The sequence below is a fragment of the Monodon monoceros genome, unplaced genomic scaffold, assembly GCF_005190385.1.
Source record: "Monodon monoceros isolate NGI ecotype Baffin Bay Population unplaced genomic scaffold, NGI_Narwhal_1 Super_Scaffold_18, whole genome shotgun sequence".
Taxonomy (NCBI): domain Eukaryota; kingdom Metazoa; phylum Chordata; class Mammalia; order Artiodactyla; family Monodontidae; genus Monodon; species Monodon monoceros.
The window spans coordinates 123,828,414-123,897,501 of record NW_021703774.1 but is presented as its reverse complement, the minus strand read 5'-3'; the positions used below and the strand labels follow the sequence as shown (position 1 = coordinate 123,897,501).

Here is a 69,088-nt window from a genome sequence, read left to right as displayed (position 1 = left end):
TAGATAGATAGATAGATAGATAGATAGATAGATAGATAGATAGATAGATGGAAGGAGGGAGGGAAAGAGGAAGGGATGGATAGATAGATGATAGATAGATAATGCTTTAATTGTAGCTAAAATTTTTAAGATCATTTTTATTAATTAATACTATCTGGAAAAATACGACATCCATTAAACAGAAACCCTTGCATATGAAAAAGTCTTTTATCTACTTTATTTTTAGGAATGCTGAACAGCACAGAATATTGTGGAAGATTCCTGATATTTCTCAGAAGTCAGAAAATGGAGGTAATGTAATCACAGGCTTATTTTATTTAATATATAAAGCTGAAATAACTTTCAGATATTAGAAACTTATTAACCAAAATACATTTAGCACTAAAAGTAAGCAAAATATTTCAGTTCACTTTGGTATATACTTATTTTAACCAATAAAAGAAAATAGTTCTTCAATGAATCCTCTGCTACCTCTTTTCTGCCCAAGACCCCACATCAAACAGACCATACTTTAAGCAGAGAAGAGCTTTTAATGAGGCATATTTCCATTCTGTATCAGATCTCACACTCCCTGATAGTTAGATATTTTTCACTTTCCTCTGATATTAATCATAAACTGGAAAATACATTGCCTTCCAAGCAGCATGCTTCCAAATTTTGAAGTACCATTTGGCTGAATTACATTTTTATCAGCGTGCAAAAAACGTCATGAATAATATTTAATGATAAATTTTATTCTATTTATACTGAAACATATACTATTTTCTAGTAAGTTCGATTTTGCACATTAACTTTGAATACAATTTCCAAAGTTATATCCAGAATGTTGTGTTGACTATCTTGTAATAATACTCTTTTTGTAGGAGTGGGCTCTTTATTGGCAAGATTTCAGTTATCTGAAGGCCCAAGCAAACCTTCCCCATTGGTTGTGCAGTTTACAAGTGAAGGAAGCACCCTTTCTGGCTGTGACATTGAACTTGTTGGAGCAGGGTATAGATTTTCACTCATCAAGAAAAGGTTTGCTGCAGGTAAGTGGGTATCTTGTGAGTTTCATCTGCAAACAATAATGTTGCCTTAGCTACTCTTCCTTAAGAAGGAATAGGTTGTGATTTTCTGATCACCTTCCTCCTCTTCTTCCCCACTCCCAATCCCCATTTCCCATCACAATCAGAAAGCAAACCAATTGTTGAATGAAGTAAAAATAGGACAATGAAACTGGGAATCAGAAATCAGGAAGGTCCTGGATACTTATCATGGCTCTGGCTATTTCTTATATGGGACTGACCTGTCATTCCCATTATATAGGTGTGTACACTGAGGTTAATGGGGGTAAATCCTACTTTTGTTACATTGACAAGCAAGATGAATGCTAATTTTGAATTTATCTCTTACCTGAAAACTTTTCTTCTTCAGCAGGTCTTCATAGATTTTAGACTTGTCTAGGCTTAGCTGAGATCTAAGAGGATCCATCTTCACTTTAATAGCACCTTAAAAAGTCTAGACCAGAGATCAGAAGTGGTTGCCTAGAGCTGAAATGTGATAATGAGACAGGTTTTTGGCACACACGAGAGTTTATTGGTGGGGATTCCCCAATATTAAGGTGATTATCTTGGTCAATGATTTGTTGGAATACATCCTGGTTTTTATGTCTGCCTTATTGATGTAATTATTAACTACACCCATTTTGTTCTCAAAAATGGCCCAGGGTGGAAATTATATGGTTACTCTTTCTATAAGAAGTTGGATTCTCCCATCCAGGAACAAATCTTCCAAGCTATTCTGGGCAGCCCAAACCTCTGCAAAGTATTCCTATATGGAAATGTGAAAAGGCAACTAGCTGGTCTGGAAAGTTGAAAACTTAATAAACTTTATGTATTTTATGTTAGTATTGTACCCTTCAATTACATAGTATTGGCTTCTAGGAGTAGGGCAGGAAGAATAGAAATGTTACCCACTTAATAACCACATTATGGAACTAGCAGGTAACTGTTGACATGTTGTTTTATTTTGCAGGAAAATACTTGGCAGATAACTAATAAAATCTTATGCAAGGATTTGGAGGATTCATATAATGGAGAACTACTGTATGAGAAACAGGTTTTAATTTTGGTTTGATGAAAACAAACCAAAATCTGCACTTGGGGTATATCTGCTGGAAATGTCAATGACTTTCAGCAATGATTTCCCTCACACAATACCATGATGACCAGTCCTACAGTATTTACTTCTAGGTGTAATATTGTTAATGGTTTTAAAATGTAATTATTGTATTTGTAAATTGTACTCATTCCAGTAAGGCAGTTATACTTGAGTTTTAGCATTTTACCACTCCTGAAATGGATGTAATTTAAACTGTGGTATGTAAATTTAATAGTAGTACTGTTGAACGGCACAATGCTTACAGAGGTAGATTGCATTTTGTCAATATATAAAATTTAAATATAATATTGATAGCTGTCATAAGGGGGTGCCACACACAAAGAAAATTCAGTGGAACCAGAAAAAAACTTCCTTTTCTTCGGTCCTTAGTATGTTTTACTCTAGTGCTAAATAAAAATTCTATCTTCAAATATTTAGTGGGTTAAAGTCAGAAACTATTTCAGAAAAAAAAATTCTAAGGTACATGTGCATATTCAAAGAAAAGCATTAATTACCACTTTTTAAAAAGCTTTTTTTTCAAACTGCAAATTTCATAAAAATGCAAACTGTGTAAACAGGCCCTCTTATTTTTATAACTTGTGTAAAAAGGGAAAGCAATTCATATTTAAAGTTTATGAAATTATAATCAAGAGTAAAGAAGATGTCGAAGTCTTAACTACTTCCCCCTCTCTCCACAGTTTAGCAGATGTGGAGATTACTGAATAATCAGACTAAAACAAAAATTGTGATTTTAAAATTTCAAGAATTTCCATAGTTGAACTGGTTAACAACTTTTGCACAATAACCCTATACAGAGAGTGCCTCCCATCCAGCATGGGGAATGGTACCAAGCATCTTCCTCTTTACCAATAGGAACCAAAACATTGAGTCTAAATATCCCAGAAAAAAAAGGTTTTAGTCCCCTACTTAAATCCAGAAGGAGAATTTTAATTGTCATCATTTATATAATTTGGGAAGGAAAAAATAAGCTTTATAAATCAAATTCTAACCACATTATTGTGCAATAAATTTCCTTTTGGATAAGAGTCATTGTATGTAACTATAAATCTTTGCTATTCTTGGGGAATCAAAAAGAGAGTTATCAAAAATGTATGTTATGATTTCATTGTTGCAAGGTATAATAAAAACTGTAATTACTCAGTCTGGCCTCATAATATGGGAATTCGGGATGAAGAAGCTCTTCTTCAGGGGTCCCAGTTGTAAAACCTTCCTTCATTACAATCTGAAAACATGAATTTTCCTTTAAGTCATAGAACCTATTCTAAACATAAACTAATTCCTACTCTAGGTTATACTATTAAATAACTATAATTATTAAGTTGTTATATTCATCATTAGTTGATAAATTTTATTTTACATTCATTCATGCTTGACAAAGAAGCTTTAGCCTCTTTAAATTTTAGAATCAAATTAAATTTTGGAAGTCTTACATTTAAAATGAGATTGTGACAGGCAATTGTTTATAGTGAAACCTTTTAAATTAATATTTGTACTTCTCAATCAGTGCTTGCTACCAAGAGAATGTTCAAAATGACCTGTTTTACCTTAGAAGAAATCTTACTGTTCAAACAACTCTCAATTGGCTCGCCAAGCAGTCTCTGATGTTGAAGTTTTTGAACAAGTAAGTAATAAACTCACTTTAAGCAAAGATATTCAATTTGATTCTGTAACCAAAAGAGTAAATGCAAACTTTTAAATCCCATGAAACATGGGGAAATTTCAGACACTGAAACCAATGGAGAGTAAGTAACAGAAAATTGAGAATTATCCAGCATATGAATATAAAAATGTGTTTTTAAGAAATCAGTTCATGAGAAAACATATTGAATATTAACACAAAGGCATATTAAAAGTGTATAAATATTATTGGTTCTCATGTCTTGCTCATTATATCTTATTTTATTTTATATCTTTCTAGAGTGAATTAGTAATTAAACACAAGGGTTTTCTTTTCATAGAATAATTTGGTTGATATATAATGTAATTTAAAACAGATTACAATGATCTCTACATTATTCAAATGTCTCTAGGCACTAAATTTGAAACTATGAAGATATCCTATGATTCCATAATTGGTCTTTATGAAACAGAATGAAAGTCAGAGATTTCAAAATTATTAATTTTGAAATATTTCTATTATTATTATTGAATACCAGAACCTTCATAGAGAATATATCCCTTCTTCTTTCAGAAAATAGGTCATATAATAACACAATTAACTCATAGCAGGGATTTAGATTTTGGTGTTTTTTTTTTTAATCTTGTAGTTTATAATCTCCTGTTACTCCTGTATCCAAAGTACTGTACAATAATAATTTGTGTTAGGAAAAATGATCCTAGACAATGTAATTATAAAAGAAACACTAAGTCAGATTCATTATCAATTCCTAAAACAAAATGAGCTAGTACATATTTAGATTTTCAATACCAAGGGTTCAAATAAAAAGAAAGGCTTCTCATTAACCAGAACACCATTTCCTGAGCATTATGATTAAAAAAGATTCTGCTCTAACAAGATAGAAAGTATGAATGCTTTATTTTGCAACATGGGAAATATTTTTTTTCAAATAAATTCCATATTTTTATGTTATTTTTAAAAATAATTTTTCTTAAGAATTAGTCTGAATTTTAGCATAATTGGAACATACAATTCCAAACAATTAAATTTTAAATTATTTTTAAAGCTTTATTCTTCTCTACGCGTACAGCCAAAATGAAAATTCACTGCATAGTATTTGGAAGTACATTTCACCTGTAAAGAAAGAATGTCCACATTTCAAATGGTTTCAAGTGAATAGAGAGGAACCATCCCCTTCAGAAAGTTAAACTACAGTTGTTTTATTTTTGTTTTTATGTATTTTTACTGAATCTCAATCTGCAAAGTGTTTGAGGCCATAATTACTCATATTTCCATTTCCAAATATTCATTTCAAAGAAGCCTGGTAACTACATTAGCTCTACCACTAACTCTTGTTGTGTGACCTTGGACAAATCATAGCCCTCTTTAATTTCTCACCTTTAGAATGAGGAGTTGAGATTGACAGTGGTTTCCAAGCTTTTCTTAACAGCCAAACTTTTTTCTGCTAAAATTGCACATGGAATCCTGTTAGGCAAAACAGCTCAGAGCAATGAAGGAGTTCCTCCAGCAATTTAAATCTGGTCCTCCAGAGCACTGTTTAAATACCATAATAACACAGCCATGATCTATAAATCTTCTCCCACCTCAGAAGTGCCATGGTTCTAGTTGACTCAGAGAGATCCACCTTTGCGGGCTTTAAAAAAAACTTGTACAATCATAGTAATTGATATACAATAAAAATTGATATTCTCTTGAGTGCTTACCATGTACCAGTCACTATAGATGTTAGCTCACTTAATCTTTATATCAACCCCCAAATGGTAGATACTCTTTTTAATTAGTATGTTACAAATGGTGACATTGAGGCTTAAACAAATTTATAATTTGCCCAAAGTGACACAGCAGCTGGAAGTAACCCAGTTATCTTGACAGCAGTGGAAGCCCTTGACCTGTTTTACTTGTTCATTCTGGGAAATGAACTCTTCTGTTTTATTTTACTATACATATTCCACTAAATACCCAGGTAAAAGGTGCTATGAAAAATTAATACCAAAATAAGGATAATTCCAAAAGCAAAATTCTTGGAAAAGAATATGTTTCTCAAAGCATGATTTGTGGACCACTTGCATTATCATTTATTTAACAAGGGAAATGATTTTGGCTTAGTTACCACTATATCCCCAGAGCCTAGAATGTAGTGGGCATCAATAAATTGATATTGAATAAATAAATCTGTAGGGGTGGGGTTTAAGAATATGTATTTTGACAGCACCCAAAATTTGAGAATCACTGCCCTAGTAGATCTCTCAAATACTTCTTAGTTCTGACATTTCATCAGATTTTACACATTCAATTATCATTTGAATACCATTTTTCTAGTGAGCTTATTTTTTCATTCAGTCCACTTAGCTTCCTACAATCTTGAAGAAAAAAAAAGGTAGAGGGATTTTTCTAGGAAAATTCCTTGTTTCCTTAGAGTTCTTTTATGCTATCTCAAACTGACCTGAAATGCATTCTCTCATTGTCATTTTTCTGTCCTTTTTGTCAGTGTCTTAAAAGATTAAAAGAAGTAGGTAGGTTGCAAGCTGTCATTCATTCCAAATAAAATGTCCTAAAACATGGCTCCCTTCCTGCAAGGGACACAGGCAACTAACTTGTGAGCTGACACTGTTTATTTTGTAGGCCTTTGAATTGGATGCTTTATAAGCACGTACTACTGTCATTCCAAAACAGTTGCACCAATTGCTTTCATTTTTGCACTTTTTTTTCTCAAAATAATCACAGTCTGTCAGTTAAAGTTGAATGACACGGTAAAATGTGCCTATATCTACTAAGGAGATGCGTTTGTGGTTTCTTGTTTGTTTGTTTATTTTTTAACTTTCTTTTTTCCAAAAGATTATGCATTTGAGCAAAATCCCATTCAATGTAAATGTATTCATTTTGCTACATGGTTTTCTGGTCAGCATTTTTTTTTAAATGGAAGCATAATTTTTTTATGTTATCAAAATTAGGGTGATCTCTAAATATCACTTTAAAAGTTGTCAACATGATGTTTCCTTAAAATGAGTCAAATTAAATTGTTGATATGAATGAACAAGTCAATCATTGTTACACTGATTAAAGAGACTGTTCTGATGACCCACCCCATCTCTTTTACTATGTGCACTTCTCTCTTCAGGCTTTATTGTATTTTCCTGCTCCTTCCATTTTTTTTTTTTTCATTCAGCAAACAGTAGTTAAAAGCCATTTGCTCATTTGTGAATCAAACATGGCTACCATTACATTACTTTTTGTCTGTGGAATGTATGGAGGAAAAATGAGATAGGAGTGCAATGTTTAAGTCTCCAAATATTAAAACCAAACAACAAAACCCACTAGCATTTCTATTTCTTTGATGTTCTGTAATCTTCTATAGGCTAGAGCTGCATTTTAAATATCTAACTGAATACCAAATATCCTTCTTGAAAGATCAAATTTTAGGGTCTATTGAGTTGACCATGGTCAGACCTCTTCACTGTCCCTCATGTTTAATATCTGATGTCTATCCAAAATGAGTATTCCTAGGAGAGAAAGTCACCTCCTTGTTGACATCCACCATGGGTATAATAACTTATTCTCTAGGCTTAACTTCTAATGTTATTTTTCCTTTGACTTATAGTATTTCTAATTGTCTCCTTCTATCTCTAGTGCAGTACATTGCCTGTTTTAAATACATCTTTAACCTTATAGGAAAAGATGTTTCAATGAAAATCAAATATATTTTTATGTGTCCCTTAATTGGCAAAAGAAAATAAGTAAAGGGTAATTCTACTTCATTCACTGTATTCCAGTGTTTTCCAAATCATGTTCAGGACTACTGCTTCTGGCAAATGTTCACTGTGGTCTGAGAATAAATGATCCTAGACCATAGTCCCAACCCACTCCTTAGACATTGATAATAAATGTTAGTGTTTTAATGAAGCTTAAGAAAGTTTTGGATCAGAAAAACACTTTTCTTTCTAAACACATCTTGAAGAAACTTTAGAAAAGTTTTCTTTTTAACACTGGTTTACATATCTTTCAGCAATTTCAAATAATATAACCAGGAATGCTTTGGAAAGATGCTTCTGGGTTTTTGTTTTAACTCTAAGGAAAATTTCTGCCACTTTAAATGATTTAGTATCTACTTTAAATTTCATAAGTATATCTTAGTGAATTTAACTTTATCACCTAAAGTATTCAAAACAAAACAATAAAATTGTTTTACTATTTTAAATTTTTAAGCATTATTTTTAGGATCTGCACTTATGACCATCACATCATGCTGCTATCTGTTGAAGATGGTCCAAATTTCTTTACAGAGTAGAATTAATACTAGTGAACAATCTTTGGTAATACTTTATCTAAACACTTTAAGAAATTGAATCATGATGGATTGATGCTGACTGCATTTTTACATAATCTTGTTAGAAATTATATGAAAAACATTTCAGTTAAACCTAGGAAAAATACACTATTTAGTATAGATTTTGCAGGACTCTACACTCTATTAATGAGCATTAAGCAGTTCTTTTTTGCTTTGCTTTATTTTGCAAATCGTTTTCACAAAAAATCAACAAAGTTCCTTTAAAATTCCTGGGTAAACTGTCTGTTATCAGACAGAAAAGAGTAAAGCTGAATCACTTTACATTTCTCTAAATATAGTTCAATTTTTAATTCATTAGGACTTCACTACAGGCCAAGCAGTCATTTGTAGAGCTGGCTTTTTAAACTGTTTGAAGAGTTTTGGGTTTCAATATACAAAGAATTTTTTTTTCACTTTGCATAGAGATCTGTATGAATGTAATGATCAAATGTTAATTTTGTGCCTACTAAATGGCAATGGAAGGCATTGATCTTTTTTTTGTACTTTTAACAATAAGAGAAACTAGGAAAAATACCTCAGAAATTTTGTTGTATTTCTAAAGGTAATAAAATTCAGTCATCTGTCTTTCTTAAAGAAAATGCTGTTAGTGTATATTTTGAGTTGGTGGTAGCTTTTATTTAGAGTTCTCCATGATCTTTGTAGCAAAAGTAAACAATGTCTTTATGACCTTGGATGGAGTACATATTTTCACAAAATACCTTGAGCATAAAATATTTATTAAAAAAAAAAAACTCTGGGGTAAAATACTCAAATATACTTTTAAAATTAGTTAAAATATTGATGGCTGGCTCTTTTTCCTACATGTGTAATTCAATAGAGAATACTTAATTCTCGTAGCTGTGATGAAATCTTTACTGCTTATGTGCCGTGCTCAAGAAAAAAACAGCAAAAAAAAGCAAGGGTTTGTTCCTTCACAGAACTGCCCAAAGCTCTCTGATGAACAATGGTGATATGAATGTGTAATACTGACTTCTTGAAGATAACCATGAGAACATTTTAATGTTACTTGCCTTATAAATTAGAAAAGGTGTGGATATCATTTTTTGTAAATAATGATTTTTACAAGTGTTTTTTCCTTCATAATTTTCCCAATCACCCATTTTACAAAATCCTGAATATGCAATTATTTATCATGGCACATTACTGCCACTAGGGTTCCCATTGCAGGACAAAGTTTAATTATACTTGAGAAAAGATCAAATATATAAGTAAGTTACTATTTAAATGTGATTTTTTTCTGGAAAATAAATGAAAAACAAAAATAAGTTGAGTTGTGAACCTCTTTTATTACCAGCCTCTTAAAGTTTTACCACATTTCTGGAAAACTTCGTTGCATATTTAGGGTGGGCATGGTGGGCAGAAGGTCTGGCACAGTGTAAGGGCTATAGAGTTGGACAAATCTCATTCTATAATTTAACTATAGTCTTGAGCATGTTACTCAATGATTCTTCATTTCCTTATCTTAAAAAAAAATAGAATTACTATTCCCTTATCCTAGGGTCACTGAACAGATTAAATGAGATAATATTTTTCAGTCACCTAACAGTTCCTAACTATTATATAGTAAATAGTCAACAATCCTTTCCTGTTCTTAGTTTTATGTGAATAGGGATTGAGACGGGCCAGAAAATGTTAATGCTCTTTCTCCAATGCTATCCTAATCCTTATGCGCTCTACCGTTATGCAGATGTATTGCTATTGACAGCCAATTCTAGCTGCACTGAGCACTCATTAATGGACATGCACCAAGCTAGGTGCTTAGGGCGCCATCTTTTTCTATTTCCAATGATTGCCCACTATGTGAAGGTCCCTTCAGGGTCTGGTTTTGTTTGCTTTGGGTTGGGGGAAGGGCTCTGGGGTTAGAAGAGGGATAGTTATTAAGGAGGAAGGGCCTATTATTTATGTCAGGTGGGTTCTCAACCCCAAACAGCCTCCATTTCAAATCTTCGTAACCTTTAAGGATTGGGGAGAGTGGTGTCAAGGAAAGTGTAACGTGAAAGTTTGTAATGCCCAAAAGATAAGCCGATGAGTTCCAAGCGGCCCTGGTCATATTATTCAATATCTCAGAATCTCAATTCTCTAAATCTGTAAAGGACTAACAACGCTTTCTGCTTTTTTTTTTTTTAATTGCTTTATTTATTTATTTATTTTTGGCTGTGTTGGGTCTTCCTTGCTGCGTGCGGGCTTTCTCTAGTTGCAGCGAGCGGGGGCTACTCTTCGTTGTGGTGCCTTATCTTGTAGCGAAACCTGGGCTCTAGGTGCTCGGGCTTCAGTAGTTGTGGCACATGGGCTCAGTAGTTGTGGCCCACGGGCTCTAGAGCGCGGGCTCAGTAGTTAGGCGCACGGGCTTAGCTGCTCCTCGGCATGTAGGATCTTCCCAGACCAGGGCTCGAACCCGTGTCCCCTGCATTAGCAGGCGGATTCTTAACCACTGTGCCACCAGGGAAGTCCCAACAGTGCTTTCTTGAGAGAGTTATTGGGAGGACTAGATAAAACTAAAACTGTTTGCCAGTACCTGGTAAATGTGAGCTCTATTATCAACCATCTGTGCCTTGGGGTGGTGGAAGGCAGCATCAGGGGTCGGGGGAAGGGAAGGGGGTGCTTTCCTTTCTCTCTGTACCTCGCACTTCCCGTCCTAGGAACCGCCAGCATTTCCCACTCCTGCCCCTGACATCTGCAAAAGGAAACTGATGAGGGCTCTCAGGGCTGCCCCTTGAGTTCCCAGATGTCCCCCTCGCTACAGAATGACTCGGCTTCTCTCCAGCTCACGACCACCCCAAGGCACAGCCAGGCTCAGGGCAGCCCCCTCTGGGCAGTGACGAGGAGATCCTCTACATCCTTAGGCGGCTCAGAGGACTACCCAACTACTATGTCTGCCTGGGGCGGGCCAAGGACTCTGTTTGAGAAGGACACCTTGGAGACGGGCCGCGGAGTCCAGGGGGAGTGCGCGGGCATTCGCGGGCAGAGGGAAGCCTGGGAGACGGGAGCCTCGGCCCGCGCTGGTCCCGGCAGCGGAAGAGCCCGTGGTCCGGGAGGCCACCCGCCGAGTCGCGTCTGCGTCTCCAGCACTGCCTCAGGTAAGTGCGCCCTCTCCGCAGCGCGTCTGGGCAGGAGCAGAGAAGATTGACAGAGGCAAAAGGCAAGTTCGAGGATCGAGGGGGCTAAGCGGGGAGGGCCCTGTGTTAGAAATGGCCTGCCTGCCTTGTCCACAACCTCTCTCTCTAATGCCTTATTCCTCGTCCCTCCAAGAAATAAGAAAAAAGTGGCCCCAGTTTTTGGAACTGGAAGCAGGTCCTGGCCTTTTGTTTCCTGCCCGCCTGTGTGTCTCGGCTTTACAGTGTTGCCCAGTGCAGAGCTGGCCAGCCGGTCCGATCGTGGAGCAGCATGAGTTCTGAGCAGTCTGCCTGAGGTCTGGCGACACCGGCGGCCTCAGCCCCTCTGGACCTCCAGGTCCCAATTCTGGCCTGCGGGGCAGCTTTGGAAACAGGTGAGCAGACCGAGGTCTGTCAGTGTCACTTTAAGGTTGGAACCTGAATGACCCACTTAAACAGGCTCTGTATGTCTTGTTCACACATATACACGCTCACACAGGCACACTCATGTACACAGACACACTCAAACACACAAGCACACATGCATTCGGTGCACAGACACATCACATACAAAGGTGCACACACCAACATACAAAGGCACACACTCAGGTACACAGATAATCACTCATACACACAGGTACATACACAAAGAGATGCTCACATGGGCACTCACACAGGCACACACATTTATGTACACACTCACTCATACACACAGCCTCACACACTCATGGGGACACACTTATGCTCATACGCACATGCCCACAGAGACATATATATGCTCACATAGAGATGCTCACACCCATGTACATACACTCTCACACACAGGTCCACAATCACACACCCCCCACACTGCCTCGCTTCCTAACACACAGTACCTCTGCTGTATTTGTGTGCCCTTCAGTACCCTTTGCCTCTGTCTGCCTTGACACTGATCACACTGGGGTTTTAGATTGTGTTCTTGTCTGCCCTACCCACTTCAACTGCCAGCTCTTTGAAGGCAGGGACTGTTTTAGTTCTATTGTAGTGCCTAGCACAGTGTCTCCCTGTTAGGGCTCTCAGATTTACACATTATAAAATAATTCCAATGAATGTCTAAACTTGTATGTAGGCAATAGGGCAGTAGAGTTACAGTCCAAGTTCTGGGAAGTCCATTCCTACTACCAGCTTTTTCACAAGCATTTGTGAGAGGAGGTAGGTTTTCCAATAAATTACTTCATTAAAAGTTCTGGGCTTCCCTGGTGGCGCAGTGGTTGAGAGTCCGCCTGCCGATGCAGGGCACACGGGTTCGTGCCCGGATTCGGGAAGATCCCACATGCCGCGGAGCGGCTGTGCCCGTGAGCCATGGCCGCTGAGCCTGCGCGTCCGGAGCCTGTTGCTCCGCATCGGGAGAGGCCACAACAGTGAGAGGCCCGCGTACTGCAAAAAAAAAAAAACCAAAAACAAAAGTTCTGTTTGCTCTTTACAAAGTAAATCACTGTTGCTTGAAAAAAAAAAAATACCCTTTGGGGAAGCAGCTTATCTTAATTTTTAAAGTAATAGCAACAACAACAAATGTTAATTAGCAAAATATCATTGAAATTAAATTTGGGGAGGCAATAAAAATATTGTTTTCTGGTGTAGGATAATATCATTCTTCTACATATGGCTATCATTTCTCAGTGACTTTAACCTCTTCTGCAGTTAAGTATTTTTGTTGCAGCTTAATATATGCTTGTGTGAATTAAGTATGCTATTGCATAAATAACAGTTATCAGGTGGGACTTTCCTGGTGGTCCAGTGGTTAAGACTCCATGTTTCCACTGCAGGGGGAGCGGGTTCCATCCCTGGTCAGGGAACTAAGATCCCGCGTACCACGCAGTGCAGCCAAAAAAGTAAAAATAAAACAAAAAAGGAAGTCTCTACTTCTTATAAATAAATTCTGAAATATTTTTAAAAGAGTTATCATATTTCCAGTTATACCGACCAGAATAACAACATATACTAAAAATCACTCTTAAGGAAACCCCACTTCCCTATTCAAAAATGCTTAAAAAAAAAAAGGATCTGTGTACTTTATTTAGAATGAGTCTCTATGTTATACTAAAATATTTTCAGATCTTTTGTTCAGTATTTTACAAAAGTTTCCTTCCATAGGTTATGATGATGTCAGACATTGCTAAAGACAGAACGGCTCATTTACTGAAGAAGAGGGGCAGTGTGTCTTCTTTAAGTAGCCATGAGTTCCGGCGGAAAGAGCCTCGTGGGCGCACCAAAGAGTGAGTGACTGGATGTCCATTAACACACTCAATTATTGAATAAACAGGTTCATAATATTTATCAGGAGGAAAAAAATGCATTTCCTTTGGGACATAAAAAGGGAGAAAAATGGGCAAGTACAAGGTTTAGGTCATCTTTGGGGGCCATATTTTTTAAAAGAACGAGAAAAAATGGTAACTAGATTTATCATGGTGATCATTTGGAAATGTACAGAAATAATAAATCACTGTGTTGTGCACCAAGAAAAAGAGGAAAGAGAAAAAGAACAAGGAAATTTAAGTGATAAGTTGATCACAGCAGCATTTTTGTTACTATTTCAGAGACTACCCCAAAAAATCATCTACTGAAAAGAATGTCATATGCAATGTAGACCAGCTACTTCTTAACTGACTCCTGAATTCTTCTCCTCAATATTATATGAATACATCATTTTTGCATTTTTGTAATCAATATATACATATACAATACATTTAGCATTATTTTAAACAAATTTTGTAATGTATTTTCATAGTCTGTGCATATCCTTTTAAATGGTTGCATAGTACAATATTTTGTCAGCTTATAATTCTGGGTTAGCCAACAGTTCCCCAATCATTGAGGATTTTAAGTTTGTTTCCACTTTTTAAATTTTTTACTATATAAGAAGTCTCTGATTGTTTTCTTCCCCAAAGTATAATTAGTGGGTCAAAGGATAATAAGTATATTTTTTGGCCCTTGCTACATATTGCATTTACTCTCCTAAAAAAGATGAATTAATTTTTAATACTTTCATGACATTTTTTTTGACTGCCATCGGGAGGAAAACCAAACAAATTATCCAACGCAGAGGTCAATTAATTTATATTATAAACTTTCCTTCTTAAAAGTTTCTACACGATTGAAAGATATAACAGGGCTTTCCTGGTGGCACAGTGGTTAAGAATCCACCTGCCAATGCTGGGGACATGGGTTCAAGCCCTGGTCCAGGAAGTTCCCACATGCCGCGGAGCAACGAAAGCCGTGCGCTGCAACTACTGAGCCTGCTCTCTAGAGCCCGCGAGCCACAACTACTGAAGCCCGCGTGCCTAGAGCCCATGCTCTGCAACAAGAAAAGCCACCGCAATGAGAAGCCCATGCACCGCAAGGAAGAGTAGCCCCCGCTCGCCACAACTAGAGAAAGCCCACGCGCAGCAACGAAGACCCAATGCAGCCAAAAATAAGTAAATAAAATAAATAAATAAATTTAAAAGAAAGAAAGAAAGATGTAGCATATTAATCCCCATGATTGGGAAGCAGGAGCTGGTGTGTCTGTTGGAACAGAGACCAGAAGAACTGGAAGAGATTTACATTCGAATTCTGAAACCAAATTGTTCTGCTCTCAGAATGTATTAATACACTTACTCAAAATTCTACTTTTCAACCCTAGATGATTGTGGATTACAAGTCCTGTACAAATGCTCTCTTTCACAGATAGGAAATATAAAGGAGTAGCAATCTCAGTGTACATCAGAAGTAAAGCTGGGAGAATAATTAACCTCTATAGCTTTTGCTTCTGATCCTAAGTCATTTTGACTGCTATTTCCAAGATTTAAGTGTAAGAGTTATTTTTAAACTATTTTAAAATAATTGTTAGCTTAAATTCAACTTTTTAGAAGCAAATATTATAATAATAATCTGACATAAGTCCTGGTCCCATGATTTAAAAAGCACTGTTCTTATCCAGAAACTAAACTATCATCCCTACTTGCATAAGTTTCATTTACTTCTTCCCTTTCAAAGCAAATTAGAAAGTCAAGTATATAGAATCAGAACATAGCCCAACCTGAAGAATTAAAGATCACTCTTATTTTATTGATGAAGTATAAAAACAAATTAAAAGGTAACAAGAACACGAAAATAGTTTTAGCAACACATGAGGAAAGATTTTTTTTTTACTAACAAATACATTTAAGTGATAATTATCTTGATATATTTCAAAATTAGAAACAGGGACTCTCAAACAAAATATTCAGAATGGATCCTCTATTGGAGCCTTTTTTATTAAATAGCAAATGAACAGATTCCAAGCACGCTTGCAATGCAGAGGCCATTTAGGAGGCTGCCTCCTAACCCTAACTCCCACTTATCTTCCATTGTCTTCATCCTTGCCAGGGACCAGAATGTATGGGTGATTCTCCTTCCTGAAATGGGTCTTCAACTAGTAGAAAAATTCTGAAAACTTAGTGGCTATCAAATGCAGCATTGTTTTGAATTTGCAGTGTTTTTTTGGAAAAACATATAGCTTTCACTTGAAAGTTATCTCAAAACAATTTTTTGAACAGATTAATTTCAACAGTATAAAGCATATGCTGAAGTATATTGAGGACCTAATACATTATGTCATTTAATCTCCCCAGCATTAATCCTACTAGGTAGACATCATTCTTACCATTTTGCTATGAAATAGCTGAGACTTATAGGTCAAGGAACAATTTAAGGATTAGGATACAGTCCTAAATTATGAGTATGGCCAAAAGGGTCCACGAACTCTTGCCTTCTTCTCTAGTTCCGTCTTCCCCACTATCCTGCTTGCATCCTACACTTGGGCCATTCCCACCTTCCATATTTACAATCCCTCGGTGCTCTGCCTTGCCTCCAGCCATTGTCTCACATTGCTTTCCCATGGGGTACCCTTGTCTGGAATGCTCATCTTACACTCTGGCTTCCTTCTTTTCCTCCTTCAGGATTTAGCTCCATCTCCAACTCTCCAAGAAGCTGTCTATCACAGTTTCCAAAACAGGTTCATTTTGCCTGACACACAACGAGCCAAAACGCTAATATGCTGAGGTTTGCAGCAAAGAGTGTTCATTCGCAAGGCAGCCAAGCGAGGAGATAGGAGAACAAATCTCAAATTCACCTCCTCAAAGCCAAGGGGATCGGGAGTTTATGGGACAAAGAATAAAGAAGCAGGGTGGTATGAGGCGTGGGAAGTGTGGGGAGGGTGAGGAAAGATGATTGGGAAAAGATGCAGTAATTGTTGTTCCGTGCAGATGTTTCTAGCCTACAGCCCTCTGCACATTCTGAGGGTGGAGTTTTGGGCCCTCTGATGTTAAAAGGTCACTGATTGGACACTAGCGTCTGCCCAGTTGAAGGGTCAGTGGTCCTATCCAGCCTTAACTAGCTGACCTCGAATTAGATGCAGTTGACTCCAAGTTCCTAAACGATAACTTGGGCAAACATCTTATTGTTTAGGTTATGCACCGCTTGGAGGACATGAAAGTCTTAAAACAACCTTGATTAGCGAAGGCAGGTGAAATGGATGTAACCCACCGTTTCATAACTACCCAACTACAACCGCTTCCACTTCCGACTGGGTCGGATGCTCTTCCTTTCTGCTCCTGCTGCTTTCGCCTTCTACGTGGTACTGTATTTGGGTGTTTTCTTGTCTATCTCTCTCATTAGACTGTGGACTTATTGGCCTTTATAACAGTAAACACTCTGATAAGGAGAGCAAAGAAGCATAGGAGGTAGACCTACTTGGAAAACAGTTTCTTAGATGTGGCATAAGCTCAGCATAAGTTCATCTACATTCTTGGTTTCTCTGTGGTCTTCTATAGAAGTAACTAACGCTTAACATTGATCCCTGGGCATAATGGATACCTGAAATGCCTTCTGAATTGTAAAAGGAAGATTGAATTTATATTCAATATAATTATTGTTAATTGTTTTTAGATTTGTCTCTTTAATGTAAATTATGTTTTCATTATGAGGTAATTTTTATGCTTTATTCTTTAAAAAAAAACATTTTAAGCTGGTTTTTACTATCCCAACATCGTAACTGTTAGCGCATTGGCATATTTCTTCCGATAGCTACCTAGTTGTCATCACACTTTATCTATAATTTTGAATTTTGTTGCTTTTCAGTTAAATAATTGATAATAATAAGGGTGCTAAGCTAAATTTTACTGAGCCCTCACTATGACCTCATTTAAGTTTCAGAGACGCACTGTATCAGGAGTTGGCAAACTATGACCCGAGGGCCAATTCCAACCTGCCATCTGTTTTTGTATAAAGGTTTTTCCATGGTTGAAAAAAATCAAAAGGAGAATAATACTTTTTGTCATGTGAAAATTATAAGAAACTCAACTTTCAGCATCCATAAATAAGGTTTTTACTGGATCACATCCATGCTTATTCATGTATGTATTGTCTCTGGCGGCTTTGACACCATAATGGCAGAGTTGAGTAGTTGCAATAGACGTGCAGGGTCTGCAAAGTGGAAAATATCTGTTATATGGCATTTTACAGAAATATCTGCTGACCCCTGTTCTGTAAGAGAGATGCTGTTAGCATCTTCATCTTACAAATGAAGAAACATGCTTAGAGAGGTTGAGGCTCCAAAGCTACAGAATCAGCAAGTGGCAAAACGGGCTTTTGTTTACAGTCAAAAATTCTCATTCTCTGAAAATTGGCTATCTACGTGTAACTTGGATCAATGAAACTCTTCTACTCATTCACCAGAACCTTCTGTTTCCCATCCATGGGTAAGAGCAGGTATTTACAATGACGTCTTTCTTGGAAACAGGCTTTGGCAGCTTTCAAAGAGTATTTGAACAGATGTGCTGCTCTCATATCCTTAAAATGGAAATAGAAGCCTGAGATTAAATTACTTTCCCAGGATAATGTGACATGATATCCAGGCTTCTTATCTCTGAGGCCAGCAGTTCAAATGGTAGGTCAAGCCTAAGGCTGAAGACTGAAGAGTCTCTCTTTTGCCTCAAACCAAAATTACAGTGGTATCATGAACCAGAACTTTGATGGATCCCAGAGCTCTCCACTTGAACCCACTGGTGGCATCTAATGCAGTAGGTAGGCCACATTATACTCTTCCACTTATTCATTTATTCAAGGTTTATTAAGCTTCCACTTCGTGCCACATGTAAGGCATATAAAGGTGACTAACTGTAGGGTTGTTCTTCTCTCGAGAATCTCATTTTTCAAGTAAACTTAAAGCCACATGGTAATCTTTTTTTGGAAAAAATGGAAAAGATTACATTCATTGCTTCATTTGAAATAAATGTTTATTGACCAATGAGTAGGTGGTGAACCACACAGAAATAATCTGGTGGGAAAGGCAAGGCACAAGTCATTTTAAATGTGATGAATTTATTCAATGATTCCAACCTATACTACTTGAGCCGCTTATGTGCAGTTAAAAATGATGTTGCCTGGCCTGTTTCCTCCTTTTGATAAGCTCTATTGCCATCTGAATCAAACTAAAGCCCCCAACAAGATCTGGATGAGACACAGCTTCCCTCCAAAGAGAGAGAAGCTTGAGAAACTGCATTGGCCATGTTCCTAAATTAAACCACAATAATAGCTAATATTAAGTTGTGCTTAATAGCTACATCCCATACAATATCCATATGAATCTCATAAAAACCCTGTGGGTTAAGTAGAGAAGGTACTTTTATTATCCCCATTCATCTCATTTATTATCTTACTTCTCTCAGGAGCCGAGATGAGTTGAAACTATTCCTCATTTTGTAGCACATTGTCATCGCTAATATGAGTAGGACCCCTTGTTTGCCTGATTGCCCCCTTCTTCCCCATCCTCACTCCCACTCTCATCTCCCAATAGACACCCACTCTGATGCACAAAATACTAAATATACTACAAGAATATACATACTTAAATACTATATTATATATATTTTTAATTTTCTGTGTATTATGATGTTTTGACATCTTCAAAAACCTTTCTGGCTGGGGAGAGGCTGCCCCCGGCACCAGGGCTAGCCAGTTATTAAAGATAGTCAAGGACTCAGCAGGGAGCATGCCTTTAATATGCAAACTAACCAACTGGCATCCTGACACATTCTCTCTGGCCCCCCACACATCCCAGGAGGCAGTATTTCTCTGCCCTAATCATCCCAGTGCCAAGTACCAGGCAACTAGGGGCCTCTCCTATAGCTTAGAGCCCACTGAAATTATTCAGACCAGGCCAGTCCTGAGCTGTTTCCCCTGTACCGCTTTGCCTTTCCCTGGGAAACCCCAATAAAGGCCCCTGGCTCTCCCTTGCTCCCATCTTCTGCCTCTTGACCACACTGGCATTTTTCCACATGGTCCTGTGTGGCATGTTGTGTCTCTTGCCTCTAGGACCTGTGAGTATAATAAACTGTTTTCATGAACCCGTCCTCTGACTCCTTCTGTGACTTCACCTGACTGACTCTCATAAAAAATTACAGAACGAGTACTTAAAGATATGCATTTTTGGCTTACATGAATGGTACTGTGCTATAAATCTCATTTTGTTTGCTCAATCTCATATCTCATTCAGTAGTTTTAGTTTTTGATGTTTACTCATGTGACTATGGATATCTAGCTCTTTGCTTCTTACTGCTGCATAATAGTCCTTAATATACATCTATCACTCATGCTCTTATCCATTCCCCTAGGGGTGAGCACCCAGATTGGTTTTCCCTCCCTGCCAAGGTATGCAGTGCCATGTGGAACATCTTTGTACATAACCCTTCATTGGCATCTTTGTGAAAAGTGCCCTGTGAATGTGATCCCAGGTAAAGGCATTCCTGTTAAGGAAGATTTGAATTAATGGTGAAATAATTCATAGATGAAACTGCTTAACACAAAAGCATATCAAAATTTCTCAAATTAATCTACAAATGCACATATCTCAATCAAAACCCATTTGTACGTTTTGAGAAACTCAAAAAACCATTTCTAAATTTTATAAATAGGGAAAGAACTCTGAGTAACTAAGTTAACTTTGAAGAGTGAGCATAGAGGAGGAATTTACTCTCTCAGATATTAAGATATACCACAAAGCTGTAGTAAGTAAAAATAATAATAAATACAGGAATAAGCAAATACGTGTAGAAATAGACAAATAGAGCAATGGAATACATAGAAACTTTAGAAGTAGACCTATGAATATATAGAACATAATACAAGAGCAAGGGTAAATGATGGGTTTTTTCTTTTAACACCTTTATTGGAGTATAATTGCTTTACAATGGTGTGTTAGTCTCTGCTTTATAACAAAGTGAATCAGCTATACCTACACATATATCCCCATATCTTCTCCCTCTTGCGTTTCCCTTCCACCCTCCCTATCCCACCCCTCTGGGTGGTCACAGAGCACCAAGCTGATCTCCCTGTGCTATGCGGTGCTTCCCACTAGCTATCTATTTTACATTTGGTAGTGTATATATGTCCATGCCGCTCTCTCACTTCGTCCTAGCTTACCCTTCCCCCTCCCCGTGTGCTCAATCCATTCTCTACGTCTGTGTCTTTATTCCTGTCCTGCCCCTAGGTTCTTCAGAACCAGTTTTTTCTTTTTATTTTTTTAGATTCCATATATATGTGTCAGCATACAGAATTTGTTTTTCTCTTCCTGACTTACTTCATTCTATATGACAGACTCCAGGTCCATCCACCTCACTACAAGTAACTCAATTTCATTTCTTTTTATGGCTAAGTAATATTCCATTTTATATATGTGCCACATCTTCTTTATCCATTCATCTGTTGATGGACACTTAGGTTGCTCATCTCCTGGCAATTGTAAATAGAGCTGCAATGAACATTTTGGTACATGACTCTTTTTGAATTATGGTTTTCTCAGGGTATATGCCCAGTAATGGGATTCCTGGGTCATATGGTAGTTCTATTTGTAGATTTTTAAGGAACCTCCATACTGTTGCCACAGTAGCTGTATCAATTTACATTCCCATCAACAGTGCAAGAGGGTTCCCTTTTCTCCACACCCTCTCCAGCATGTATTGTTTGTAGATTTTTTGATGATGGCCATTCTGACTGGTGTGAGATGATATCTCATTGTAGTTTTGATTTGCATTCCTCTAATAATTAGTGATGTTGAGCCTCCTTTCATGTGTTTGTTGGCAGTCTGTATATCTTCTTTGGAGAAATGTCTATTTAGATCTTCTGCCCATTTTTGGATTGGGTTGTTTGTTTTTTTGTTCTTGAGCTGCATGAGCTGCTTATAAATTTTGGAGATTACTCCTTTGTCAGTTGCTTCATTTGCAACAATTTTCTCCCATTCTGAGGGTTGTCTTTTCGTCTTGTTTATGGTTTCCTTTGCTGTGCAAAAGCTTTGAAGGTTCATTAGGTCCCATTTGTTTATTTTTGTTTTTATTTCCATTCCTCTAGGAGGGGGGTCAAAAAGGATCTTGCTGTGATTTATGTCATAGAGTGTTCTGCCTATCTTTTCCTCTAAGAGTTTGATAGTATCTGGCCTTACATTTAGGTCTTTAATCCATTTTGAGTTTATTTTTGTGTATGGTGTTCGGGAGTGTTCTAATTTCATTCTTTTACATGTAGCTGTCCAGTTTTCCCAGCAACACTTATTGAAGAGGCTGTCTTTTCTCCATTGTATATTCTTGTCTCCTTTATCAAAAATAAGGTGACCATATGTGTGTGGGTTTATTTCTGGGCTTTCTATCCCGTTCCATTGAACTATATTTCTGTTTTTGTGCCAGTACCATACTGTCTTGATTACTGCATCTTTGTAGTATAGTCTGAAGTCAGGGAGCCTGATTCCTCCAGCTCCATTTTTCTTTCTCAAGATTGCTTTGGCTATTGGGGGTCTTTTGTGTTTCCATACAAATTGTGAAATTTTTTGTCCTAGTTCTGTGAAAAATGCCTTTGGTAGTTTGATAGGTATTGCATTGAATCTGTAGATTGCTTTGGGTAGTAGAGTCATTTTCACAATGTTGATTCTTCCAATCCAAGATCATGGTATATCTCTCCATCTGTTTGTATCATCTTTAATTTCTTTCAGCAGCGTCTTATAGTCTTCTGCATACAGATCTTTTGTCTCCTTAGATAGGTTTATTCCTAGGTATTTTATTCTTTGTGTTGCAATGGTAAATGGAAGTGTTTTCTTAATTTCACTTTCAGATTTTTCATCATTAGTGTATAGGAATGCCAGAGATTTCTGTGCATTAATTTTGTATCCTGCTACTTTACCAAATTCATTGATTGGTTCTAGTAGTTTTCTGGTAGCATCTTTAGGATTCTCTATGTATAGTATCATGTCATCTGCAAACAGTGACAGCTTTACTTCTTTTCTGATTTGGATTCCTTTTATTTCTTTTTCCTCTCTGATTGCTGTGGCTAAAACTTCCAAAACTATGTTGAATAATAGTGGTGAGAGTGGGCAACCTTTTCTTGTTCCTGATCTTAGTGGAAATGGTTTCAGTTTTTCACCATTGAGAATGATGTTGGCTGTGGGTTTGTCATATATGGCCTTTATTATGTTGAGGTAAGTTCCCTCTATGCCTACTTTCTGGAGGGTTTCTATCATAAATGGGTGTTGAATTTTGTCAAAAGCTTTTTCTGCATCTATTGAGATGATCATGTGGTTTCTATCCTTCAGTTTGTTAATATGGTGTATCACATTGATTGATTTGCATATATTGGAGAATCCTTGCATTCCTGGGATAAACCCCACTTGTTCATGGTGTATGATCCTTTTAATGTGCTCTTGGGTTCTGTTTGCTAGTATTTTGTTGAGGATATTTGCAACTATGTTCATCAGTCATACTGGCCTGTAGTTTTCTTTCTTTGTGACATCTTTGTTTGGTTTTGGTATCAAGGTGATGGTGGCCTTGTAGAATGGGTTTGGGAGTGTTCCTCCCTCTGCTATATTTTGGAAGAGTTTGAGAAGGATAGGTGTTAGCTCTTCTCTAAATGTTTGATAGAATTCGCCTGTGAAGCCATCTGGTTCTGGTCTTTTCTTGTTGGAACATTTTTTTTTTTTTTTTTTACAGTACGCAGGCCTCTCACTGTTGTGGCCTCTCCCATTGCGGAACACAGGCTCCGGACGTGCAGGCTCAGCGGCCATGGCTTACGGGCCCAGCCGCTCCACGGCATGTGGGATCTTCCCGGACTGGGGCATGAACCCGTGTCCCGTGCATCGGCAGGCGGACCCTCAACCACTGCGCCACCAGGGAAGCCCCTGTTGTTGGAAGATTTTTAATCACAGACTCAATTTCAGTGCTTGTGATTGGTCTGTTTATATTTTCTATCCCTTCCTGGTTCAGTCTCCAAAGGTGGTGCTTTTCTAAGGATTGTCCATTTCTTCCAGGTTGTCCATTTTATTGGTATATAGTTGCTTGTAGTAATCTCTCATGATCCTTTGTATTTCTGCAGTGTCAGTTGTTACTTCTTTTTCATTTCTAATTTTATTGATTTGAGTCTTCTCCCTTTTTTTCTTCATGAGTCTGGCTAATGGTTTATCAATTGTGTTTATCTTCTCAAAGAACCAGCCTTTAGTTTTATTGATCTTTGCTATTGTTTCCTTCATTTATTTCTGATCTGATCTTTATGATTTCTTTCCTTCTGCTAACTCTGGGGGTTTTTTTGTTCTTCTTTCTCTAATTGCTTTAAGTGTAAGGTTACATTGTTTATTTGAGATGTTTCTTGTTTCTTGAGGTAGGATTGTATTGCCATGAACTTCCCTCTTAGAACTGCTTTTGCTGCATCCCATAAGTTTTGGGTCATCATGTTTTCATTGTCATTTGTTTCTAGATATTATTTTATTTCCTCTTTGATTTCTTCCATGAGAAATGATGGGTTTTTAATAGATTGTTTTGGGAGAAAGCTGGCTTACTATATGATGGAAAAAAAAATGAAGCTGGATTCTTACACCATTTGCATGGTAGACTCCAGATGGAAGACTGAAATGTGGAAAGCTATAAAGCTAATAGAAGAAAGTATAGAATATCTTTGTGTTCTGTGGAAGGGAAAGATTTCTTAAATAAGATCCCAAAATGAAAAACTAAAATCATAAAGCAAAAAAAAAATTTGATAAATACAACTACAGTAAAACTTGTATTTCTGTTCAACAAAGAATACAATAGACACAGTTTGTAGGTCAGTAGAAGATACATATTTGTAAACTCATGCATATTAACAATTTTTTTAAAAAGGAGGAAAACAATTTTTAATAATCAAAAGAGATAAATAGCAATTTACAGAAGCAAAGCCCAAATGGCAAAGCAGAATGTGAAGAGATGCTTAAATTCACTTGGAAAGAGAAAAATGCAAATTAAAACAAGATTCCATATTACACCCAACTGAATGGCAAAACATAAGAAGGGAGAATAACACCAAATGTTGGCAAGGCTAGTGAGAATAATAGCTTATATAGGCATTCAGCAAAGAAATCTAACAGTATTTAGAAAAATAGGGATATACATGCCCTATTATCCATACTGAGGACACTGAGGCTTGCTGTGGTAAAGTGACTGGCCAGCGTATCACAGTTCCCAGATGACAGAGCAAATAATCTGTGGTTCTCTGACCCTAGAATTTAGAGACCTCATGAAAGTATTTTTATTTGTTACGAGCTAATTGTACCCCACTACCCCTGCCAGATTCATACGTTGAAGCCCTAATCCCCAATACCTCTGAATGTGACCTTATTTGGAGTAAGAAGTAAACTTAATTACCTCTTATTTAAAGAGGTAATTAAGTTTAAGTGAGTTCATTAGGGTGGGTTCTAAACCAATGTGACTGGTGTCCTTATAAGAAAAGGAAACTTGGACACCAACAGGCCTGGAGGGAGGCGATGTGAAGATACACAGGGAGGAGATGGCCATCCACAAGCCAAGGAGAGAGGCCTGGAACAGATCCTTCCCTCATGGCTCTCAGAAGGAACCAATCCAGCCAACACCTGGTTCTCGGACTTCTAACCTCCAGAAGTGTGAGACAGCAAACTTCTGTTGTTTAAGCCTCCCAGACTTGGTACTTCATTATGGCAGCCCTGGCTAACTATTGCAGTGCAGCTGACCCTTGTACAACACAAGTGTGAACTGTGCAGGTCCACTTACACGTGGATTTTTTTTCAATAGTAAATACTGCAGTACTACACGATCCGTGGTTGGAGCTGTGGATGTGGAATCAAGGATACTGAGGAAATGCAACCATGGATACTGAGGGCCGACCATAACTTCTACTAGATTTTCCACTGCAAAGAGGGTCAACACCCCTAACCCCCACGTTGTCAACTGTATCTTTGAAGGAGTGAATGGAATAGCATGAGCTTAGTTGGGGAGTCGAACGGGTGACTCAGAGGCCTGCTCTGCCACCACTGGCTGGGGTCAATTCCAGTGTGAGCACTTACAAGCTGCTGGTCTTGCATAAGTTATTAAGCCTTCTTTGCCTCAGTTTCTTCCTCTACAAAATGGGATAAAAATAATAGTTGTCAGTTTGGGCATGTTGAGAATTTATTAAAATAATACATGGAAGCACTAGAATAGTTCTTGGCACATCAAAGAACAGAGCAAGTGTTGATCATAATTATTACATAGAACTTTGGCATCAAACTAGACCTGAGTTTGAATCCCTGATCTTCTGTTAACTAGCTGCTGTTTAATATTCTTTGTCTTAATATATTATCTATGAAATGAGAATAACAATGACTTCATCACTGCATCATGTCTTTTGTTTACTGAACACATTTTTGTTGCCTGGGTTACTGGCATTGTGCTATATGCCAAAGATGCAGTGGTGAACAAAATAGACTGTCCCTGAACTTGTGGCATTGCCCTTGTCAAGATCATAATGACTTTCACATTGCTGATGCAGTGGTCAGTCCTTCTCAGTCTTCTCCACTGGTCCCTCCTCTTCTCCCCAATTTCTTAACGTAGGAGTGCCTCAGGGAGCACTTTGTCCCTTTGTCCCCTTCTTCTCTTGTCCTACACTTGTCCCCTCGGGAATCTCCTCCAGTCTAGTGACTGAGACATGGTGCTATGCCCCCAGATGTATATCTCTGGCCCACACATCTCTCCCAAACCCCAGACTCATAGGTCTAACTGCCTATTGACCCCTCACTTCAGTACCTAGCAGACATTGCAAACTCAACATCTCACAACTTAACTCTTTAACTACCTTCCTTCCCATTCAAGAGGAGATCCGTTGGATCAGTTTTGAAAATATATTCAGAACCCAACTACCGGGACTTCCCTGGTGGCACAGTGGTTAAGAATCTGCCCGCCAATACAGGGGACATGGGTTCGAGCCCTGGTCCGGGAAGATCCCACATGCCGTGGAGCAACTAAGCCCATGCGCCACAACTACCAAGCCTGCAAGCCACAACTGCTGAGGCCACACGCCACAACTACTGAAGCCTGCGTGCCTAGAGCCTGTGCTCCTCAACAAGAGTAGCTATCTCAATGAGAAGCCCGCACACCACCACCAAGAGTAACCCCCACTCGCTGCAACTAGAGAAAGCCTGCGCACAGCAACAAAGACCCAACTCAACTAAAAATAAATAAATAAATAAATAAATTTTTTAAAAAAGCAACCCAACTACTTACCACTTACCCCCCAACTTGGTCTGGGTCACTGTATTAGCTTGAGCTGCCATAACAAAATACCACGGATTGTGTGGCTTTAACAATAGGAATTTATTTTCTCACAGTCCTGGAGCCTGGAAGTCTGAAATCAGGATGCCAGCTTGGTTAGGTTCTGGTGAGGGCCCACTTCCTGACTTGTAGACGGCCATCTTTTCACAGTGTCCTTGCATGGAGGAAAGAACGCTGCTGTTTCTTTCTTTTACGTAAGGAGCCCAGTTCTATCAGTTCAGGGCTTCACCCTTACAACTTCATTTCACCTTAATGATCTCTTTAAAGGCCTTATCTCCAATATACTCACATGGGGTGTTAAGGCTTCAATCTATGAATTTTGAAGAGACACAATTTTTTTCCTAGCAGTTACTACCATCTCTCCCCTGGATTACTATAAAAGCTTTCTAACTGGAATCCCTGTGTTTACACATGCTGCCCTACAGCCTATTCTCAGCACGACATATGGAGTTATCATTGTAAAATATAACATGGATCTTGCTATTCCTCTGCTCAAAACTCTATAAAGTCTTCCACTTTATCAGAGTAAAAGCCAAGATTTTAAGATGGCCCACAAAACTCTACATTGTCCAGCTACCTGACACCCTGGTAACCTCATCTCCTTCCACCCTCCTGCTTGCTGCCTCTTCTCCAGCTACTCTGGCCTCTATGCACTTCTTCAAAACTACCAGGCAGCCTTCTGCTCGCAGCCTATGCATGTGCTTTCCTCTCCCCCAACACACCCTTCCCTCCGACATCAACATGGCTCATTTCCTCACCTCCTCCAACTCTTTGCTCAGGGAGATCTATCTTGATCATTCTGTTTAAAATTATACACAACTGCCTCTCTCCCATCCACTTTCAAGCTCCTTTAACTAAGCTCCCCTTTTCCATGTAGCATTTATCATCTTCTAACATAGCATATAACTTACTTGTTTAGTATTTTATTGTCTTTTTTCTGTCTCTTTTCACTAGGTTCCATGAGGGCAGAGATTTTAGTTTGTTTTTGTTTTCTGGGTTTTTTTGGTTTTTGTTGTTGTTGTTGTTTTGGGGGTTTTTTTTGTTTGTTTTTTATATCCCAGGGACCTAGAATAGCACCTGGCACATAGCAGTCACTCAATAAATATTTTTTGACAGTAGAATGAATAATTATTGCATTATCCTAATTCCTGAACACAAACAGGTTAGGTTCACAGGTCCGAGTATGTAAGTTCAGGGTGACTAAGGGCTTTCATCTTGCAGACAAAAGATGCATTTACAGCAAAAAGAAAAATGTTCGTTCAAATTTTTAAAACAAGGTATACTTTACCTTCTTGCTGAAACATTCCATTGTGCACCTATTAAAAAAGAAGAAGAACATTATCATTTGTGTTGAACATCTGTTGGGATAGACGACACTCCTTGATGATCTCCATGGCACTGTGGAGGTAACCATGGCACACACACTCCCAGCCTCACCTCTCTGATGATTGCCAAGGGTAATGCGACTTTGAACTGTGCATTCATCCAGGAGCTGCAACAGAAGTTTCGTCAGCTGCTCTTGACCTTAACCTCACCTTCTCTTGAATAAAGAAATCCAACAGTGGGCTTCAGACACTAACTCTGACTTTCTATTCACCCACTCAAATTTGTTCTACTTTGTCAGTCACATTTCCTGGATTATCTTCAATCGCTTCAGAGCTAGACTTTTCACAGGTTGCATGGTTCATTCTTTGTCCTTCAGAATCATTCCTACTCTTAAAAATGTATCCCACAAGAACACATATCATGTCATTTTCTCTCCTCTTTCATTTTTGAAAACATATCTTGACTTTTGTTTCCATTACAACCTTTCTCTTACTTGTAAGATGGGACCCATAATGTGAATAAAATATCTTAAAACTATGTAAAAATCCAGCAATACTGCTATAAAACTAACTGGCTACACACCACTAAATTACCTTAACAGACAACTTGTACCTTCCACTGATGGGGGAAGAGTTGGTACGCTTTTGATCTTAAGCATAATAGTCATAAAAATGTCCATAGACATTTTGAGGTGGAAAGTTCACAAGTGAGGGTTTTTTTGCGGTACGCGGGCCTCTCACTGCTGTGGCCTCTCCCGCCACGGAGCACAGGCTCCGGACGCGCAGGCCCAGCGGCCATGGCCCACGGGCCCAGCTGCTCCGCGGCACGTGGGATCCTCCCGGACCGGGGCACGAACCGGCGTTCCCCGCATCAGCAGGCGGACTCCCACCGCTGCGCCACCAGGGAAACCCCCAAGTGAGTTTTGATGCATATTTTATATTGTTTTCTACATCTTGTGTCTCCAGCACAGGAAGTCTTATTTTCCTTTTTATTCCCAGTACTTCCCACTTTGCCTGCCACAAGGTGGGCAATAAATAGCTGTTGAAAGAATGAAGCAAAAAGAAAAGAACAAATGTACAAATTTATACCCTGAAGCCTTCTTTTTCTCTGTGCTCTCTGAAATAACCCCGCTGGGAGGCAGCACGTGACTTTAACAACAGATTTTAAAAAATAAGAGAGGGTCATGCTTAAATGATTCCATTCAAAATACGGTAGTTCCAGGCATTTCACAGTTACAAATCGAAGAAAGAGGTGATAGTGTGACCTTCTTAAGCTGCTAAATGAATGGCTTCAAGGCTAGCTATCTATTCAAACATTATCTCTTACTGCAGCTTAAAACATCTAAGGCATAATGGCAGTGAAAATGTCTGGAAATGAATTCTTAATAATAATTAGATGGTATTATGGCTGGTGAGATTTAATTGACATTGTTTCTATCTCCAACCATCATGACAATAAGACATGCCTTGTACCTATTCTGTGTAATTCAAGGAATGGTCAGCATGCAAATTTGTAAGATGTTTTCAGGAAAACTGAATTTCATGAAAAATAAACATATTCCAACTCCCTAGCTAATTTTTTTGGCTCTTTTCTGCATAATCATAACACAGGCTGTTGGGTTAGCATGGGACACAATGTAAGAGAGTTACTTTTGTTATTGTGTACCAATTTCATGCAGCTATTTCCACAACCAGGCTAATTTCAAGTCTGTGCTGAGCAATGGTACATGTGATTCCAAGTATTAATGGAAATTTATATTGGTTACAAATTGTTACTCTTCTCTCTAGAATAGTATTAGTTCATTTGTTCACTGTTTTCACCAGCAGTTTACACCAGACTTTCAGTTTTCCTGCTTTTACTTTTAAACTACCTTCCTGCCTAAAACTTTACAATTCCTTTGGGCACATTTTGCCAGTTGAAATCCTTTTCTTCCATAAATGCCAACAAGCTGATGAAACACATAGACAGCAAGAACATTTTTCACATTTAAAAAAATCAACTACAGCGTTCCATTCGCAGTGAGATCATGTATCTAAGAAGGATTATTATTATAAACTAGGGAAGGCCTGGTCATAGGCAACAGAAACTCATCCACGTGTAATGTGAAATATACCCAATAAATTTGTTGTGCTGTGAATACAGCACTGGTAATTAAAATTATAAATTTGCTCTTTGAAGCAGCTCACATTTTTATGTTTAAAAATTTCAAAGGGCTTGAATAAAGCTGTTTATCAATAGAAAATATGTACATGTTTTTCTAAGTCAGTATTCTGAACTGACATTGGTAATTGCAAGCATTTTTAATATTTTGTGTCTTCTTTTTGTCTTTTTTCATGCAATATATATTGTATTTTTTCTGTTCAACTTACTCTCTTTTCTCTCTCCCTTCTTCCAAGGCATCTCATTCTAATATAGGAACTATCAGATATCAGTTTCAAAAAATACCATAAATAGGGTTTTTAAAAAAGTAAAATTTTTCTATAACTTACATGAAATTATAGTCTTGGTTGATACATGGTTAGATTTCCAATGTACAGAAATCAATAGACTAACCAAATATTTTCCTTCTGCATGATAAGGGAAGCCAGGTTAATATATCTGAAATATCTGAAATCTCACTCCCCAAAGCCCCGTCTCTTCCACAAAATTAACTCCAAGTTTTGTGCTCTATTACTTGCAGCATCCCACTTCCAAACTCTGTATCAGTTAAAATTTGTATCAGTTATATCTAATGCTTCTTATAAAAATCTTTTTATAAAAAATAAAAACAGTGGCTTAAACAAAATAGAAATATATTTTCTCTTACATAAAAGAAGTCTAGAAGGACTAGTCTTCTAGCTTCTGATCTACAATCCATAACGTCATCTCAAGACCCAAGATAGCTGCTGAGCTCTTGCCATCATATCCATGGTCCAGTCATGAACAGGCCCCTGCTGGTTGACTTGGTTGAATTCTCTCAGAATTTTCACCCATAACTTCCACTTACATCTTATTGGCTCATAAGCCACATGGCCCCAGTAGCACTAAAGAGTCCAAGCATTTGTCTTCAATTTGGAGAGAAATATTCCCACAAACTTCTGGTATTGCTACCAAGGAAGAAGAGAACATTGGAAAGCAAATGAGTCCCTGCCACAATGGTCATTATAGTTTTCTTTATAATGATGGAATATTGAAAACAACCTAAATGGCCTGTTTAACTAAAATGCAGTATGTTCATAAATTAAATACTGTCTTGATATTTAAAACATGGATGCAGATTACTATTTATTGACATAGTTATCTGCTACATATTTCTGAGTGAAAAAAAAATGGCATCTATAGTAGATCCCATATGTAAAATCATGTCTGAAAAGTTTTTTTAACATTAAGAGTGGTTAGATAATCACTGAGGTTAGTAATTTTTTGTGTAACTTTACTTTGTTCTTTATACTTTCCTGTACACTTTGAAATTTTTACAATGAGCATACACGGTTTACAGATTGCTGTAGAAATAAAAAGGCACTGTACGAAATCACCTTCAGTATTTCAAAAAAAAAGTCACTCTAAAGAACTTTCTATTTGCACATCAATCTTCAGCCAATGGGGTTTTGAAGCTGCCCTTATGACAGTTACCAATATCATACTGATAATATTACAAACGGCACTGGATATCATTTTTTTAGTAACATGGCAATAACAAAGCAATAGTATCCAAAGCAAAAAATCATTACTTGCTTTTTTGTGTTAGACTTCTAACTCTGCTAATTTGAGTTTTATACAAACTCTACTTCTCCTTCTATGAGTTTTTAATATGGCGTTTAGTAGAAAAGAAATAGGGTTTTATTAATATCTTCTTATGTTTGTGCAAGTAACTTTTAATTGCAGCAATTATTTCAGGTAGTCATTGCCCCTATTTCCATTCTATCAGGTATGACCATATATGAAACTTTGTTACAGAGGTAAACAGAGTATTTGAAATCTAAGTCTGCCTTTCGTATGTGTATGCAGTTAAGCACTTTGCCAGTTCCCTTTATCGCTGACATGGGCAGAATAATGACTCTTTTACTTCCTTAAAGGGGGTATTTTAAAGATAAAATGAGACAATTGATGGAAAATATTTTGCAGAAAAAAAGTAGCATATACAATATTGGGGCAGCCTGGCTTATCTTAAAATCAAGGGGCTTATGCAACATTGGTTTTTCTAAGCAGAAGTTACCATCTTTGGCGCTGCTCACAACACCTGCAGCCAACGTGGCTAAATAGGTTGGTTGCTACTTCAAAGGGCAGCAGAAAATTGAGGAAAGCAGGTGTTATAAGAATGGAGACTAACTCACTAATCCAGAAATCCATTGTGGAAAAGCAGCCGTAATGTCTTACATCACTTTCTTGGGCTGGGTGGGTAAACCTTAATTTATTGTTTAAAGTGTATTAAATGACTTTAAAAATATAATATCCATGATTTTCTTAAAATAGCAATTTGCAGGAAGCTCACTAACTCCCAACAGCTCAGAACTAAGTATTTAAAACTCCTTGCAGAGAGAAAATAAAGTCCCCAAAGATTAAGAACAAATATCTCATTCTCATTTAATTAAAGCAAACACTTAGCCTGCTTATAAAAGTAATCACTCTGAAAACACACACACACACTCACACACACACACACCGTTATATCATCTCCTTTGAAATATCTGTCTTAACCTCCGTTTCACAGGTGGAGAGAACTGGGGTAGAGATCTGAGACTGCCATTAGTGACAGCTGAATTTTCTCTGATTAAGTAGTGCTGGAGGGACTTTAGGGGTTACTCTTCATTTGAGTCTCCTGTTCAGCACCTGGATAAGCTTATATTGCCTTGGTAACCAAGCCAAAACCCTTTCTTAATGTTGAAAAGGGTGATTGATGCTTATTGATTACTATAGTTTGGGTGAATTGCAGTTCCCCTCATCATGTAGATGAGTTTCTCGTTTTTCTTTTTTCTACTAAAGGGACTTTGTGAGGTACATTTAATAGTAAACTCCTTATAATCCCCCATGTATGTAAAGAGCTTGTTGCCCAACATTTTAAGCTTCCTCACTTAATCCCCAGTCCCTTTTGTGAGTTCTGTCCACTTTGAGGAGAGACTTTTGCACCTGCAGTAGAGATGCAATTGACAATAGCTTTTGAAACATGTACAGTCGGCCCTCGGTATCTGCTGAGCATTGGTTCCGGGAGCCCCCCATGGACACCAAAAGCAGTGGATGCTCAAGTCCCTTATATAAAATGGCGCAGTGCAGTTGGTCCTCCATATCCATGGGTTCCGCATCCGCGGATTTAACCAACTGAAATACGTGACTGGGTGAATCCCTGGATGCGAAGGGCTGACTGTACATACTCCATTAGCCCACAGATGGAACAACCCGTGAATACTTTCGTGTTAATCAAATGCCCCAGGCACTGCACTGGGCTTCAACCACTATATTGAGACCTGCTCCAAGTGACTTCTCTACACTGGTAATATTTCCATCTCTAAAATGTTTTAGACTTTAAATGTATTACCAGGATATTTACAGGGGACTTGCTTGAAATATTTTTAGAGAAAATATAAAACTTCTGTCACATCTTTGCTAAGAGCAACATGGTGTTTTGCTATTATTGTTATAGTAACTGTTGAAATTTGTTTTCTCCTTGCTTTTAGCTCTCTGAGTACAGTGTCTTATATGGATGAACCTAGCCAGCATGAAGATGCCTCTCACCTCGCAGTTCAGATGGAAAACACCTACCAACTGGGTGTGTTATTTTATCACTCCATCCTATTTAAGACTTCTAATTTTATGGGTGATATTTACTTAAAATAATATCTGATAACCTGGCATTATCTTCAATGCTAGCACAATATAAGGGATCTTAATTAATTGGGTGATCTGGTATTGCTTTAATTTCTTCCTCTGCAAAGTGGGACCAGTATCCATTGCCTACTTTTCTTTATCAGTATTTTCTAAATACCAAGCAAGTCACTGGGCGGCACTGAGGTGTAGTTGTATTACTGAATTAAGGAGTTCATTGGGTATTTCTTGTGGAGTTTTTTATATCTACTTGAGTTAAATGAAAGAGATATGCACTATAGTTTTATCAAACAAAACCAACCAAGGTTGCTGATGGGTGGAGAAAAAAGCCTTAAGACAAAGGCAAATGATTCCTGGTCCCCTGTTGACAGAGATGTTTATCTTTTCCCGCAGAGGTTTTGGGTCTTTGAAAACAAAAATCTTTGCACCTGCCCCTATACTCCAGGTGGAGTCCACAGTGACTATCATTCCCCATTCACATTTCTTCATAGAACTGCTTGCTTTCTCTAAATGAGTACCTTCTCACTATTATCTGGATCCACATATAATTACTGCTGTATAGAAATTCTGCAGAGACTTACCAGTGACCAAAGGAAGACTCCATGGGCCAGAGTGGTTTCATCTGTGGTCAGTTAACCTCAGGAAAATTATAGACCATCAGTACATCCCATTAGGCCTTCTAGCCAGTTTTCTACAGTAATCCCCAAGATGACATGGAGTATAAGGCTCCATAATTAGTCTGTCTACTGGTATTTTCACAGTGCCTATGGTAGACAACTAATATTCCTGCCAACCAAGATACATTTATACTCCTTCTGGTAGCCTGACCCAGTTTCCTTTGGGGGAGCCCGACCACTGCCATCATTATCACTTTTGGTCCATAGCATCCTCCTGAAGCTGACACTGGCTTCAGAGATGTAACAGTGACTGATTTGGGGATTTGGTCAAGGCCGTCAAAGCCTTTGAGGTTCAATTCAGAGAATGTTGTTTGGGCTGTTGAAGAAGCAGTTCATATCCTGAAACTGGAAAGAATAAGGGCTTATGGCAGCTTTGGCCATCTTGCCCTCACATGAGGCCTGAGACCACGACATACATCCAGCTGTGTACTCTTAGACTTTTCAGTTAGGCAAAGTAAGCTTGGGTCAGGTCTTCCTGTAACTAAAAGAGCTTTGCCATTCGGTGCCTATGACTCTGGGCTCTGCATGCTAGAAGGCTTTGAATCTGATTTTCACAAGATAAAGCATTTGAAATATGAAGCCCTGTGTTTCTTCTTCAAAAGGATCTATTTTCATAACATTTCTCCAAATAAACTAAACTGTCTAATCAGTTTTAGAAGTACTGAGTGTTGAAGCAAGTTAGAAAAGTAATTTTAGAAATAGCTTAGTATAAAGTATTTTCCATATTTTCTTTCAGAAAGTCATGTGAATTATTCTTTTGTGATTAAAGTCTTTTATACATGACAATCCATTTTTAAAGCATTTAACTAGCTATTTTGTTAATAATCAAAAATGTATTTCTACTTCCACTTGTTTCTGGGTTTATTTTGCATCTGAAAGAAGGTAGTCTGTGGGCCTTTGGCAAAGATTTTCTCCTATCTATACAATGAATACTGACCAGAAGAGTGAGGAAAAATTCAATCACCAGTATCACTGTGTTTACTTTTTCACATGCATCATGTAAACACATCTTAAATGTTTAGCATGTTTGTCCTCCCTTTATCTAAGTAATTACAGCCACCAAGAATGAGATAGATCATAATTTTTAAAAAGGGGGAATGGAAGAATGAAAACATATTTCTTATAATAAAAGCCACTTACCTCTTCCCATTAATTAATTACTGAAACATGAGTACAGAAGAAAATACGAGCTGTAGGGTCCAATGTATATGAATCTGAACACTCATTTTGCCTATTCCTAAATAAATGATGTTTGAGCAAGGGACTCAGCATCCTTGAATCTCAGTTTCTTCATCTGCAAGTAGGGATAATAGTCCACACATCTAGGGATACTGTGAGAATTAAATGAACTATTGTATTTAAATTGCTTCCCCATTCAGTATGTTATTGCTTCTCAAACTGACTGACTCTAGGTCTTCACCTTAGATCACTAAGAAGAAAAGCCTTCTATGATATCCAACATAATTTCCTATTAAGTATGGAATGAGTTCGCCACAGGACTTTTTCTGGAGCAATGACTATAGAGGTACCTGATTTTTTAAAAACACTGTGAGCACCACGTCACACAAGGGCTATAGGGGGCCATCTTTGCTGCCACATCGAGACAGTCCACCTGAAGCCAATTATTGAAAAATAGAATCTAAAGACAGAGAGAGAGACATCGTTTGAACTCAACTCCCGTGAGATGAGCAGGCCCTGTCACCAGAGGCTTTGTTGGACAGAGTCTGCCAGTCTCTCAGTGCTGACTTTGCTCCACCCTACAGGGTCCTTCCCGCCTGTGGAGGCCTCACTACATCCCTCCTTTACACTGTTGCCCATCTTGCTGCCTTCTCAGCAAGAGCAATCCCTGTCTCTTTGCTCAGAATAAGGTAGCAACAATAACAGCTACAACACTCTTAAATAACAAAGCTCTAATGAGTGGCTTTTTTGTGTGGCAGGCACTGTTCTGAGCATTTTAAATACTTCGTCTCATTTAATCCCAACAAAAAACAATATGTGATCATTCTTATCACTATCCCTATTTGGGAAGCTAAGACACAGATATATTAAATAACCAAATTTTTATCTATTCTCTCTTAAATCTATTTTTATGGACAAGTTTCTCTTTCTTTTTTTTTTCCATCCTGATACTTCTTCAGATCTTTGCTTTTTGATTTCTAAAGACATTTTTTCCTCCTAAAGAAAAAAATTTTCTCTAAAAAAAAAGAAATGAAAAAAAGCTTAGGCATTCACATTAGTTGATTCTGAAAGCTTCAGGAGCTTGTTTTGGAAGTCAAATGCTGAATATTGACTCTCTCTCTTTGCCTCTCAGCATCCCAGCCTGAGTAAGGCAATAGATAATTCTGGCTGTATAGGGCCAAGGTCACAAAGAAGTGAGAAAAGAAAAGTTTACTACCATATTTTAAATTCTTTTCAGAATAGAATCTCATTAATGAGATTAAAAAGACAAACCTGAGCAAAGTGCAGAAAGGGCATTGGTGCAGCTGGACAGTGGGAGCTGAGACTCAGGTGCCCCCGGGATTCCATCTTTCCAGCCCTAAACTGTGTGAGGCTCCCTCTCTCACCGTGGCCTGGCTGCCTTCCCACTATGAGAAACAGCCTCCAGCAGTTCCTTAGAGTCACATGTCATAACTTTTAACACCAAAAAGAGACTGACTTTTTTTTTTTTTTCCTAGCTCCAATTTAAAATAAAAATTCCAAGAAAGGACTCTAATTGGCCTGGCTTGGGGCAAGTCCATCAAGGGCCAATCAACCATGATCTGGACTTGGGCTCAAAGAAAATGATGGTAGAGCCTAAAGAACCACTTGTTTAGAGTGGGAAGAGGACCAGTTCCTTCCATTTGGGAGATGCTGTTCCCAAATCACAGGGAGGAGTATTAAGCGTAGGTGGACAAATATATGCACTGAAGGAATTTACTATTTTCTGAAGGGAACAATGCATACGGTCGCTATAATACATGGCCAAATTAAGTTCCGTGTGAATGATACAGGTCAAGTTAAGGTAAATGCCATACGAGTGCTTGGTAGGAGGGAGTGAAAAAGAGAGGTACCAATCTAAAGGACATAGTCTATTTAATTTAGTCCAAGCTGGTAGTATCATTTTTTTAATTTCTTAAGTAGGAAGGGAGAAACCACTCTCAAATTTAGCCTCATTTCACTAGCGTACGAAGTGGAAATCTTCTAAAACATCCACAGGATGGTGACACAGTAGGTGTCTGGGAGCTTGCCTGCTGGGGCTGGTGCCCTAGCTCTGACCCCATGAAGCAAGAGCAACCAGGACCAACCCTTCATAGGTTTATAACTGCTTGTTGTTCTCCTGTAGAACAGAGATTCCTGCTGACTCAATACTGGGGTTAATTTTCATACTCGTAGCAGACGTCTCTGTTTTACTTGTCCACATTCATTCCCCAGGCTGATTTAAATTTAATTGAACAATTCATGTATAATCATCAAAATAAAAATACTATTAACTGAGCCCCAGGAGGCTGACCTAACTCAACTCTAGGCACGGGCTGTCACCTTCTGGTTAAGTTCAGCCATAGGGAAACTTCAGCAGGAAGAGAGGAGTGTGAACCCTTGCCTTTGGGCTCATCTTGGGCTGTTTGCATCTATCAACAGAAGGACATAAGCTACTCTTAAGGGAGCCCTCTCCACATGGCTCTTCTGGGATCTAGTTCCCTTCTCAGACCCCGCTTTCAATAAAGCTATGGGGTGGATGGATATGATTTGAAATTACTTCTTTGAAAGAAATTCCATCTGTATTTTCAGGTCCTACCAAACATTTTCCTGTTGTCATTGTCAATCATATTCTGAAAGATGTGTTAACTAACTACCTACAAGAAGAAAAATATGAACCAGAGCTCTGTAGACAGATGACTAAAACGATTTCTGAGGTATGCGTGTGATTTCCCAAAGTGTTAACTATGATGAGAATATTTGTTGAAAGCACAACCCCCTACTTTTTGATGAAGGCAATTAATTTGCAGTAGCAGTAAAACTGCTTATTTTTATTTTATAAAAATATTTATTAGGTCATATTCTATGTGTGTCTGTGTGTGTGTAAAAAGCCTTTGTCTAATACAATTATTATATGCATCACTTGCATGTATTCTGTTTAAGAAATATATAAAACTGCCCCATTTATTTAAAAATTTTTATTGTAAAAAATACACTTTAATAATCATTTTTTCTTCCCCAAGTCACCTTCTTTGTATGCCATCAAATGCAAACATTGTGGCCTTTAAATACCTTTCTATTTTTATCAAGTAAAATGCTGGCACTCCATCAGGTTTTCTCTACTTTCTTTTTTATTACAAACTCTCTAATAAGCATTCACGATTAGTCATATTACAGGAGACTCCAGCTGTATGGTCCCTTAATTAGACATGAACAAGAGGGTATAACTCAAATGCCAACATTCTTTGAAGGGAAGCCATCTCAACATAGATTTTCAAAGAATGTAATAAATCCATTAAACTCTATTCTCTGGATTATCATTTTTCCATGTGCCTTAGAAAACGTAGATTTCTTGCTTGGGCTATCATTTTGTCCCTAAATGTCCTGTCTTGTGAAGCCAGTGCTTGAAGGAAATTATAGCTACCATTCTACAACAGTAAAAAGGATCCAAGGGCTTCCCTGGTGGCGCAGTGGTTGAGTGTCCGCCTGCCGATGCAGGGGACACGGGTTCGTGCCCCGGTCTGGCAAGATCCCACATGCCGCGGAGCGGCTGGGCCCGTGAGCCATGGCCGCTGAGCCTGCGCGTCCAGAGCCTGTGCTCCGCAACGGGAGAGGCCACAACAGTGAGAGGCCCGTGTACCACAAAAAAAAAAAAAAAAAAAAAAGGGATCCAAAATGTATCACGCTGTTTTCTTCAATTAAATCCACTATATTTATGAGGAAAATTAAGACTCTTACATTTCAATGTGACTAAGTGAGGATTTTTTTTTTGCTTTTAATTTCTAGGTTATTAAAGCCCAGGTCAAGGACTTGATGATTCCACGATATAAGCTAATTGTGATGGTTCACATTGGACAACTGACTGGCCAGAGCATACTGATTGGAAGCAGATGCCTCTGGGATCCTAAAAATGATACCTTTGCATCTTACATTTTCAGAAATTCTTCTCTGTTTGCTCTTGCAAATGTCTACACAGTTTACTTTGAGTGACTGAAAACAAGAAATCTAGTTCATACTTTTTAAATCAAGAAATAGGCTGTATCTTTGTACACAAGTTTCACTGCCCAGACGTTTGAGAAAGACACAACATGAATATTTCAAACAATTGGAAGTTTGGGGACTTTTTCATACTCTTGTAAGTATGAAAGAGTATACTTACTCTTTGGAGGAGAGAAGGTGACACAAGAAAGAATCTTGTTTATCCAAAGAAGGAACTAAGTCTTGGTTCTGCTGGATTGTTTTTTCATAGACATAGATTCTTATTAAATATTGCCTTGGGTACTAATTATTTTAATTACACTTTAATTAGAGAGTTAGAATTCCCTGCATTATTTTTTTAATGAAGAGAAGTCTTAATAAATATGGCTATATACCCTGACCAATAAATGACGGTAGCATATTCAATGTGGTATACACAAATGATCAATGGTACTCTGTCTCAGTGCTGTGTATAAAAGAATACTGGTTTTCATTTTGTATTTAATAAGTTAAGCAGCCTTCATTAACTGCAATTATTGTTATATGTACCTGACAGTTGAAACTGCTAATGTAGAATTAATGATTTCATAACAATTATCGTAGTCCCACAGGACTGCTAGCTAAAACTAGAAGCTCTTGTGGGTTGCCTGCACTTTACAAAATTGTGGGAGAACCAAATATTAGCTCTTCAATAATGGAAACAACAAAATGAAAATAGGCTTTTTAGGGCACTGAAGTAGAGGTTGCGATATTAAATATACATGATGCTTAATAGTAAGTGTATCTTTAACATAAAATCGTGCATTGGAAAGAGACACTGCTTTTAAATATACACTGCCTGATACACCTTTCAATAGGTTTCCTAGGCTAACAGACTTTTACACAAAATATATAGCTGGCAGCTTAACAGATAAAACGTGTATTTACTATTTTGTTCCTATGAATTTAATACTAAAGTGACCCAGTGTGGTTTTGAATGGATGGCACTAAAATTTACAGGGCTGCAATAGCTTATTATTCTGTGGGTTAATGTAGCTTATAACATGGATCATTTATTTTTATGGAGCTTTCAGCCCTTTGTGTGCATGTAAAATGGTGCTGTGACATTGTTCTTGGATGGTAAGTGGTCTGCCTAGAGGACATCTGTTAAAGGTCAAAGATGAAGTGTACACATATGGAGAAAATTAGCAACTCTATAGTCCTAAGGAAAAAATGATGTGTAATTCATATCAAAACGAATTTAACAAATGGGAAAATAGTCAGTGCTTTATAATCATGTACTGATGTCTTATTTTTCCCTCAAGATGACGTGTACTTTTTTTTTAAGTATACTTTTTAAATCCCTTTTCTTCTCTTTGTTCTGGCTTTTAAGGTAGCGTTTCAAAATGAATTAGTCAATTTTCATTGTTTTTTTTGTTAGTGCCTTAGTGGGAATATGTCTGTGTAATAATTTATCACAACCAAGATTTGTCGATCTTCATAGCCAGTGTTGAATCTGGATTAGATCATAAGTACAGTACATAAATGAGTTTTATATATTCACTATACATTTATGAACATCTCTCCTCTTAGAACAATAGCAGGGGAAATCATATGGCAATTTTGCATGAATAAATCAGTATGAAGGAAATTTTTTAGTATGTAGAAAGTCCATTATAAAAATGTCCTTATTTTTTAGAGTTATAAAATCTCAACCATGAGATAGTTTCTTACCATCTGTCTTAGGCTGTATAAGGATTCAAAACCTTACAATACGATGGCAGTTAAAAATCAGAAAAAGGAAGCGGTTTGCCAGCATATTGCTGTGTACTGTAATTCAGGTAGTCAATGATGAATTCTAGCAATTAAATAACAGCATAAAAATATATAGTAAAAACTTACTAATTGTAACTAACTTGGAGGAATGCTGATTATTTTAAAAAGCTTTGTGATGGGAAATTTTGATAGATATATTAGCTAACACCTATTCCAACCAATAAATGTATCAAATTAACATGCTGTATACCTTAAAATTATACACTGTTCTGTCAATTATATCTCAATTTTAAAATAAACATTTTTTAAAAAAAGAAATGACACTAAATTTGAGGGAATTGTTTTACTTTGAAATCCACTGAACTCTCCTGGTGTTTTTTCTTCTCAATAGATGTTCCTAAAGTGCCATCCCTACCTCATAGCCTTGACTCATGCTTGTGCCTAGCTCAGAACACCCTCCTTCCACTTAGAGCAGCTTCCTTCAATTTTCAGCATTAAACTCAGGTGTCACCTTTTCTCTAAATCTTTCTCCATTCATTTCTCCCCTCCCATCCTCTCTCTTCTTTCATCACTCTCATGGCTGAGCCCCTGATTCTTCTCTAGCTGAGTTTTGAATAATAGCTTTGTTTCCCTTACTAGATTGAAAATATCTTGAGTATATGGACCACATATCCTGACAACACCTAAGAATAAAATGTAATACATCTTAACTTTTCAAGAAAGAATCGCAAGCATTGATAGTACTATGCTACATAATTACCAACCAAAAAGGTAATAGGACACAGAGTTCAACCCTAGAAGACCTAGGATCCTATAGGGGTGATAAGCATACAAGTGACCATGGTACAGGCTAGAATATGTTTTCATAAGAAAAGTCCAGAATATCTTTATATAATTAAGGGAATCAGGGAAGGCTTCATGAAGGAAGAAGCACTTATCTATACTATGAAGGTGACAAGTAGAATTTCAACAGACACAGAAGTTCAGAATACAGGAAGAAGTCTAGACTGGATAAAACACAGTGTTCATGAATGAAGATAAGTGGTTGGAACTAAGATTGGTAACTTGAATGTCTGAGTATGAAAATGACACTCAGACCATGGGTAGCCATCAAAGGCTTTTCATTAGGCTGATTGTATACATGAACTGACTCTTTAAGAAGATGAATGCATCAGTAAAGAGAAGGAAGACCACTTAGGAGAAGTGACAGGTAATGAGGGGCTGAACTCAGCGGTGCCATTGAAATGGAAAGGAGAAGACAGTTGTATGAACATTTTAGGGACAAAGTCTACATAATCAGGCAAAGAGGAAGGAGTCAGAGGTAATTAAGGCAAAGTGAAAAGGTGGTTGAAAGTTTCAAGCTCTGATGTTTGCAGCCTCAGGTCTGAGTCCTTCCATCCCAGTCACTAGTTAAGTGATCTTAAATAAATCAACAACCCCACTATGCTGCAGCTTCCCCATCTTAAAGTACAGTAATGATAGTTCTGGTACCTACCTCACAGGGTTTTGGTGAGAATTAAATCCATATGTTAGCTAAGCTCTTCACAGCACCATGCCTAAAAGGAAGCCCTATGATTGCAGCTCCTATGATTGCAGTTGAAAGTCTGAGTCCGAGTAACCAGATCAATGGTCCTCCTAGCAAAAATAAAGTCAGCAGGAAGAATTTGAAGACTAAAATACTAAGCTTGATTTTGCACTTGTTGAATTTAAGTTAATAATGGGACATTCAGTTGGAGATTGCCTCAAGCAGCTGAAAAAGTGGGACTGGAGCTAAGTTACAACATCAAGGTGAGAAATTTAAACTTGACAGACATCCAAATTGAGACCTAATATCTTCCTCCTGCTTTATAAAATATTCATTAGCAGCAGCTTCAGCAAGTATAGTCAGTACTAGTAGCAAATTACTGAAAATTCAGTTAACTCTAGGAATGTCAGCAGGATACCTTCACCAAAATCAATAGAGAAATTTTTCCCAAAATCAAAATTAAATGATACCTTCTTTCTTTCCTTCATTAAAAAAAAAATTCTATATGATGGGCTTCTGTTGTCAGACACCACAAGAAATATAAAGGTTCAGTCCTAAATACATCAGCACCTTAAATAGAAGGGTCAATTAGAAAACACATAATAAAAGGCCCTTACAGATTACCTGTCGGGAAATTGAGCTATCTCAGCTCATTGATTCTTTAGAAACTCTTGGGAATTATCCAGTACGTGGGTCGGTTTACAAAACAGTTGAGAAATCAGAACTTTTAAATCTAGCCATTTTAGAGAGTGAACACTTTCCTTTTGGGATCATGACTTGACCTATCTTTCTAGATATTATCAAAAAATGAATTAAGAAAACTCAATATTAAATAGTATTGATAATTTACTGTGCTTTTTGCTCCTGAAAATCTTAAATAAGTGGCCTGCCCCACGGCCTCTGACTTTCTCTGCTGCTCTCACTTCCACCTCCTGCAATCCAGATCTCAGCCCCACCAATATGTTGCTTTCACAAACACCGGAAGTGGTGCCTGGGGCCAAATGTGCCAAACATTCCTCCAGCTGCATTCCACCTCAGTTCTCTTCTGAATTCATTTCTTTTGAGCAGCAATGTGATATAGGTTTGACTGTTTGCTTGTTTGTTTGTTTTAAATTGCAGATTTGACAGACATAGATCTCATTTTAGCTTCTAGACCTTACTAGCGGTGTGACTTTGGGCAAAGTGACTAGTATCTGCAGGCTCAGTTTTCTCAAAAGTAAAAATGATTGTAACATTGATTGCTACTTATAACTGATCAATGATCAGTGATCACTACTTCTGTTGTTGCTGTGAAGGCTGAAAGGGAAAGTGTATGTAAAACACCTGACCCATCGTGGACAGCTCCCTCTCCACCTCCAACTTCTTTATGCAGAACCTGTTTTCCTAAAGAATCGAGCATATATTTTAACAATTTCTGCTCTCCACTATACTCCCTAGATTATTTTGTTTTCTTTTAAAAGTTTTAATCACCTGTTTCTGCCTTCTTTGAGTCAGAAACACTGAATTATTTCTCAAGTCCACATTTATGATTAAATACCGTTCATCCCCAAATTTAATCTCTTTTTGCTAACCTCTGCCTATCTTTTTATACTTCTTCTGATCAGATGTCTTGCCTCCCACTTTAGGACTTACGTAGTTCCTTTTAATATTTTTGCTCACTCTACTTATCTACTTATTTTTTCCTGGCTTAGTGTCCATTTGAATTTACATGTTCTCTTCCCTTCTTCGCATACATGAACACATACTACCAGAAGGTTTATTAAAGCTTAACTATGCTAAGTGTCTGACTAAAGTTTCCTGAAATTTCTTCTCGGTTTCTTTCCTTGCTAATTTAACTACCATGCACAATTTTTTATATTTTTATTTTAGTGCAGGACATAACTGGAAACTTGTGGTTCTCTGCCCACCCACTAGGCCATTTTCCTACTTAGCAAGGCAGGGAACCAGTATAACCACTATGGGAAGCACTAAGCCGCACCTACCATTCATAATCAAAAAAGAAAGTCTGTTGCTTCCCACAGATCATGATGAGGGTGGATCATCTAACCATCGAAAGAACAGAATATCCAGACTGATTTGTGCAGAGAGTGCTGAGAAATCATTTTTTAAATTCATATGAGAAATATTAACCTTAGAGAGTCATTCCATTTTGGAAATAAAGAAAAATAGTCTGTATATTAATTATAGAAAATACATTATCTTTTTATTTTTCTTTGAGGAAATTTATTCCATAGTAAGAACTATATTTTGGCAGGACAGCTAAAAAATTAAAAATACAGCTAAACTTTTTATTTGTATCCTAGTTTACAAGCACAAGCAAAGCCTTCTAAGGACACATTCTAGAGAGTTGGGTCAACCAGAGGATATTAGAATGTTTTTAATCATAGGTCAGCAAAGTGTAAAGGGCTGGACAGTAAATATTGTCAGCCTTGCAAACCGTGCAGTCTCTGTCACAACTACTCAACTCTGCCACCAAAGTACAAAAATAGTCAGGGACAATAATTAACAAAATAAGTGTGGCAGTGTTCTAACAAAACTTTATTTATGTAACTGAAAGTTTAATTTTATTTAATTCTCATATATCATGAAAAGTTATTCTTCTTCTGATTTCTTTATCAACCATCTAAAAAGTAAAAACCCTTCTTAGCATGTGAGCCGTAAAAATCAGATGGTAGGGCAGATTTGACCCCAAGGCCATGGTTTGACTGCCCTAGTTGTAAAGGATTCTCTTAGTGGAGGAGGGGAATTGGAATTATAAAAGAGAGAAGTCAAGATTTTTATACGTCTAATAGAAAGTGGAAAGTAACCAGCAATGAAATGGAAAAGCACAGTAACGTTTTCAAATTAACAAGTGAGGAAGGGGAATTGGTCAGGCAAACAAAAAAATTAAAATAAATACTAGGCTGTATAGAATATAATCAGCTATATTAAGTACCACTCATTAAACATGAATTGGCTTGTTTAACAAATAAAAGACAGCTACATGTGACTTTGAGAATAAACACTGAAAACCAAAAGACAAGAAAAGTAGGAGTTAAAGTTCAGTTAAGTTTGAAATTTTGGTCAAAGATATACCGCAGAAATATGAGCAAAAACAATGTCAATACTAATGTTAGACAAAGTAAGTTTCAAGGCCCAAAGCATTAAATAGAAAAGGAATGATATCTGCTATGGACTTAATTGTGTCCCCTCGCAACTTCATATGTTGAACTTCTAATCCCCATTGTGACTATATTTGGAAATTAGGACATTGGAGGTAATTAAGATTAAATGGAGGGCTTCCCTGGTGGTGCAGTTGTTAAGAATCCACCTGCCAATTCAGGGGACACAGGTTCGAGCCCTGGTCCGGGAAGATCCCACATGCTGTGGAGCAATTAAGCCCGTGTGCCACAACTACTGAGCCTGCGCTCCAGAGCCCGTGAGCCACAACTCCTGAAGCCTGGGCGCCAAGAGCCCATGCTCTGCAACAAGAGAAGCCACTGCCATGAGAAGCCCGTGCACCACAACAAAGAGTAGCCCCCACTCACCGCAACTAGAGAAAGCCCACGCACAGCAACAGAGAACTAATGCAGCCAAAAATAATAAATACATTAGGAAAAAAAAAGATTAAATGGAGTCATAAGGGTAAGGCCCTAATCTGATAGAATTAGTGGCCTTATAAGTAGAGGAAAAGAGAATGATTCCCGCCCCTCCCCACCACCACCACAGGCCTACACATTGAGGAAAGGCCATATGAGGACCAAAGACGGCAGTCTGCAAGCCAGGAAGAGAGCTCTCACCAGAAACCAGCCCTTCCAGACCTTGATCTGGGACTTCTAGCCACCAGAACTATAAGAAAATAAATCACTGTTGTTTAAGCCACCCAGTGTATGGTATGTTGTTATGGCAGGCTGAGCTAGCTAACACAATTTCTCATAAGAACAAAGGATACAGTTCATAAAGAAGATAAAACAATCATCAAATTTTGTATATTAAATAACAGCAAGTAAAGCAGTATTGATATAAGAAAAAGCAGATTTCCAAGTTTAAAAGTATTAGATAAAACAAAGAAAAATACTGTTTAATAGTAGAGATAGAACTTGAAGGGAGTATAACAACAGTAAATCTTTATGCATCCAATAGTCACAGTCATACATAAAGAAAAATTCCTAAAAATAAAAGAACCTGATAAATCATAATTAAATTAAGAGATTTTAATGGTTCTTTTACAGAGTCTTAAAAAAGGCAAAAAATAAGCAAGATATGGAGAATTTTAATAATATTTTTTAAAAACGTGATTTAGCAGTTACAGGCAGAAAGAAGGACATGCCCTAAAATAGATAATACGCATTTTCATCTGATGTGTTAGGTCAGTGTTTAGGGTTGAACTGTGTCCTCAGAAAAGATATGTAAAGTTCCTAACCGCTAATACCTGTGAATCTGACCTTATTTGGAAATATGGTCTTTACAGATATAATTAAAATGTAAGTTAAGATGAGGTCATATTGGAGTAATGTGGTCCCTTAGCTTATATGAGTGATGTCCTCATAAGGAGAGAAAAAGAGATGCAAGACAGCTCTATACAGAGAGGAGAACATAGCTATGTGACAACAGAGGCAGAAATTGGAGTGATGTGTCTACAAGTCAAGAAATGCCAAGAACTGCAAGCAAAACCAGAAACTCAGAGAATAACATGGAACAGATCCTCCCCCAGAGCCTTCAAAGGGCATGGTCCTGATGGTACCTTGATATCAAACTTCTAGCCTCCAGAACCATGAGAGAATAAATGTCTGCTTTTTTAAGCCTCCCAGCCTGTGGCAGTTTTTTATGACAGCTCTTGAAACAGTTAGCTTCCCCAGAACAGGGCCTGAAACATTGAGGGAGTGTTTTGAGGAGGAATAAAGAAAGGAAAGCCAGACAGGAAGGAACTATGCAAAGCATGTGTTCTCAGCTGGAGTTTAGGTTCATCCTGGAGCCCTGGAGCAGGAGGTGCACCATATTGCTGGTTCAGCCTTGACAAAAGGGAGCTGGTCCTTTGTACTCTGTGTAAGTCAGACATTACCTGTTGCTGATCCGTGAGTGGGGGAGGGGGGTACAGAGAGAGAGGCACATAACCTCCTTGGTGAGTCACCTCCATTTGGTCAGAGCAGTTCTCTAAAAAGGGGAAAACTGTGAGCTATTAACAGCCAATACTCTCAACATAAACTATATATTATGTACCTGGACATTTTTTTTATTGTTTTGGCTCCCAGAAAAACTTTAATAAATTACAAAAATTAGAGAATTTACAGGACTTAATCTGTGATCATAAACTTCTAAACCTACAAATCAAAAATCAGGGACTAAGAAAACAAAACTGTATTATTTTGAAATTATGAAACACTCCCAAATAATTCCTTAAGTCAAAGATGAAGAAAAAACTAAAACTGAAAAGAATTTAGAACATAATAGGAAGGTAAACGCTTCATAATCAAACCCAGGGGCATAGCTGAAGATATACTCAGACATATATATTTAGACTTAAACACATTAGTGAGTTAAAAAGGAAGGAAATAGATAATATTAATAATTAAGAAAGCATTTCAAAATAAACAAAACAAATAAAAGGGAGATTTACATAGAAAAATAGGGAGCTATCTACAGACAAAAATTGAAACATATTAAATAAAAATTTAAAAGCTAGTAAAAAACGTACAATTTTTTCTTTCAGAAGACTAACAGGATCAGGAAACTTGCACAAGCCTCCTGGATAACCTCATCCGCCAGAGGACAGACAGCAGAAGCAAGAAGAACTACAATCCTGCAGCCTGTGGAGCAAAAACCACATTCACAGAAAGATAGACAAGATGAAAAGGCAGAGGGCTGTGTACCAGATGAAGGAACAAGATAAAACCCCAGAAAACAACTAAATGAAGTGGAGATAGGCAACCTTCCAGAAAAAGAATTCAGAATAATGATAGTGAAGATGATCCAAGATCTCAGAAAAAGAATGGAGGCAAAGATCGAGAAGATGCAAGAAATGTTTAGCAAAGACCAAGAAGAATTAAAGAACAAACAAACAGAGATGAACAATACAATAACTAAAATGAAAACTACACTAGAAGGAATCCATAGCAGAGTAACTGAGGCAGAAGAATGGATAAGTGACCTGGAATTCAGAAAGGTGGAATTCACTGCTGTGGAACAGAATAAAGAAAAAAGAATGAAAATAAATGAAGACAGCCTAAGAGACTTGTGGGACACCATTAAACACAACAACATTCGCATTATAGGGGTCCCAGAAGGAGAAGAGAGAGAAAGGACCCGAGAAAATATTTGAAGAGATTAGAGTCGAAAACTTCCTTAACATGGGAAAGGAAATAACCACCCAAGTCCAGGAAGTGCAGTGAGCCCATACAGGATAAACCCAATGAGAAACAGGCCGAGACACATAGTAATCAAATTGGCAAAAATTAAAGACAAATAAAAATTATTTTAAAAGCAGCAAGGGAAAAATGACAAATAATATATAAGGGAACTCCCATAAGGTTAACAACTGATTTCTCAGCAGAAACTCTACAAGCTGGAAGGGAGAGACATGAGATACTTAAAGAGATGAAAGGGAAGAGCCTACAACCAAGATTACTCTACCCGGCAAGGATCTCATTCTGATTCAATGGAGAAATCAAAAGTTTTACAGAAAAAAAAAAAAAAAAAAAAGTTTTACAGAGAAACAAAAGCTAAGAGAATTCAGCACCACCAAACCAGCTCTACAACAAATGTCAAAGTAACTTCTCTAAGTGGGAAACACAAGAGAAGTAAAGGACCTACAAAAACAAACCCAAAATAATTAAGGAAATGGTCATAGGAACATACATAACGATAATTACCTTAAACGTGAATGGATTAAATGCTCCAACAAAAAGACACAGGCTTGCTGAATGGATACAAAAACATGACCCATATATATGCTGTCTACAAGAGACACACTTCACACCTAGGGACACATACAGACTGTGATTTATGTCAAAGAGTGTTCTTCCTATGTTTTCCTCTAAGAGTTTGATAGTGTCTGGTCTTACATTTAGGTCTCTAATCCATTTTGAGTTTATTTTTGTGTATGGTGTTAGGGAGTGTTCTAATTTCATTCTTTTATATGTAGCTATCCAGTTTTCCCAGAACCACTTGTTGAAGACTGTCTTTTCTCCATGGTATAACCTTGCCTCCTTTGTCATAGATTAGTTGACCATAAGTGGGGTTATCTCTGGGCTTTCTATCTTGTTCCATTGATCTATGTTTCTGTTTTTGTGCCAGTACTATATTGTCTTGATTACTGTAGCTTTGTAGTGTAGTCTGAAGTCAGGGAGTCTGATCCCTCCACCTCCATTTTTTTCCCTCAAGACTGCTTTGGCGATTCAGAGTCTTTTGTGTCTCCACACAAATTTTACGATTTTTTTTGTTCCAGTTCCATAAAAATTGCCATTGGTAATTTGATAGGGATTGCACTGAATCTGTAGATTGCTTTGGGTAGTATAGTCATTTTCACAATATTTATTCTTCTAATCCAAGAACATGGTATATCTCTCCATCTGTTGGTATCATCTTTAATTTCTTTCATCAGTGTCTTATAGTTTTTCCATACAGGTATTTTGTCTCCCTAGGTAGATTTATTCCTAGGTATTTTATTCTTTTTGTTGCAATGGTAAAAGGGAATGTTTCCTTAATTTCTCTTTCAGATTTTTCATCATTGGTATATAGGAATGCAAGAGATTTCTGTGCATTAATTTTGTATGTTGCTACTTTACCAAATTCATTGAGTAGCTCTAGTAGTTTTCTGGTGGCATCTTTAGGATTCTCTATGTGTAGTATCATGTCATCTGCAAACAGTGACAGTTTTACTTCTTCTTTTCCAATTTGTATTCCTTTTATTTCTTTTTATTCTCTGATTGCCGTGGCTAGGACTTCCAAAACTATGTTGAGTAATAGTGGTGAGAATGGACATCCTTGTCTTTTTCCTGATCTTAGAGGAAATACTTTCAGTTTTTCACCATTCAGAATGATGTTTGCTGTGAGTTTGTTGAATATGGCCTTTATTATGTTGAGGTAGGTTCCCTCTGTGCCCACTTTCTGGAGAGTTTTTATCATAAATGGGTGTTGAATTTTGTCAAAAGCTTTTTCTGCATCTATTGAGATGATCATATGTTTTTTTTCCTTCAGTTTGTTAATATGATGTATCATATTGATTGATTTGTGTATACTGAAGAATCCTTGCATCCCTGGGATAAATCCCACTTGATCATGGTGTATGATCCTTTTAATGTGTTGTTGGATTCTGTTTGCTAGTGTTTTGTTGAGGATTTTTGCATCTATATTTATCAGTGATATTGGTCTGTAATTTTCTTTTTTTGTAGTATCTTTGTCTGGTTTTGGTATCAGGGTGATGGTGGCCCCATAGAATGAGTTTTGGAGTTTTCCTTCCTCTGCAATTTTTTGGAAGAGTTTGAGAAGGATGGGTGTTAGCACTTCTCTAAATGTTTGCTAGAATTCACCTGTGAAGCCATCTGGTCCTGGACTTTTGTTGTTGGAAGATTTTTAATCACAGGTTCAATTTCATTCCTTGTGATTGGTCTGTTCATATTTTCTCTTTCTTCTGTTTCAGTCTTGGAAGGTTATACCTTTCTAAGAATTTGTCCATTTCTTCCAGGTTGTCTACTTTATTGGCATAAAGTTGCTTCTACTAGTCTCTTAGGATGCTTTGTATTTCTGCGGTGTCTGTTGTAACTTCTTTTTCATTTCTAATTTTATTGATTTGAGTCCTCTCCCTCTTTTTCTTGATGAGTCTGGCTAATGGTTTATCAATCGTGTTTATCTTCTCAAAGAACCAGCTTTTAGTTTTATTGATCTTTGCTATTGTTTTCTTTGTTTCTATTTCATTTATTTCAGTTCTGATCTTTATTATTTCTTTCCTTCTGCTAACTTTGGGTTTTGTTTGTTCTTCTTTCTCTAGTTCCTTTAGGTGTAACATTAGATTGTTTATTTGAGATTTTTCTTGTTTCTTGAGGTAGGCTTGTATAGCTATAAACTTCCTTCTTAGAACTGCTTTTGCTGCAGCCCATAGATTATGGATCATCGTGTTTTCATTGTCATTTGGCTCTAGGTATTTTTTGATTTTCTCTTTGAATTCTTCAGTGATCTCTTGGTTATTTAGTAACATATTGTTTAGCCTCCATGTGTTTGTGTTTTTTACATTTTTTCCCAGTAACTGATTTCTAATCTCATAGCATTTTGGTCAGAAAAGATGCTTCATATGATTTCAATTTTCTTAAATTTACTGAGGCTTGATTTGTGACCCAGGATGTGATCTATTCTGGAGAATGTTCCATGAGCACTTGAGAAGAAAGAGTATTCTGTTGTTTTTGGATGGAATGTCCTATAAATATCAATTAAATCTATCTGGTCTATTGTGTCATTTAAAGCTTCTGTTTCCAGATCTTTTTCGATCCACTTCCTAGGGTAATGGAAATAAAAACAAAAATAAACAAATGGGACCTAATGAAACTTCAAAGCTTTTGCACTGCAAAGGAAATCATAAACAAGACAAAAAGAGAACCCTCAGAATGGGAGAAAATATTTGCAAGTGAATCAATGAACAAAGGATTAATCTCCAGATTTTTATAAACAGCTCATGCAGCTCAATATTAAAAAAACAAACAACCCAATCCAAAAATGGGCAGAAGACCTAAATAGACATTTCTCCAAAGGAGACATACAGATGGCCAAGAAGCACATGACAAGCTGCTCAACATCACTAATTATTGGAGAAATGCAAATCAAAACTACAATGAGGTATCACCTCACACCAGTTAGAATGGGCATCATAAGAAAATCTACAGACAACAAATGCTGGAGAAGGTGTGGAGAAAAGGGAACCCTCTTTCACTGTTGATGGGAATGTAAATTGATACAACCACTATGGAGAACATTATGGAGGTGCCTTAAAAAACTAAAAATAGAATTACCATATGATCCAGCAATCCCACTACTGAGCATATACCCAGAGAAAACCATATTTCAAAAAGACACATGCTCCCCAATGTTCATTGCAGCACTATTTAGAATAGCCAGGTCATAGAAGCAACCTAAATGCCCACCAACAGATAAATGGATAAAGAAGATGTTACTCAGCCATAAAAAGGAACGAGGGATTCCCTGGTGGCGCAGTGGTTAAGAATCTGCCTGCCAATGCAGGGGACACGGGCTCGAGCCCTGGTCCGGGAAGATCCCACATGCTGTGGAGCAACTAAGTCTGTGTGCCACAACTACAGAGCCTGCGCTCTAGAGCCTGTGAGCCACAACTACTGAAGTGCACGAGCCACAACTACTGAAGCCTGTGCGCCTAGAGCCCGTTCTGTGAAACAAGAGAAGCCACTGCAATGAGAAGCCCGTGCACTGTAACGAAATGTAGCCCCTGCTCACCTCAACTAGAGAAAGCCCACGCACAGCAACGAAGACCCAACACAGCCATAAATAAATAAATAAATAAATCAAAAAAAAAAAAAAAAGGAACGAAATTGGGTCATTTGTTGAGACGTGGATGGATCTAGATACTGTCATACAGAGTAAAGTAAGTCAGAAAGAGAAAAACAAATATTGTATATTAACGCGTATATGTGGAACCTAGAAAAATGGTACAGATGAATCGGTTTGCAGGGCAGAAATTGAGACACAGATGTAGAGAACAAACGTATGGACACCAAGGGGGGAAAGCAATGGTGGGGTGTTGGTGGTGGTGTGATGAATTGGGCGATTGGAATTGACATGTATACACCGATGTGTATAAAATTGATAACTAATAAGAACCTGCTGTATAAAAAAATAAATAAAATAAAATTCAAAAACAAAACAAAACATAAAAAAAACAAAAGAGTAACAGAATAAAAACACCCTTCTGCCCCCAACCATCAGCAAGCATGATTAAGGGGCAAATAGAACATAAATATATAATATTAAAAAATATATAAGATTATTTTATTCATTCAACCGAAGTATACTCATTGATTAGAAACTATGTATCAGGAAGAAGGAGAAAATAGTGGTAAGCAGTAGTTCTTGCACTGAAATATGAATAAATGCTGATAATACGATCGGAATTTATGTGTTAAAGATAAGTTCTTGAAACCAAGGACACACTATAAAGGAAAGCCTTGTGGTTGCTGTCATGCAAATTTGAAAATCTAGAAGAAATTCTGAGTAATGAATAACTATCTAAATTAACCCTCAAAATGATAGAAATCTGAAAAGATCAGTAACTACAAAGTAGACTAGAAAAGTAATGATTTACCATATAAAAAGTACCTCCCAGCAAAAAGATAAGAAGATATTATGAAGAATTTAGGTGAAATGGACAAATTCCTTGAAAAACACAATCATTAAATTTGTTCAGGAAAAATTGTAAAAATCTTCAGATTTCTACATCTGTAAAATAAATTGTATCTGAAATTTTAAATCTTTCTACGAAGAAAATGCCAAGCCTTAATCACTTCAGTAGTGAAATCTCCAACATTTAAAGAAGAAATAATACCAATCTTAAACATTCAGAGATTAGAAAAGGAAGGAAGGAAGGAAGGAAGGAAGGGATTGTTCCAGCTCATTTTATAGAGCTAACTTAACCCTGATATCGAAATCACTTAAGATATTACAGAAAATTATAGGAAAAATACAAGTTTATTAATGAAAATATATGCAAAAATATTAAGCAAAATGTTAGCAAATAAAATCCAGTGATATGTCAAAAACAATAACAAATTATTAATAACTGAATTTGTTCCAGGAATTCATGGCTGTAAAAATAGGCAAAAATTCACTTCAAAGTTATGCACTTTATTGTATATGTATATTATACTTCAGCAAATCTTTTTAAAGTCACTAGGCAAAAGATACTATCATAGCATTTTTCTTCCAAATTTCTAAAGAACAGATAACGTTTTCACTTTATGAAGCTATATTAATCTTCATGACAAATATAGAGACCAGTTTTACTTATGAACACAGATTAAAAATTTTAAAGAAAATATTAACAAATTTAGTCCTTCTGAGTGTTGAAAAACTATTACACTAAAAACTAATAAATCCATGATCAAATAGATTTATTCTGAGAAAACAGAGAAATTTCAACAAAAGTAGAGCTAGCAATATAATTCTTCACTTTAACAAAAGAGAAAAAAATTATATATTGAAGTTAATAGATATTTGATAAAATTTAGAAGCCATTTATAACAAAATAAGTTCATAAGCAATAGGTAATAAAACTCTTTAGATAATCAACAATATTATTTATATTCATACATATACATATATGCATCTATAATATAAAGACTATTATTTATTCATTATTTTATTTATTTATATTTTGAATAGCAAATGTTATATTGAGTACTGGAATGCAGAAACCATTTTTCTGTTAAAATTAGGAAGATGAAAGAGATATCTACCATCATCATCATCATTAAGAATTCTTGCTGCAGTCACTTTCCCAGTGAGACCTTCCCTAGTTCTGTCTGAAATTCAATCCTCACCCCCACTCCAAGCCTTCCTGCTCCCTTTTCATAGTTTCTCCTTAGCGTCCATCATTATCTAATATTTCTCTTGCTTTTGTCTGCCTTCCATAAGAATATACACTTAGTCTGTTTTATTCATGGTTGTATCCTTAGCACCCACAACGCCTGCACATTACCCTCTCAATATATAATTTCAGAGTAATGAGTCATGTAATAAGACAAGAATATGAAGCAATCAGTTTAAATATTGAAAGAGACAAAATTACCTTTTTATCAGTAGATGATAATATTGTACACCTAGAAAACCCAAGATAGACTTGGGTAGATAGCCATTAAATTTAATAAAATGACTGGAGGAGGTGGCTGGAGATGAGTATACAAAAAATCAAGATTGTTCTTTGTATCGCAGCATGCATTTAGAAATGAACATGGGGGAAATGTCTCATTCACAGGGGCAAATAAAAATGGTAAATAAAAGGGTAATATACAATGGAATATTACTCAGCCATAAAAAGAAATGAAATTGAGTTATTTGTAGTGAGATGGATGGACCTAGAATCTGTCATACAGAGTGAAGTAAGTCAGAAAGAGAAAAAAAAGAATACCATATGCTAACACATATATATGGAATCTAAAAAAAAAAAATGGTTCTGAAGAACCTAGGGGCAGGACAGGAATAAAGATGCAGACATAGAGAATGGACTTGAGGACACGGGGAGGGGGAAGGGTAAGCTAGGACGAAGTGAGAGAGTGGCATGGACATATATACACTACCAAATGTAAAATAGATAGCTAGTGGGGAGCAGCCACATAGCACAGGGAGATCAGCTCGGTGCTTTGTGACCACATAGAGGGGTGGGATAGGGAGGGTGGGAGGGAGACGCAAGAGGGAGGAGGTATGGGGATATATGTATATGTATAGCTGACTCACTTTGTTATAAAGCAGAAACTAACACACCATTGTAAAGCAATTGTACTCCAATAAAGATGTTTAAGAAAAAAATGAAAAAAAAAAGTAACAAAATTAGAAGGTAGTATAAAAAGACACAGACCTATATAGTTAAAATTATAAAAAGTTATTAAAAGAAATAAAATACTGTATTATTATAGTAATATATTTTAGATAAGAATTCTTAATATCATAGAATATAAATGTTTTCTACATGAGTATAAATGTAAAGCAATTCAAATTATAATTCCAATAAAATTTTTTTGGAAACTGGATTATAAAATCCACATAGAAGGATGTATGTCTCATAATATCCATGAAAAAATTTTAAACAATCTATAGTGATGGGCAACTTTTCTTAAGAGCTACTAAAATTTACCATGAAGTTACTGCAATCGAAATAGTATGGTGCTAACTGAGGATAAATAGAGCAAAGAGCAGAATAAAGGGCCTACAATAGCTCCAAACATGTGAAACAACATATGACTAAAATGGCATGAAATTTCCATGGGAAAAGGCTGTTCCATGATGCAGGCAAAATGTTCTGTTCATTTGGAAGAAAATAAAAATTAAACACCTCATACTATACAAAAATAAATATAGGATGGATTAAATTTAAATGCAAAGGTTACAAAATTAAATTATTAGAATATAATTTAGTAGACTTTTTCACAACCTTACTCACAATAAGGGTGGTCTGCCTAAGCAAAAAAGGAAATCCAGAAACTGTAAAGGAAAGACAGACATTGTATGCAATGACATTGTATGCAGAAGACATCCTAAATGAAATCAATGCATACCAAAGATTTGGGGGGAAATATTTTACTAAGAAGGCAGTCAGAAAGTTAATATCCTTAATATTAAAAAGTCTTGAAAATTGATAAGAAAACTATTATAAATAAATAGAAATCGAAAAATGGGCAAAGAATATGAACAGACAAATTTACAGAAGAGGAAATTAAAATGTCCAATAAATACTAAAGGCAATCATAGTTGTAATAATGCAAATATAACAAAATTATATTCAATGTTTCATCTATAAAAATTGCAAATTTTTGCAAGTGTAATAACATCATGGACTGGGGAGAATGTAGAGAAAGAGTCACTCATAAATTTCTAGTGAAAATATGAATTAATACAAACTTTTTAAATGGTATTCTCTTGGTATGTGTTTAAAATTATAATACCTATACTGGGATGTTATTGAAATATTTCCAAGATGTATTAAACAAAGCAATGAGTATGTGTAATTTCTTTTTGTGTAAAATGGGTTGATAGAGTCAGTACATATTGTATTAGAGTGGGTTAACAACTGTAAAAAATAGAATCAAACATAAAAACGTCAAAGGTTATTGCTTGCTAAATTGAGGCAGAGGGAGGGAGACTTGATGGACTAGTCACATTTAATTTGCTAGAACTCAGTCATATGACCACATGAAACTGCAAAAGAGACTGAGAAATGCAGTCTATCTGTGCCCAAGAGGAAGAGGAGAAGTTTTAGTGGACAGCTAAAAGTCTCTGTTATAGATATAGATAGATATAGATATAGATAGACAATGATAGGTAGATAGATAAGATAGGTAGGTAGATAGATAGATAATGGTATAGGGCAAGCTATCTATATCTACTATAGTTACTAAATCTGTAACTATGCCACATATATTCAGTATAGACATAATTTTTTGTTTCTGGCAGAAATTACAAGAAACTCTGAATAAGGGTTATATTACTTCAGAATCAAATGGAAGAGAGTGAGACTTTTGTTGTATTTTATACTTCCCTGGACTGTTTACGTTTCCTAACCGTATACATATATTATCTTTCTTTCCCCAAAAAAGGAACTACAGGATTTAAGTAAAAAGACTAGGTCCCGGGCTTCCCTGGTGGCGCAGTGGTTGAGAGTCCGCCTGCCGATTCAGGGGACACCGGTTCGTGCCCCGGTCTGGGAATATCCCACATGCCGCGGAGCGGCTGGGCCCGTGAGCCATGGCCGCTGAGCCTGCGCGTCCGGAGCCTGTGCTCCGCAATGGGAGAGGCCACAGCAGTGAGAGGCCAGCGTATAGCAAAAAAAAAAAAAAAAAAAAAAAAAGACGAGGTCCCATCTTTCTTCTTTGTTTCTCTTTGTACTTAAATTGAATAGATACATTTATAATAACTAATAAATATGTAACAAATAAAAAATAACTATTAAAAGTACATTGAAAAAAATACACATATTTTTCCCCTAGCAACTTGGCAAGCTATCCTACTGAAATGAAAGTGTCAGTACATAAGGATATATAAACAAGGCTGTTTATTGCATCTTTGCCATGACAAATACAGCAACCTAAACATCTCTTGATGGAACCTCAAAAATTTGTGGCAAAACCTTATATAAGAGCAATTCTCACACTTTTTGGTTTCATAATCCTTTCACACTCTTAAAAAGTATTAAGAATGTCAAAGAGCTTTCGTTTATGTGGGTTCAATTTATCAAGATTTATCATATTAGAATTTTACTGAGAAATTTAAATGTTTAACTCATTTGAAAATAAAAATAAACTCATCACACATTAACACCAATAACATATTTTATTTAAAAATCTATATTTCCACAAAACAAAAAACATTTAGTGAGAAAAGTGGCACTGTTTTATATTTTTGCAAGTCTCTAATGACTGTCTTTATAAAATACAGCTTCTATCAGCTCCTACATTTTTAGTCTGCTGCTGTGTGTTATGTTGGCTAATGTACATGAAGAAAATTCAGCCACACATAAACATTTAGTTGCAAAAGGGGAGAGTATTTTAATAGCATTTTCAGATCATTTTTATCAATATATTCTCTTTTGATATTATACCAAAACTCAACAAGTGACTGTTTATTAAAGGTTACTTGCAATGTAAAATCTGAAATGATACCAATGAATTTTTTGTAGTTAGATTAAAATCTTTATTTTGCACTTTGAGCAGATTTCTTAACCATTCATGATTTTGTAGTATCATGCATTGATCATTTGGAAAATATTGGTTCATTGAGTCATAGCAGATCTCCCAAATGTTGACACATGTCATATAATATCAAAAAATCAAATATCACCACTGATGCTCAGGGTGGTGGGTAAAAGTTTTCCAAAATTGCTTGTAAGCTTGAACTTTACCATCAGCAACCAATACTGTCAGTCGTTTTCCTTGAAGCCTTATTTTCAAATCTTATTTCATTTCATTGCTAATACCCAAATCTGAATAAACACAGTTTTTCAGTCTTTATTTTTTCTTAAAAAATGGTGCTTCTTGGAAAAAGCAGCTACTTTTAAGTTCAAACTCAATCACAGAAGTGCTTTTCCTTGAGGAAACCATCATACTTCAGTCTGCAGCAAACATGCTTCATGCAGTCTTCCCATTTCACCACTCAGAATATTGAAAGGGCATGTACTCAAGGGTTGAGATTTAATATCATTAATTTCTACCGCTTCTTCAAAAGACATTCTTCAGTGAAACTGATTTAAACAAACAGGGAGTGTCTCGCGGTAAAGAGTAATTGACAACCGGTGCAGTTTGATGTGACTGCCTTGATTCATGCTAAATAGCCTAAGTTTGGATCAGTGACTTAGTAAGCTGTGTGACTTAGTAAACGTTTACTTAATTCTAGGGAGACTCAGTTTTTTATCTGCAAAGAACAATGCTTTGGCACAATTTACGTGCACAATGTGTAGACGATGAATTTCAAATACAGGCTGGAGTATTAATAGGCAGCACCTCAGATGAACAGAGTCTAACTATGTTAAAACCTACTGGGGAGTTGGCTGACAGAGTTAGAAATAAGAGCATAGTTTTGTGATATCTTACTTTATCTTTTCATCTGTGAAGACATCCAACTGTGGCACAATGACTTGGCTATCTGCATTTTAGTTTCTCAACATCCAGGATGAGAATAGAATGTCCTTTTATCTCAGCAGTAGGAAGGCAAAACCAAGGCAGCCCAGACTATGAAAGGAGCTACGATACCCAAACGTTTTCTGGATTCGGGCTGTTTATGGGCCCTCTTTGATACATATATGCACCCAACTATTCTCAAGTATAATGTTGAAGAGATGCATATTGGGAAACATTAATTGAGCACTCTAAGAACTCTTGAGAAAAGCACTTTGTTTAGATTCTTACACTTGACTGTGAATCGATGTTTAAATTTTCAGTAATAATATACAGCAACACAAAACTTAAGAATGGATTATTTCTAGATGATGAGGTAATAGTAGTTTTTTATTTTTTAAGGTTTTTTTTACCATCAACATTTTTGGTTTACTGTTTTAAAGTTCTTTAAAATTGTTTTAAAAACAGAAAAATCACAGTAAGCTTGCTTTATGGAATTTTTATTGTCATTTTGCACAGCATTTAAAATTTCAAAGGATTAGTTAAAATTTGGAAAGAACAGTGCATTCACCTTGGCAATGGGAGAAACTAGACCTCGTTGTGGTTTTAGCCAACCATCTACAACATTTAGGAAAGAAGGATTGCCTACCCAAAAGACATTAGTTTAATGACACAATGTGAGTATTGTTCTGGGAAGTAAAACACTGTGATTAAACGTGTGCTAAAACTCTGCCACCCTTGGGGATTTGTTTGTCCTAACAAAGAGCGCTTAAGTCAGACATGGAACAGACTTCGGTGCAGCACAACTTTTGCAAGTCTTGTCTTGACATCAGCGAATACTTCTTTGACCTCCGAAGCCCTTCTGTGGGCAGCTGTTCACCCTGAAGACTTTCCTCCCCCGAGGAATCCGTCTTTGGAAGGTTTTGCACTGGGCTTTCCTCGGAAATCTCCTGTTCATTAGGCAGCTGGAAGCGGTTTCCTCTCCTAGCTATATGGAAGGGAAAAAACAATACTTCCTTAGAGAGCTCTGACAAAGACAGCAACCAAGTTCTACTCTGGGGGAAATGCATTGGATTTCTGGAAGGAAATTGAATCTTGCAGTTGATTTTTTTTTTTTACTTTGGTCTGGGGTTTCAGAGAGATTAGATATTTTAGGGAGAACTCAGTCATATCCACCCTCCTCATTTACAGAAGAGGAAACGTGGGTGCAGAGAGGAGTGACAGAACCAGTGTCACTTGGCCAGTTAGCAGCCAAGTCAGGGCTTGACTTATGTTGCCGTGGCTACCTCTGCACAGTGACCAGCGGCTTCCAAAAGTATTAGTTACATGCTATCAACCAAAACAATCAAAAAATAATCCTGTGTATGCCCTGCAAAGCTGATCAGTAAGGAAGGAAGTGGAGATTTAAACCTCTATGTCTGAAAATTAAAAGTGGGCCCAACTGTTTTTATCAGTGTTGTTCCCGAAGTCCATGCATAAGCCTGTCTCACTTTAACTTCATTCAGACTTACTTATCAGCACCTTAGCACACTGGCAACCACCAGAAAAAATTTAGATGAATGAATGCTGATTGGCAAACCAGTAATGCATCAAATAAATAATGTATGGGAAAATATTTGACTAGTGGTGTCGGAAGAGATAGCCTTATACAGACATATACTCCATTGCCCCACATATTTTAAAGATATTCAAAATGTATTTTTTCTATTGCATTCTGATTTGCCGGAGATTGATAAAATATGGTCAATCTGGTAAATTATGTTTACTCCCTTGAGATTAAAAATGCTTATTGTTTATTAACATCTAGTAACTATGAGCCTCTCATTATTAAAGTAAGAGTGGTAAGTTCATAATTTTTCAAGACATTAGTCCACCAAAATACAAAAACTCTGGGTCATTTTCCAAAATCTTTTTGTTTACCAGTCATTTTAAACCAAATTGAAACCTGTAAAGTTTTCATATCATATGTGTGGTTGCAACATTTATTCTGTAAACATGTTTTTCTTTTTTACTTTTATTATAAAACATAACACACACAATTATTAAAATAGAATCTTAAATAAGTTATACGTCATACTTTAATATAGGATTAGCAGGAGAAAAATGCCAACTTCTAAGTTACTTGAATTGGAAAATGAAGAAATGTAGTGAAGTCACCCCCCTCTCCGTTTCTGAAACACATTAGGCTCACTCCCACCCTTAAAATTCTAAAATTCTGACAATTCCTACTGCTAGAATTCCCATCCCACTCCCCATAACTCCCAAACCCTACACACACCCTTAGGGCCTCTGTCAAATACCACCACCTCCACGGTAGTGTCATTTATTACAACACACTACCACCATCTTTTCCCCACCTGAGACGCAGTATAGAATAAGCAGGAGACCTCAGCTCTGAAGCCAGAAAGAGCTGGTTTGCTTCCCAACCACCCTGCTTACTAGCTGGGTGAACATATTTGGCCTCAGTAAAATGGTAAATGGTGGTAATATTACTTACTTCAAAGGATCCTTATCGGAAGACTGAATGAAATGTTGCCCATGAAACTGCCTGGCATGTAATAAGTGCTCAATAAAAGTTAGATTCCTTCCTTCCATTCTTATTTAGCACCTGCCTGAATGCCAACTTACTATATTCTATAATTATCTGCATGTGAAAATCTTGCTGCTCCAACATGACCCTTGAAATCACATGCTTCTCTCTACCCACCCTCCCAGCACCTGCCATAGATGCTAAGCTCATCGAAGTAGTTGTGCAATCAAATCATTTCAAGCTGGGGACTAAAGAAAACAAGGTTCTTATTTTTTGAAAGGAAGCTCACCTCCTTCCCAAGCCAAAATGTTTATTTTGATAATTAATCCCCCAGATTGATATAGAAGTGGCTTAGCAGTAACTAGAGAAACAGTTATTAAAACAAGTCTTAAAAAAATAATAATAAATGAGGGAGTCATATGCATTCATGTTACCTTGCTGACCTTGTGGGATCGACTCCAGGTGCTTTCTCCACCGGGAGCTGGCACAGGTGTAAATGACAGTTCATATGTACTTGAGCCCGCAGAGCTTCCTGGATTCTTCACTCTTCACTTCTGAGATGGCAAGCAGGAGAGAGAAGAGAAACAAAGTAAAAATGAAACCCCTCATTTTGCTGGGAATTTAATGAGAGTCTGATATAGTGAATATTGTCAAATCAAGTTTTGAAGTTGCCCTCACACTCTTGGCCAATTTATACGAAATTTCCTGACATTTTATTGGTCAATACGTCATTTTAACAACATTTGCTAAGCACATAGGTGACACCATGAAGTTTTAAAAATGAGCTTTTACGATTATTGCTAGTTATTCAGTCCCTTCTGAACATCATCACTTATATTAGCCGCATACGTGAGACAATTAACAGGATGCTGTCTTGGAAGACATTGTGGAAAACACATGGACTTTGAAAATAGACAACTATGAGATTCAGTGTCAGCCCTACCCCTTACTGAGTGACACAGGACAAGTTTTAAACATTTTAAGCTTCGATAATCATATCTATAGAATGGGAAAACCTATCTCATAAGGGATTTGTAAGTATTGAAAGCACCATCTATTTCAAAGCATTGAGAATGCACACTTAAGAATGCAGGTTCTCTTTGGGAGATTGGGATTGACATATATACACCTATATGCATAAAATAGATAACTAATAAGAACATGCTGTATAAAAAATAAATAAATAAAATTAAATTTTTTAGAAAAAGAATGCAGGTTCTCATGTTTTAGGCTTGAATCCTGGTTTCCCACTTATCAGCTCTAGAATCTTTATCAAGATATTTAACATTCCCAAGCATCCTTCACTGTAAAATTGTGCTGATAGTAACTACTTCCTAGAGCTAATGAGATAATGTGCATCTTGCTTGGCAAAATAAACAGTCAATAATTATTGATTGCCTTCTTCCCTTACCATCGGGACAAAGTAGAAAGATAACTTTCCTTTAGAATTCAGGAGAATTTCTCTGACTAGAATCTTCCTTGTTATCCTTCACACTATGACTTAGGTATGCCTTTATCAACACACGTTTTTATAATAGAAAACTGAATTCATAATCTCAAATAGCTAAATAATGAAATTTCTCTTGCAGTAAACCTTCTGAAAGCACTAGCTCTTGCAAAGCTTTTACCTAAACTGAAAATTCTAGAGTTTGAGATCTTAAAGACTTATTGTGTCGCTTTTTAGCAAATTGGACAAATAATTTTTTAGTTGATTTTGTTGAATCTTTGTGATATCTGGTTGAAAAAGATCACTTGAGCCTGTGGATCAATGTCATTTCACCCCTAATATTTGTGACATCACTGTTCTTCTGTAGGGAAGCTAGAAAACAGAACAAAATAATCGATGCTGTCACTGGACACATCTCTGACTCTGAAAAACAGACATATTATTTCAAAGAATTGATGCTTTCTTTATCTCTCTGGCTGCAGATAATGGATTAAGGGGTACAAGGTTTGAGGCAGGGAAAACAGAGAGAGGCTTTTGCAATAATTTAGATGAGATATGATGGTGGCCTAAACTAAGGTCATGGTAGAGAGGATGGGACAAATGGGTATTCAAACAATAGAAGGGCTTGGTACTGATTGGGCATCAGGGGCAATGGAGAGAGCAGCCAAAAGTGGTATTTAGGTTTCTGCCTTGCACAGCTGGGAGGTAGGGCGCCCATTTGCTAAGAAAGACACCAAAGGCGCAGGAATGTTTTTGACATCAGACAGAGCTACCTTATCTTTTGAGGGTCAAAACTGCAGGTGAATCTGTGTCATTTATCAACTCCAGAGGGACATCTGCATGACCAAGTCTAACACACTCACAACATCAGCAATTATTCAGCCATTTATTCCCAACTTCTTCCCTTCTTTGGAGACTTATATTGCCCACCTTGATAATGCCAGCTTTAACATAGCACTGCTATGTTAAAGCTGTCATCAGTGACTATGGGCTAGGTTAGGCTTCTGCAAAACCCAAGAGAGAAGCATTCAGCCAAGGAATGACCCTACCCTAGATGTTAGATACACTCTGTTATCTCTGAACTCTGCCATCACCCTTACTTGATCTCCCAAGGCTCAAAATAGTCCCTTCTTCAGCCAGCTCTTAGGCCTCATCAGGACTCTTGTTAATTTGGGACGCAGGCGAGAGACCTGCGCAAGATCTGAGCTCAGGCTGTGACCAAATGGAGGCAAGCTAATCACCCATGTCAGTTATCCAGATGAAAAACCTATTGCCAATAATGAAAGCCCCAGCTGCAGAGCTTCAAATTTAGGGGCTTTGTTTTCCCCATTTGTGAATTGAGAGAGTTGGATTGAATTACTTGAGAACTCTTTAAAAAAAAAAAAGAAAGAAAAAAAAAACTCTTTTGAACTTGAAATTCTAAGTCTTGCTATAATTGGCTAATTCTGTTACTCCCCCTCAAAAACTTTCAGTGGCTCGGCATTACCTGGAGAATAAAATCCAAACAGCCTGGAATTTAAGGCTCTCCACTCAGGTGCCCAAATATCACTCTTTCCACACACTTCAAGGTCCAACCAGCAAGGATAACTAAAATGAAAATTAATCTATCTCTTGACCAACAATAGTTTGTTGCTTATACCTCTAACTGGAGTCCTAATCCTCTATGTTCGGAGGTTAATGCAACTTTTTCTCCTCATTTTGTCTGTAACTCAGGTTACTACCTGGATATCTTCTCTGAGGTTTAGTTTCCTCCTCTGTGAGGAGACAATAATCTGCATTTTATGTTGTCATGAAGATGGAATGAGTTAACACAAGTAAAACACAATATATGATGCTTATTATATACTCAATAAATTAACAATGTCATATGCAATAGATTAGAAAATGTAATTTTGGGTCACTACTCGCTACTATGAATGTCTTTTTTTTTTTTTTTTTTTTTGCGGTACGCGGGCCTCTCACTGTTGTGGCCTCTCCCGTTGCGGAGCACAGGCTCCGGACGCGCAGGCTCAGCGGCCATGGCTCACGGGCCCAGCCACTCTGCGGCATGTGGGATGTTTCCGGACCGGGGCACAAACCCGTGTCCCCTGCATCGGCAGGCGGACTCTCAGCCACTGCGCCACCAGGGAAGCCCTATTTTTATTATTTTTTTAACACAGAGTTAGTACTGCTCATCCTTGGCTAATACTCATACTAACTGCTTCTGGAGGGTGTTTTCATCAATGGCACACCATTCACTCAGCTATTCTTGTGGGTCATTCACAGCTCCTCGTGCTCCCTCACTCTTCACTGACTGAATCCTCCTGTACACACACATCCATTAAATCACCAAGTCTCATCAGTTCTACCTTCTATTGATAAATTTCCCTGTATTCTACCCACTGCTCTCTATCACCTCTGCCATGATCACAACTTTCATTTAGATTACTGCAATGGCCTCTCACTTGGCCCTATATCTTTCATCAATCCATTCTCCACACTGCTGCCAGAATGATCTTTCTAAAACATGTGATTATTACCCACTTTGAAGACTCTTCAATTGTTTCCTATTTTCCTCAAGAAAAAGCAAAATTCCCTTAACATGGCCTGTAAGACCTTTCGTGAGCTGGCCTCTACTTGCAAAGGTCTTAGATACCCTCAAACTTTAAATGGTCCACCTATACCAAACACCTCAGAGTTTTTTGAAAGGTTCATGTTCTCTCTCTCTCTTTCTCTCTCTCTAGGCCTTTACACATACTGTTTTCTTCACCTAAAGCTCCTTTCCTCCCCTCTTTAAAACCAGTTAATTTCTATTCTACAATTATCTGTAGAACCAATATTGAAATACCATTTATCTAGATAATTTTGCATAATTTTATGGATAAAATTTTCTTACCATTCATTTTAGTGATTTTTAAAATGCCCTATCATTAAGAATTAAATGAGCAGCTGAAAATGTTTTTATTAACAATCTCATAAACAGTAATATTTAAAGTTTCATTTTGTATGGACAGAGAAGCTATTTTCTTTTTATGCGTTTGTTGTTATTTGGGGCTTTTAGAAATTAAAACAATAAATAATCAAACTATGTGTAATTTAGAAAATTCACTAAAACTATTATCAGTAAGTTGTGATGTAAGATCCCTAAAGTGTCCTGGGATCCTTTGTTCTTCCTGGTATAATGGCATCATATCTTTTAAAAGCTGGCTTATCCAAAGAAATCACAGACACGGTGAGAGTACATTTTTTATGAGTTGTTCTGGATGCTACATAAATGTTTCATCAGTTTTAAAAAAAGCAGTGCTCATTTTATAAGATTCATAACCATGTTTTTAGGTGTTCCAGCTTAATGGGCATGTTCTGCTTTCTATTTAACCCAGGAATTAGTTTCATGTAAACTGTTAGCCTTTTAGTTTTATCACCAACTAGGTATGCCAACCTAAGCAAATGAAGGCTAATAGCCTAGTAAGTGTTCTATGGTTCTGAAGGCCTGAACAAACAAGACACGAAGTCCAGATGTTGTATAAAGGAACAAATGAGGTCATAAGCACAGACTATATCTCCTGAAGGAGGAGTAGGGCCTTGGCAAGGACACAGCCAGCTGCTAAGGGCAAAGAGGTTCTCAGATCAAGAAGTGGGGATGTGGTCTGGGATAATCAAAATGAGAACTGCTATTTTTGAGCAACTACTTCATACCAGGCATCTTGCTAAGTGCTTTCCGCTGGATGAAAATTGTGCCCCAAATTGTCAGTGAGAATACAATCTCACAAAGCATCAGTAATACTCACCTAAAGAAAGTGATCATAGATTTGTTCTTAGCTTTTGTCTTGAGGGGGAAAATGGATTTTATCCTGTTGTAGAACCAAAAAGAGCTATGACCTGTGTTTAGCAACTTTTAAGGCTCATTTTATGCTTTATATGTTTTCCACCATTAAAATGTTTTTACCCTCTGTGATGTTAAGACGTTTTGTTAGGATGCTGAGGAAATCATATGTAAAATATTAGATCATGTTATAATATGGGACAAGCATGGAGCCAACATTACTTACATTAATTTGATAATTCATTTACTCAACAAATATTTGTGGTAATAACTACTCTGTGGAGGTACTGTTCTAGGTGTTGAACATACAGTAGTGAGCAAAACACATAGTCCCTGCCCTCAAGGAGCTTACAGTCTAGGGCTGGAGGCAGACACTATGAAAATGGCCACAGAAATATTTAGCACAGCAGGTATGAATGTCAACTCAGAAACTTAGGTATCCAAGAAATAGATTTTCTATAATTCAATTTCTAACTCCAAGTCTTCATTCCAGTCAGCTGGCAGAAATAAACCACACATACAAAAAGTTAACGTCCGTATCTCTCAGAGTTGGTTTTCTTCCATTTCCCAGGATATAATTCTAGTATCTTACTCTGTGCCAAGGCCCTTCTATCACCAAAGCGCTGCTTCTTGCTGGATCATTAACCATCCTCAGTTGCCTGGTTTTTTCAGTTCCTGTGCTTCTTTGCACATCGCTCATTCCATGGAGAATGGTTTTTTGAGGTTGACTATGGTCCCTCCTAGGTCTTACTACTTCCTGAACAATGCTTTTCAGAAGTAGGACATGGGTCCCCTCTGCTCTGTGGATCCACAGGCCTCTCTCTTTTCTTCATTTCCCCTTCCTCTCCAGCCCTGCAGAAACTTCACATTTCCCTTCATGTTCAAGATGCTTGGAG

General features: G+C 37.1%; 3 protein-coding genes across 7 annotated transcripts in view; 2 read left to right on the top strand and 1 right to left on the bottom strand.

The window, feature by feature from the left end:
- The window catches only part of SGIP1 (SH3 domain GRB2 like endophilin interacting protein 1), a 209,721-nt gene extending 206,451 nt beyond the window's left edge, over positions 1 to 3,270 (top strand). For all 5 annotated transcript variants that reach the window (XM_029230276.1, XM_029230278.1, XM_029230277.1 and 2 more), the window contains 3 exons: positions 227 to 291; positions 864 to 1,028; positions 2,014 to 3,270. In XM_029230276.1, coding sequence (XP_029086109.1) covers positions 227 to 291; positions 864 to 1,028; positions 2,014 to 2,036 — 253 coding nt within the window. In that variant the 3' untranslated portion in view covers positions 2,037 to 3,270. The remainder of the gene's footprint in view (positions 1 to 226; positions 292 to 863; positions 1,029 to 2,013) is intronic.
- A 7,912-nt stretch (positions 3,271 to 11,182) lies between these two features.
- TCTEX1D1 (Tctex1 domain containing 1) lies at positions 11,183 to 39,830 on the top strand. Its single transcript, XM_029231318.1, has 5 exons — positions 11,183 to 11,221; positions 13,370 to 13,491; positions 33,840 to 33,931; positions 38,433 to 38,557; positions 39,627 to 39,830. The coding sequence occupies exons 2-5, from the start codon at positions 13,373 to 13,375 to the stop codon at positions 39,828 to 39,830; spliced, it is 540 nt and encodes a 179-aa protein (XP_029087151.1). The 5' UTR covers positions 11,183 to 11,221; positions 13,370 to 13,372.
- A 21,338-nt stretch (positions 39,831 to 61,168) lies between these two features.
- INSL5 (insulin like 5) lies at positions 61,169 to 63,552 on the bottom strand. The gene is given in 2 exon segments (XM_029227292.1): positions 61,169 to 61,401; positions 63,378 to 63,552. Coding segments are annotated over 2 exon segments (408 nt in total).
- Positions 63,553 to 69,088: the final 5,536 nt, after the last annotated feature.

Bases quoted from the DNA above. Each gene is read 5' to 3' on its own strand.
- TCTEX1D1 (XM_029231318.1), top strand. From the start codon at position 13,373: ATGATGATGTCAGACATTGCTAAAGACAGAACGGCTCATTTACTGAAG. The intron at 13,492-33,839 runs GTGAGTGACTGG...CCTTGCTTTTAG, and splicing joins CCTCGTGGGCGCACCAAAGA to CTCTCTGAGTACAGTGTCTT. The intron at 38,558-39,626 runs GTATGCGTGTGA...TTTAATTTCTAG, and splicing joins TGACTAAAACGATTTCTGAG to GTTATTAAAGCCCAGGTCAA.